The sequence below is a fragment of the Dama dama genome, chromosome 2 (genome assembly GCF_033118175.1).
Source record: "Dama dama isolate Ldn47 chromosome 2, ASM3311817v1, whole genome shotgun sequence".
NCBI lineage: Eukaryota > Metazoa > Chordata > Mammalia > Artiodactyla > Cervidae > Dama > Dama dama.
The window spans coordinates 2409339-2471764 of NC_083682.1; the positions used below are offsets into that span (position 1 = coordinate 2409339).

Consider the following 62426-nt stretch of genomic DNA (forward strand, 5'->3'; position numbering starts at 1 on the left):
GACAGCATATTAAAAAGCAGAGACATTACTTTGCTGACAAAGATCCAGCTAGTCACAGCAATGGTTTTTCCAACAGTCATGTATGGATATGAGACTTGGACCATAAAAAAATGCTGAGCACTGAAGAATTGATGCTTTTGAACTGTGGTGTTGGAGAAGACTCTTGAGAGTTCCTTGGACTGCAGGGAGATCAAACCAGTCACTCTTAAAGGAAACCAGTCCTGAATATTCATTGGAAGGACTGATGCTGAAGCTGAAGCTCCAATCCTTTGACCACCTGATGTGAAGAACTGACTCATTGGAAAAACCCTGATGCTGAAAAAGATTGAAGGCAGGAGGAGAAGGGGACAACAGAGGATGAGATGGTTGGATGGCATCACTGACTTGATGGACATGAGCTTGAGTAAACTCTGGAAGTTGGTGATGGACAGGGAAGCCTGGTGTGCTGCAGTCCATGGGGTCACAAAGAGTTGGACATGACAGAGCAACTGAAATGAACTGATAGAATCAGATGCCATGATCTTAGTTTTTTGAATGTTGAGTTTCAAGCCAGCTTTGTGGGGAAAAAACCTTTCACCTTCATCAAGAGGTTTTTTAGTTCCTCCTCACGTTCTGCCATTAGAGTGGTATCACCTGCATATCTGAGGTTTTTTATATTTCTCCAGACAATCTTGATTCCAGCTTGTGATTCATCCAGCCTGGCATTTTGCTTGATGCGCTATGCATATAAGAGATTCCCTGGTGGCTCAGATGGTAAAGAATCTAGCTGCAATGCAGGAGACCTGGGTTCAATCCCTGGGTTGGGAAGATCCCCTGGAGAAGGGAATGGCTATCCACTCGAGTATTTTTGCCTGGAGAATTCCACAGACAGAGGAGCCAGATGGGCTACAGTCCATGGGGTTGCAAAGAGTTGGATATGACTAAGCAACTAACACTTAACTTCACTCTGCATATAAGTTAAATAAGCAGGGTGACAACATTCAGCCTTGTCACAGTCCTTTCCCAATTTTGAACCAGTCCGTTGTACCATGTCCAGTTCAAATTGTTGCTTCTTGACCCACATACAGGTTTCTCAGGAGACAGATACGATGGTCTGTATTCCCATCTTGTTAAGAATTTTCCAGTTTGTTTTGATCCACACAAAGGCTTTGGCATAGTCAATAAAGCAGAAGTAGATGTTTTCCTGGAACTCTCTTGCTTTTTCAATGATCCAACAGATGTTGGCAATTTGACCTCTGGTTCCTCTGCCTCTTTGAAACCCAACTTGTACATCTGGAAGTTCTCAGTTCAAGTACTGAGGAGGTGGGAGGACCCTCCTCCCGTAGCGCCTTGGCAGGAGGGGATGTGGTCCCACCAACACCTTGATCCAGGACTTCTGGCTTCCAGAGCCATAAAAGTACAACACCCACTTTGTGGTCGTTTGTGATGGCCGCCCCAGGACACTGACACAGCCCCCAGGGGGTCTGATACTGAGTCTGCCTCCACCCCCGCCCACCCACTCTCACCCTCCCCTGCAGCCAGTTGGCTGGCAGATGAGAGCCCGTGTGAGACAGAAGGATGGGGTCATCAGCTGGCCAGTGGTACTGAGACTGCCGGTGACTCTGAGCTGGGTCCTCAGGGTGAGCAGGGCTTCTCCACATCACCTGGCTCTCCCCAGGCGTGGACAAGGAGACAGAGCTCCTCGTGGTCTGGAAGTAAACACTTCCTGGCCAGGAGGAGAGCCAGAGGCGAGGAGAGCAGGCTTGGGATGTTCCGAGGGGCCTGGGCTGCCCCAGGAGGTGGCAGGAGCAGCAGCCAGGAGGCGGCTGATAGGGGAGCCGCAGTGGGGAGGGACCTGGCCAGGGGGTCCCCTCAGCCCCTCCTCTGGGTGGAAGCTCTGCTTTCTTTGGCCCATTGGCCTCTCACTGGGCACCGCAGTCTCGGGCAGGTCTCTGCACGAGGCCCCTGCCAGCTGCCAGCCCTGTCTCGGCCCCCACCCATGAGCTGCTAAGGGGCCGGGCACCCTAGCCCTGGGTCCCCAGGCCCCTCAGACCAGCCCAGGCACCTCATGCTCTCAGGTGTCCCCTCGTGCCTCCCACTTGGAGGACCAGGGTCCTGGCACTCACTCCCCTGCCTCCTTCCCACCCTACCCTTTTCTGCAGCCATCTGCCCTGCCCCCACCCTGGTACCTCATGAGGAAGGAGAGCCCAGAAACACGCCCCCGGTACCCTGTCCCCAGGAGGATGCCCCAGCCTGACGGAGGCTCAGTACTGCCCCCAGGAGCCTCTGTCCCCAGGAGCCCTGTCCCCAGGAGGACGCCCCAGCCCAACAGAGGCCCAGGGCTCTAAGCCTGCAGGCTCTGGGGAGGTGGTGTGGGCAGCCAGCCCTGTACCCAGGGTCTGGGAAGGAGGCGGTTCTGGCCTCGCACCCCGGCGTCGCCCCTTGAGTCCCCAAGGCAGGAAACGATGGGTCCCCTCAGGCCCCAGATGCAGAACCAAGACCTGGGCAGGCCGCGGCCAGGTGGGCACGCCCAACTGCAGGAGGGTCCCTGGGGAGCCCCTGGGGAAGGAGCCACAGAGGCTGTTCGTGGCGTGTGCGAGGTCCACAGGCCCCACAAGCGTGGATCCCCGCTGGGCCGAGGCTGTCGGCTTGTCGTGGAAAGCCACATCTGGCCACCTCCCCGAGCTGTCGGTGTGGCCAGACGGGCCCGGTGACTGGGCCGGCAGTGACACCTTGGGGCGGGCGGGGGCTGCACCTAGGCGCACCACGGTGCCTTGGCCTTGGAGTATTAGCCGGGCCTCACCTTCCCGGTGGCCCGAGGAGGCAGGGCTCATGGGGGTCTCCAGGGCCAGCGCCTGGTGGGAATCCACAGACAGGCTCCAGGGCTGTGAGGAGGGTTGGAGGAGGACGAGGTGTCCAAAGCATCAGGGCGAGATCAGAGGCCTGCCCAGGCCAGGAGGGTCACAGAGCTCCTGCTGTGGGGGACTGCCTGCCAGCGACTCTGGGGGGAGTGGGGGGATGGCTGGGTCTGGGGTTGTGGCCTCCCGCTGCCCACGTGGCCCTGCCCTCTGAGCCTGGGGCCGGGAGGACGTCTGCCCCCACAGGAAGGAAGCTGCTCATGAGGGCTTGGAGGCCAGGACCGGGTCCAGTGTGGCAACCAGGAGCCAAGGGTCACCCATGCTCGGCACAGTGCCTGCTTCTACCAGGGGCCTGGCTGGTGGCACAACTGGAGGTGGTCCCTGTCCCACCGGGTCTCTGCAGCCCACCCAGTGTTGCCCAGCCCACTGGGGGCTTGGTGGCAGAAAGGGGAAGTAGGGAGGAGAGACTGAGCGGATGCCAGAGGTCAGGGAGCCGAGTCTCCACCCTCCCCCTCCCCAGCCTAGCTGCCCACCTCCGGGGCGAGCCCACCCACCCCTGCCCCACTGGCTGGAAGGAGTTCAGGGAGCAGGAATCACTGGGTGGAGTCAGCTTGGCCCTGTTGTGGCACAGACTGAAGGGGGAACCCGTGGGCCTGGGGGGATGGCTGGGCCCTGGAAGAAGTGATTCAGGCCTCTGGGGGGCCCTGCCCCAGAGTGGAGGCCATGAACTGACACAGCACGCCAGCCACCAGGGTGAGGCAGGGGCCGGGAGGTCTGGTGCCCACGCCAGGCCCTGGGGCCAAAACCCCCAACCCGTAAAAGCAAAACCGGAACCACCCCCATCTGTGGGGCTTGTGAAAACTCAGCTACAGTGAAGTGTCCAACCACACCCCACCACGCGAGGGACTCTGACAAGTGTGCACACGTGTCCCAGGCCCCACTCAGGTGCCACTTCTGAGATCCCCGTGTCGATGGGCTCCTGATGTCAAGGGTCGCCCCATGTGGGGTGCACGGTCACTGCTGCCTTTAGCCACGGGCTCCTGCCCTCCGAGGGCTGGGTGCTGGGCTGCGCGTCTCCCAGAAGCTGGGGTGTTGAGGCTGGTGGAGGAGGGGGTCAGAGTGGCTGCTGGACCTGGAGTCCACCCGTCGGTTTTGAGGACACGGTGACAGATGAGGCACAGGCCCTGAGGGAGGCAGGGAACCAGGCCCTGTGGCTGGCGACAGAGCAACGGGGGCCTGGTGAGCCTCACGGCAGAGACCACAGGAGGGAGGGAACCCCTGAGGAGCATCGTGAAGGCCGGGTGGGGCGCCCTGGCCATCAAAGCTCTACCCGGCCTGCGGCAGTCAGGGGACAGAGGCGGGGGCCTGACCGCATGGGCAGTGCTGGGCCCAGGCAGCTGCAGCTCCAGGAAGAGCCGGGCACACTGGTCAGGCCACCAGAGTGCCACTGCCCTGCTGCCTCCGGGCTGATGGCTCTGGGCAAACCTCCTGGATGCTCTGTGACCTTCCAGCACCAATGGCAAGGCCTGACCGAACCCGGGGGCCCGTGAGGGGCCGTGGGGTCTGAGCCCCAGCGCTCGGTGGGGAGGGCACAGCGGCAGGGCTCTGCGCAGCAGCCTTGCCAAGTGTGCCTGGGACAGCCGAGCGGCAGCCTGAAGCCCCAGCACCGGGCACCCTCGCCCACCCTTCCTACCCCACAAGGGAAACAAAACCCAGTGCCGCATTCTGAGTAGTCTCAACATGCCGCCCTCTACCCTGACTGCCCTGAGGCAAACCCAGTTTGTCTGCCCACGCCATCACATGGTTCCCCAGAGGGGACGCAGAAAGCGGCCATCCCAGTGCTTCTCCCGCAGTCTGCAGGGCCTCCGTCCAGCTTCCTGTGGAGCTGGGAGCCTCCACGTGGCATGACTGGGCACCCGCACACAGGTGTGCACTCACACACAGCTGTGTTTCCAGGCACCGGTGTGCACTCCCTCATAGGCGTTCCCATGCACGGGCGTGCACTCCCGCGCAGGTGTTCCCATGCATTGGTGTGCACTCAAATGTTCCCATGCACCTGTTGCACTCCCACACAGGCGTTCCCATGCACCGGTGTGCACTCCCACACAGGTGTTCCCATGTACCGGTGTGCACTCCCGCACAGGCGTTCCCATGCACCGGTGTGCACTCACACACAGGCGTTCCCATGCACGGGTGTGCACTCCCACACAGGCATTCCCATGCACCTGTTGCACTCACACACAGGTGTTCCCATGCACCGGTGTGCACTCCCACACAGGTGTTCCCATGTACCGGTGTGCACTCCCGCACAGGCGTTCCCATGCACCTGTTGCACTCACACACAGGTGTTCCCATGCACCAGTGTGCACTCCTGCACAGGTGTTCCCATGTACTGGTGTGCACTCCCACACAGGTGTTTCCATGCACCTGTTACACTCACACACAGGCGTTTCCATGCACCGGTGTGCACTCCTGCACAGGCGTTCCCATGTACTGGTGTGCACTCACACACAGGTGTTCCCATGCACCTGTTGCACTCACACACAGGTGTTTGCATGCACTGGTGTGCACTCCCGCACAGGTGTTCCCATGCACCGGTGTGCACTCACACACAGGCGTTCCCATGCACGGGTGTGCACTCCCACACAGGCATTCCCATGCACCTGTTGCACTCACACACAGGTGTTCCCATGCACCGGTGTGCACTCCCACACAGGTGTTCCCATGCACGGGTGTGCACTCCCGCACAGGCGTTCCCATGCACCTGTTGCACTCACACACAGGTGTTCCCATGCACCAGTGTGCACTCCTGCACAGGTGTTCCCATTTACTGGTGTGCACTCCCACACAGGTGTTTCCATGCACCTGTTACACTCACACACAGGCGTTTCCATGCACCGGTGTGCACTCCTGCACAGGCGTTCCCATGTACTGGTGTGCACTCACACACAGGTGTTCCCATGCACCTGTTGCACTCCCACACAGGTGTTCCCATGCACCTGTTGCACTCACACACAGGTGTTTGCATGCACCGGTGTGCACTCCCGCACAGGTGTTCCCATGTACTGGTGTGCACTCACACACAGGTGTTCCCATGCACCTGTTGCACTCACACACAGGTGTTTGCATGCACCGGTGTGCACTCCCGCACAGGTGTTCCCATGCACCAGTGTGCACTCCCACACAGGCATTTCCATGCACCGGTGTGCACTCCCGCACAAGTGTTCCCATGTACTGGTGTGCACTCACACATAGGTGTTCCCATGCACCTGTTGCACTCACACACAGGTGTTCGCATGCACCGGTGTGCACCCCTGCACAGGTGTTCCCATGCACCTGTTGCACTCCCGCACAGGTGTCGCCATGTACTGGTGTGCACTCCCACACAGGTGTTCCCATGTGCCGGTGTGCACTCACACATAAGTGTGTTCATGACATATGTTCTGTTCCTCCCAACACACCCCAGATGTTCCCCACGGGCAGGGAGGTGCCCTGGTCCTTTGTGGCCAAGAGTTCGCCATGGGAGGGGACAGGACCCCTCCTGTCTCCTGGGGGTGAGTGAGGGGCCGCCCCAGTCTGTGGCCATCTCAAACCGGGAACGATGTCCAGACTCGCACCCAGGTGACACGCACCTCCTCTCCCGAAGCCTACAGGGTGCCGGGCAGAGAACCTAACCGTCTCCCCTGGCTCTCCTCACACCAACCGGTGAACGCTCACCGCTGCTCACTAGCGGATGGAAGAGCAGCTGCTCGCCTGACTCGCCCAGCATCCTTCTGTGCTCAGGGTGGAGCCGCTGCTTCGGGTGTGAACTCAGGTCCATCGCCCGCTGGTGAGGACAGTGGGAGGGACCAGCGGCAGCGAGATAAGGTGCCCCCAGCGCGACGCCGTGTGCTCGCCTCCCACAGGTCCCCCGGGCACAGCGCCCTGCACCACCACCCTGTCCGCTCTTCTGTCATCAACGCGGTCACGGAGTGTCCCGGGTCAGTGGTGACAGCAGCCAGCCTGGAGTGGGGGCCCCTGAGGGGACAGGGCAGGGGTGTGGGGGCCTCGCGCACCCTCCGAGGATGGGGTACTGGCTGCGTGTGGGTGGGAACAAGGCAGCCTCTCCTTGATGGCCTCTGGGGTGGGCACGGGCAAGGGTTCCCCACCGCCCACTGCTGGAGGGTCTGAAGCTCGGCGGCCCAGACACTTCAGTCAAGACCTTCCAGCTCCACGGTCGTCCCTGAACGCACGTTCACCCCTCAGCCATGCTCCGAGCTTCCCACCCTCCCTCATGCCGGCCAGCACCCTCCGCTTTCTGGCCGCTCTCATGAGACGCCAGCCCCACAGGCAGGCGGGCGTCGGGTGGGCTGGACTCCTGCGCGGAGGCGGGGGCAGCCGGCCACCTGCCTGCCTGCCCCGGCGTCTCCTCCCTCCCTGGGCGCCCCGACCTCGCCACGGGCAGAGTCCCAGCTGTGGAGCTGGAGCAAGGGGCCTGGGCAGCGGGTGCTTCTGGGAAGGGGGCGGAGCAAACACCGGAAACCGGAAAAGCCTGACAAGACGCGGCCCTCAGGTCGGAAGCGTCTTTTCTGGGAAGAGCTCCTGTTCCTGAGAAGGGGGGGGGAACCCCGGAAAAGCAGCGGCGAGTAGACGACGGCGCACGGCCCTCACTCAGGAACCTAGAGGGCGCAAACCTGCAAATGCTGAGGAACGACTCTGCTGGGGCGGGGACGGGGACCCCAACCCATCGACAGGGAAGTGCGCCTCAGGAAGAAACCAACCAGGAGCCCGGAGGTCCTGGATCTGCCCACACCCAGCGGCCTGCCGTCGCTCCCGCGCCACCCGCGGCGGCCCCCCAAGGAAGACACACACACTGGGTCCATGGTCACAACTTTAATAGAATATCCTAACTATTCTGTACAAATTGAAAACACTGTATTCAGTTACAAATGTATCGTTAAGTAAGGCTGAGCACTCTACAGCCTGGCCACAGCCTGAACTCCCCGGGCCAGAGGTCACACACTCAAAACCCACACGCCACCAAGGACAGGTCGCTCGGAACCCAGGGCTTTTAAGACAAAATGAGTGTGGGGCCAAGAAATGGGAGCTACGAGAAAGCAGGACGTGTCGCACTACGAGGAAAGCCGTGCTTCCCGGCCGGAGCCCCTCCCCGCGAAGCCTGGCAAACCCTGGTTCTGCCCACAGCCCCACCCCCGTCCCCAAGGCCAAGCGTGGTCCGCGTGTCCTGAGGGAGCAGCGGCTTCCGCGGGGTCTGCAGCCTGACCAGCACCTCCGGCTCAGGGCACCGGGTGTCTGGTCCCCACAGGGTCTCGGAAACTTGAACGACAAGCGACAGTGCACGCCCCCAAGCCGTCACCAGCGTGAAAAATAAAATAAATACGAGATGAACCACAAAAGCTGGAGCCTCAGGGTCAGTCCTGAGGAAAATTAAACTAAAGAAAGAGCAGTGTGAGAAGGGCGCCTACCCCGGCTGGCTCTGCCGGGACTGGAGACAGTGCGTGGGCGTCTTCAAACAAAACAAATCCTGTCCGATGGCGGGAGGGGTGAAGGAGTTCTAGATGCCCCGGAACCACACCCCTGGACACGTGCCCTTGGCGTCCAGTGATCCCCCAATGCGATCTGCAGGGCCCTCGCCAAGGCAGGGCTGGGTGAGTCCACTGGGCTGTGCCCAAAGCCGTAGAGGGTGCTGGAATTAACCTCCTATCTATGAAATGCATCTGAGCTGCCACTGTACAGGTTAAGCAAAATAATAAAGTAAAAGGAGAAGTTAAAGTGAAAATCATGCACTTGAAAACGAGTTAGGCGTGAGCACTGTCCACACGGGCGCCTCACTGCTGCTTGCACTCCGAGGGCTGGCTGGGCTCCTTCTGTCAACGAGAGAAAACAAGACTGTAGAGAAACGGGCAACCCGTCAGCAGGCATCTCCATCCAACAACAAAAACAAAGACTCAATACTTCACTTGTCCTTACTAAAAAACTGGTTGCTAACATACATTTTGAAAAAAAAATAAGCTAACATCCCAGAAACAAGGGCACAGTGGAGCTGCCTTTTCTTGTTTAAAGACAGCTTAACTGCCAGCAGGAGGATCTCAGGGTGAGGGGAGGTCCTTAAGTGGCAGAGAGTAACTGAACAGAGCAGCGCCCCGTCCCCACGCTGGAAGGCCCAGCTCTGGGCCAGCACAGATGGGCCAGGCTCCAGGGCCCTGCCTGGAGCACGCCTGCCCCCAGGACCAGGCCTCAGAGCGCCGCTCACTGACGGGGACAAGGCCAGGACAGCGGGTGAGGGGCCACTAAGCGCTCCACAGACAAAGCCCAACCCTGCCAGGGAGGAGCCCCACAGCTGGCACGCTAGCCTTCCAGAAGAGGGGGAGGGGGAGACCACTCCCCAGAGCAGACTCACTTGACTATAATCCAACGGAGAACAGCTCACAGCATTTCAACCTGTTTAGCAACCCCATGAATTTTGTGCGGAGACCACAAGAGCCTCACAGACAGACATCAATTTTACTAATACTTCTGAGCCAATGATTTACTCAACAGGAACTCATGATTTCTGGCTGGGAAGATGACAAATTACCCTGAATATAATGTGGCATGTCCACAGAGTCTAAGAAAAACTGGCATCACACAGTTTTAAAGAAACATCTGGTATAACACAACTGATGCTGAGGATCAACAAGCCGGGCACCATCCTGTGGGAACCCACACTTGCGGGATGAAAAGACCACGTGTAAAGGGTGGACAGAGACAGAACCCTGACCGCAGGCCCCGGGCTGAGGCCCTCACGCACAGGTGCACAAGCATAGAGCCGAGTGGGACGCTAGCTCCAGGCCTGGCCCCGTGGCCGCCCAGCACCGGGCTAACAGCACCTGATCACACACTCCCCAGGAACACCACCGGGGCCCAGAGCAAGCACCCCGACGAGAAATTCTACTTAAAAGAGACCTAACTGTCATCTCAAAGGGGTCCTGGAGGCAGCCCGGACACATGGCCGCGGGGCTCAGAGGCTGGTTCCAGACTCACTGGGTGTACAGAGGTGCTCCGGGCTGGGGCAGCGGCACGCAGCCGTCTGTGGACAAGGGGAGACGCATGTTTCCACAGCTGGAGTTGCAGGAAGAAAGCAGGCTGGAGAGCTGAGGCTGAGGGGCTGGGACCGTGTGGTGGGTGGTGGGCTGGGTAGGTGGGCCCGGGCAGGAGGCTCAGGCCTGGGATGTGGCCCCGCCTCCCTCCAGGTAAATGGACACAGTGGACAGACAGGACGCCATGTCACGTGGAGCAGCACGCAGTCAGCGTGCCGTCTCCGGGCCACACCTTCTCTACCACCAGCATGCATCACCAGCTGTTCACCTTGGGGGCTGCAGACGCTGGTGGGAACTGGTTGTCCCAAGGCCAGGATGGGCAGCGGGGGTGGGGGAGGCGGAGTGGAGCTCTTCAGTCAGGGGGAGCAGGGCCACCCGTGGCACGCTGCCTCCCAAAGGCCAAGCGCCGCCCCACCCCGGGCCAGCATCCACACGGACACAACTTCCAGGCTGGAGCCCTGACAGAGCCCTGTAGTCACACGAGTGAACTCTGTCAACAAGACACCATGGTTCCAGCCTGGGAGGGGCCCAGACGACCTGCAGGAAGCCCCGCCCTCACGTCACGAAGCTGGCAGAAGCCCAGTCATCAAGGGACAAGAGAGCCAATCCCCTGCCAGCTGGGGGCATTTAAGAGAAAGGCCTTCACAGACAGCAACTGCCCGAGAGGGTGGGGCCCAGGACAAGGCCCCCATCAACCTGCCCCAGCCTCAGCGCTGCTGGCTCAGTCCTGGAAGCGGCCTCCCCCACAGGGGCTCCGGGCCGGGAGACAGACGCTCGACAGCGTGACTGGTTCTGCCCAGAGGACACGCTGGGCTGCTCACGGACGGCCTGCACCGCCGGCAGGGGGTGGGGAGCAGAGGGGCTTCGGGCTGAATGAGCCCAGTGACACCCCTCAGACACCACGGGCAGTGGGGGCCAGGAGCAAGGAGACACACCCTGACATGACTGCTCGAAGCCCTCAGATGGGACCCAGGGTGGCCGTGCATGTCACCTATCCAAAGTCTTCTGTAGGGATTTCCCTGGTCGTCCAGTGGCTAAGACTTCATGCCCTCAATGCAGGAGGCTAGAGTTCGATCCCTGGTCAGGGAACTAGACTCCACATGCTGCAACCAAGAAGTTGCACGCCACAACTAAAGAACCTGCATCCACAATGAAGACCTGTTGTAGTCAAAAAAGAAAAGTCTTCTGTAGCCCGCCCCTGCCTGCCTGCCTTGGTTTTCTAAGAAAGCCAGCCTGCCTGAGTGAAGGGAGGGGATGTAGACAGACACCCTCCACACCAGCGCAGTCTGGGGAGCCCTGCTCCCGCCTAGATGCCAACACTGCCAGCCCAGCTTCACACAGGTCTCCTGTCCGCACCTCCCTCCCTTCCCCACAGGAGCCAACAGCGGCGTCCATGGGGGGACTTGTGACACGGGCAGAGCCACGGGGCGGGGACCCTGCGGGGGACAGGGCGGACAGCCTTGGTCTGGAGCTGGTGCTCTTACTAGAGCCGCACACACCTCGGCAACCTCCGCTGCACTCACCACCACCCACGGGACGCTGGCGCCAGCAGCTCCCGAGACAGAACATTGTGGCACATGAAAGTCCACCCTTCACTCCCTGCTGGTCTGCACAACACCTGAACTTAATAAGTAGGAACGAGCAACAGACACACGTTCAAGGGAAGAAAAACCACAGTGGGCAGCAGGCTTGCCCTGCTGGGGGGCCTGGGCACTCTGGTCCCAGACCCTTTTTCTGTCCTCTTACTCGGGGCAGGGGGGCAGTTCCAATGCCAACAAAGATGCCACACCAGTGACATCGGCCAACAGGAGCCCGACTGGTCTCTGTTGGTTGGTTTTCAAAGTGCACACGGCAGACACCTGCTCTCAGCAAGCCCTGTCCAGCCCTGCATATGCTGAGCATCCCTGGACACGCTACCAGTCACAACGTGGCATTGTTACAGAACACAGACCACAAGTTTGGAAGATATGAATGAATGGAATTCCACCTTACCTAGAAACGTATGAATGATTAACAGACAAAAATTACACCTAAATGGGGAAAAAAATTGAAAGGAACCATCAGCATGAGAGAAAATGAAATGCACAAAATTAAACAGGAGGAAAGAGCCACAATTTCTCATGGTATAAAAGGGCTGCAAAATATCAACCCTGAGATGGGCAATCTGACACTCAGATCTGCACCTCTAATACCCAGACAGCCCTCTCCCGTACCGCCCCTGCTCGTGGCAGACGGACTTGAGAGTCCTCTGAAGAGGCGCACCAGAGGAGCAGGAGTGTCCCATCACGGCCCCAGAGGACCAGACCAGACCCCTCGGCGTGGCTGAGACCCGCACCCCACGAGCCTCTGGTCCCTCTCGCCCGCTCCCGACCAAAGAAACACACCAAGGCCCTCACGAAGGGTGAGTGCCGGCCGCTCCCTCCGTTCTGTGATCACTAGGTGCGGCTGCTCTTCTAGAAAACCCAGACGTGAGAAAAGACAGGAGGCCTGGCCACGGAGAGAAGAGGGGACGACAACGGGAGGGACGACACGACAGGAGGAGGGAGCAGCCTCAGTGCCGCGGAGACGAGTGGCAGACAGCCTCCAGTCAGAGGCGGACGCCAGAGCCGCCTGCTTCTGGCCTGGAGCCCCACCGTGCACACGTGCCTCAGGCCCCCGAGGGCCGCAGGACAGCCAGGCTCATACACCTGGGGGCGAGCAGGGCACGGCTCCTCAGCTGACGGCGAAGGGCGAGGCACTCGGGGCCCTGGCGTGTACACGTCACCGTAAAGGGGACAGGCTGGCTTAAGGGATGAACGTGTCCGAGCCCATGCCCCGAGCAGCACCTACACGGTACGCTGAGGTGGTAAACGCACTCACACCCTTCCCTAGAAGGAAGCACCACTGTGAGCGTGCACTCGTAGACATGGCCGGTGCCACAGAGCGCTCAGACCCAGTTAAACACGGCCAGCCTAGGGCCCGACCAGGGGAAACAACGTCTACTTAGAGATAGAATCCACAGCACCAAGTACAGTGAGTCTTCTGACGGACTGTGACACCCTTAGTCCTAAGAGGCAGGTGAGCCATAAATTTCATGTGAGCACACAAGAGTAATTCTCAATACAGCTTTAGAACAGCATTAAAACACTTCCGTATTTAAAATACGTGTCAAGTGGCAAGTTCCTTGATGTAGGCTCATCTGAGACGGTAGGTTAAATCTCACTTATGTGTAAAATTACTGGGACTGCCACTCACCCTCATCAGTTATTTCTTTGTTGGTTTTTGCAACGCTTCCTGATTTATTTCAAATTATCTAAGCTATTGAGACGTATCCCCTCACTCGTCTCAGTCCAGTTACAACTGTAAAGTCTGCCTGCTGCTCCTTTATTCTAGTCATCAAGACAAACCAAACCCCATCTCCGTACCTTTTCCAAAAACAAACACAAAACACAAAGGTTTATTCATGCTGCCAACTATATCATAAAAATAAGGAACGTAAAGCTGCTCTCCCAAGTAAGTTTACATAAATAAGACACAGATTGACAAAGAGCTGGAAAGCCATTTAACACTCAAATTGTGTATCAGGTATCTAAACAGCTCGTCATCCGAGTATATTTCTGGTACAATTTTAACTTATCTAATTAGAGAATGACAAGCACATGTTCATAACAGCTCATAACAGCCTGGCTCAAAGCTAGGAACGTGTTTTAAAAGCTCAGCAGTGTAGTAGACACAGGTGTGGGAATTCCCAACAACTCACCTTGGGGTTAATTTCAGCATCATCGTCATCTTCTGCTTCCTCGTCACCTTCTAACTCCTGCATCAAAAGGAGGGAGAATGAGTTGGACAGACAGGGCTACTCTGATTCACAAGGAAATTGGCTACAATCACTACCACCCACACTTGAGCAAGTCCCTCCTCTGGACACTTTTCCCACAGACGACCCTGAAGTAAACATACTGCCGAACAAGCGGATTGTTTATAAATGGTTATTTTCTAGGATGCACTTTCATAAGCCAACTGCAGGGTCCCACTTGACACTGCCACCTATCCGCTGCGTCTTAGCGAGTGTTCGCTAGGGCTGAGGGCCTCCGGGGCAGGTTCCCCACAAGACGAGTGCATCGTGGCCAGTTAGACCCCACAGCCTCAGTCCACTAAGCAGACAGGGCCGAGGACCACCTCGGGGAATGACATCGCACGTGAGCCAGGTCTTACCTCCTCTTCTCCTTCCTCACCTTCTTCAAACTGAAAGGGAAGGAAAGAGGTTTTTACGTTTTTATAAAGCGTAGTGGCAACCTGATCCAGATACAGCCCCTGTCCCGTGCTCACAGTGGTCAGGCCTGAAGAGAGCGGGCAGTGGCACGCCTCTGAGCAGAAGCCAGCTTCCTGCTGTGTCCTGCCATGCTCACGGGACACCAGGTATCTGAAAACCACCCTCAACAAAGACTCTGGGTGCGGGTGGGGCACAGAAGGAGCCAGTCAGCTTCGGGGTGCGCCGTGTCCAACCAGGCTCTTTAGCCCCATCTAAGCAGACCAGCCGCATGGTTTTATCACACACGGGACTCTCAGCGTCATTTTACATCTCAGACAAGGGGAAACCGTTCATCTGTGTCTAGGAATGTAATAAAACCTTGGTGTTTAAAGTATGCCAGGAGAAACTCCAACACTGTAGCTAAACGAACGTCTGGATCCAACCTCTTGCGTGTCCAAAGACACTGCTGGTCAGGCTCCCAGCCAAAGTCTCAGATATGAGGCTGCTCCCAGAAGCAAACAAAACTACATGAACCTCAATCCCATCAACAAGGCACCTGCAGATGGAGCAGGCTTTCTCTCATGATCTTTCTTCCTGGAAGCCCCCTCCCACAGTCTTTAGCAACAGCTCAAAGGCACTCAGCAGAGCGCAGTGCTGGGCCTGGTCTGCATGCCCCCTCGGCCCGAGCAGCAGCAGGGTGGGGATATCGAGCGCTCCTTCCTAACCCGTGTCCTGAGCAGCGGCTGACAGTGCTAGGCGGCCCGCAAGACTCCGCTGCGGCATCGAGGTCCTACGGAAACCAGCCTTGCACAGGCTCACATAGGCTGGTTTCCCGAGGCTCCACGGGCACCGTTTTACCCTGGACCGTCCTTTGAGAGCTCTGTGCGGGCACCTCAAATTCTGGCAGAGCCAAGCCTCCGAGCAAGGTGACCGACACGAGTGTGGAAGACAAAGCCCGAACGCCCGTGTGCACTCCACCCAGATCCGACGCCAGCCCTGCACGGCTCCGAGCAGCCTGTCCCCACACCGCTGCGCTTCCTCGGTCAGGAGCTGAAGAGTAGCTGCAGTGGTCCCACCCGCCCCAGCGTACTCGTGGGGACCTGCAGAACCGGGCCCCTGGGCCACGCCGTGAGCCTGTGGCGCGCGCCCAAAGGCATCAGGAGCGGCTACAGGCACAGGTGTCACCAGGGGTGGCCGCCCTGCGTGTGCTGTGAGTGAGCACACACACTGCAGGCGCAGTGTTCACAATGGTGGGCGTGCGGTCATCACAGGTCTAGAGGCAGTTTCCAAAGTGCGGCCACTAGACCCTTCTTGGCCAGCCTAGATAAATCCGATCCTTTGGCTCCTTAGCTGCCAAGGGCTGAATCTCACATCGTCCAGCGTCCTGCAGCGCCAGCCCTGCCGCAGTGGACAGAGTGCGGGACGGTGCACTCACTGGAGAAGGTGCTACTGGAGGGCGTCGGTCCAGAATCTGTACAACCAGCATTTCCTAAACTGAAGTTTGAGCAGCGACCCGGGTGCTTTCATGACCCCCGGATACGCCATGCCGTGTGTGTCCGCATTCCTGGATTCCTGGGGGTGGGCAGCCTGCCCGAGAGGCCCACTCGTCTCAGACGGTGCCGCCCACACCCGGGCTGGCCCACGCTCGGCGCTCCGGGGCCTGCAGCACAAAGCAGGGTGCTGAGCAGTGGAGACCCGCCTGGCTTCTGCTGCTCGGCCGGAAGCCCCCACAGACCTCACCAGAAAGGAAACCTCAGAGTGTTCAACACGAGGGAGTAAATGTCAACTAAACCGCTTCCAGTAACACCACAGGGCACAACTTCCTCTCCACACAGCAAGGAGGCTGGCGGCACCCCGGGTTGGCTCATGACAGAGAACGGTCTCGGGTGACGGCTCGGGGACAGGTGGCCAGGTGGGCTCAGGGCCCCGCTCCCAAGCTCTGACTGCGAGAGGCCAGCCCCTCCAGGGCGAAGGGAAGGGGCTGGCCCAGGGGCCCGTCTTCCTGTGGAGCGTGTGGTTCTCTCTCTGGAGTCAGTATGCCACACGGCAGCACAACTCAGCTCTGAGAGTCACCACGTGGCGCTGCATGACAGTCCCCAGGTCTGGAGATCACCCCAGCCACACGCCTCGCATGCAGCAGTGAGCCCGTGGGTCTAGAGGACACCCTGAAAGGCGTCACCGCACAGGCTGACTCAGGCCCTGGGTGCTCCGCTCCAAGATGCCACGGCCATGCCTCCTCCCCAGGCTCCAGAGCACACTGCCCTGCCGCACGGGCCCCACGGCCACCCCCGCCCCCAGGCCACCTACGTTGTCGTCGTCCTCGATGGCCTCCCCCGTAAAGTAGAGCACGGCGCGCGGCACGATCCGCTCACGGAAGAAGTGTCCGATCTCAAAGTCGGAGGCTAACGTGAACTCGGAGTCTTCATCCTGGGAGGGGAAGCTCAGTGCTTACTTGTTTCCATGGGGTAAATGTCACAGTCTCTCACCAGACCCCACCCCACTGCCTGGGACCTGGCTTAAAGGTGCCCGGCACCCGTGCTGCCACACGGCAGGAGAGACAGGTAAGTGCTGGGCGCAGGCGGAAGGACACGGCTGCCCCTAAAGCCCACCCGCAGAGCACGCCTCTGTCCCACACCACGGGGCAACAGACATAGGCTCCCCCTGGTTTCTAGGGAGCAGGAACAGGTTAAAAAGGAAGCAGCAAACTACTCGGGAAATGGCTCTTAACAGCAGAATAGACTCTAAATAATAACGCAAATCTTACCAGTGATTCTCCATCCCCTGATGCTAGAAAAAAAGAAAACATCTGATTACACAGATAACCAAACCTTTCTAAAGCCTACGCGGGACACTCGGCTGACAGATAAGCAGCATGGTGCTCCAGAAATCGCCAAAGTGGGATGCCCCCCACCTCCTCCTGCCACCACAGACTAAAGCCGCGCGGGGCCTCCCGGCCCCTCCTGGTCCCTCCGGAGAAGGCTCCTTTCAGAAGAGAACTTGCAGAGAGTTAACAGTCAACAGGTGGAACAGTGCACTGGCGGCCAGACTGCGGTCTCTTGGCGCGTCTGTGCTTTAAGTGGCATTTTAACCTCATGTAACTCCGTGCGATGATTCAGTAGAAAACAGGAAACTCTAAGCCCCTTAAGTCCTTACGGCACTGAGGCGAAGCACCTCAGCTGGGTTGGGACTCTACTTCTGTTTGTTTGCAAAGGAGAAGGGAGGGGACAGTGCTGACCGTCCCAGGAGGGCGGGCTGCCAGCACTGACTAGGCCCAGTGCCAAATGCCAGGAGAGCCCAGCACAGAGCCAAACGTGACAGAGGCGGGCCCGAACCCGTGCTCAGCAGGGCCCAGTCATGTTCACGTGGTGAGTGAGTCTCCTTTGCTGGGCACACACTGTCCCCCGTCTTCCCAGCGCCCCACCGCTGAGGTCTGTCCCCGTGGAGCCAGCCCAGCGAGGGGCACTTGCCGTCTGGGCCCCGGTGGAGTGTAAGCCCCACCCCCGGGGTGGCCCCCCCCCCCGCCTCACGTACAAGGGAGATGCAGGTTCTGGGACTCTGGCCTTGGGGGCAGCAATCACAAGGGCTTGCTCGCCGACCTCTGGGCCAGTTTTGTAGGACTAAAACTAAAGGGGGCGTTGGACTAGCAGGCTAAGTTTCCTACATCTGAAAAATCATTTTATTGATTTTAATTTTTTTCCTTGACCACTCCATCATCCTTCCCCCACTGAGAACCTTTGTTCATTTTCATAGAGCATATCACTTGATATGGTTTGATTGTTTTAAAACAGGGACACTCCCTCAAACTCACCTACTTCAAGTATACAACTTAGTGACTTCTGATACATTTCAGACTCACGCAACCACAATACAAGGCAGGAGGGGAAGGGACCAGAGGGTGAGACGGTTGGAGGCATCACCGACTCGACGGACATGAGTCTGAGCAAGCTCCGGGAGAGGGTGAAGGACAGGGAAGCCTGGCGTGCTGCGGTCCACGGGGTTGAAAAGAGTTGGACACAACTGAGCAACTGAACAACAACCACAACAGTTTCTGAACCCCGCTAAACTCCGCCAAATCCTCAAGTCCACTTAATTCCATCTTAATTGCTATTAATTATCTGCAAGTCCAACAAACTCAGTGAATTTAGGATTCAAAGCCCCTCTTCTTCATGGTGAATTCACACAGGAAACCTCCAACATTCCCAGGCGAGGCTCTGAAAGGGATCTTTCCAAACAAGGAAATCTGAGAATCATGTTTACTGCTGATCTTATCCCCTATACTGACAGACCCTGGGGCCTTTCAGGCTCGAGAACAAACCAAGACAACAGCCACAACAGTGAAAAACAAGCGACTGAGTGGGCCGGGCAGCCTGACACGCAGCCTGGGGTCAGAGCCCAGAGACGCCACCGGCGGCCTCCACAGCAACGCGAAGGCCACCATCACTTGGAGCGGGGCTGGCTTCCGTTCACGAAGAACAGTGTCCCCCCTCGCACCCGCATTCTAGCACCGCCAGCAGCTCTGGCTGCTGCCTTCTCGGGAGCAGGAGGTCACGTGAAGAGGGCCACCGAACTGTGCTCTCAGCCCTCAGAGTCCCATTCGGGCTTGGAGTTGGGGGAGGGGAGGACAGAGGCCGCTGCCCAGCCCCCACTCTGCCCTAAGTCCACGTCTGTCACAACACCTAACGCCCAACCGCCGCCTGCTCCACACCGAGCTGGGCAGAGAAAACCACACCCCAGGCTGAGAGGGGTGGGTGGGCAGCCTGCAGGCTGTGCGCGTGTGAGAGCAGCCGCACCGGCCCCTCCCCGGAGCTTCCTGCCGGGACAGGGGCCCGCAGACCCCCCAGCCGGCAGGGCAGCCCCCAGCGCTGAGCTCGCCAGAGGACCACGACTAGACGCCGCCATTCCGCCCGCGTCCCGGCTCACCTCTCAGCGGGCTGAAGAAATTGAAGAAGGAGTCGTTGGGGACCTGCTTGGTGATTGTTCTCACGGTGCCTCGGCCCTTATGCTTCTGCTTTTTCTTGATGGTTTTGACGGTCACGTTCTTCCCTTTCTTCCAGTCAATGGTGCACCTACAGGGATAAGACCGTGATCACCGTGTGCCCGGCAAGCAGGTCACAGCTCGGTGCTTCACAGGAAACGTGACGTGAGCACCTGCGAGCAGGCACTGGGCCATCCGCGAGGAGGCGGAGGCCCCGGGCACAGGAGGGCCGCGCAGCGTCCCGCCAGGTCCTGCCGTGATCACGCCTGGTCAGCAGCTTGTCACTGCTGCCCCGTTACAGACCCCACAGCACGCAGGAAGCCCCCCACTTAGGCTCAAGGTCTCAAGGTCACAAGCGAGCGGGACTAGACGGGGAACACACAGCGGCCACCGCAGACACCACCAGCTGGTGAAGGACACGTGGCTTCCAGGGGCGCTGGGCGGGCCCGGCAGGGCTGACCTCTGCGTCACCCTGGCCGACAGTGTGCAGAGAGGAAGGCTCCTCACTCGATGGCCTGGGCAACAATCTATCAAAAGCATTCTGGCCATCCACGTCCAGCAGAATTTTAATCAAGCTCTGTATACTCACGCACACAGGGAAATTCATCAGGCTAAGTCCTTGGTTCAGTAAACAAATGCTTCAATCAAGAATAAGATGATTTCCCAAAATGTCTCAAACCAACCGAGAGGATGCGTTCTAAGCTGCTCTCTGTGGTGGTCGGTGCACAGACTGCGGCTCAGAGGCACTGGGTCCCAAGACCACTTGTGCTCACGTGGCCCTGCACTGACCCAGCTGCTCACTCACCAGGGCCCTGCCAAGAGGAGCTGACTAGTCTCATGATCACTGCGCCACTCTGGGAGACTGAGGATCCCAAGGCCCGCATTAAGTTGGGGAAACCTGGCCATCACCCTACATGGTGGCCCAGGGAACCCCAGGACATGCTTCCCAGTGCCAGCTGTCATATCCCCAAATGGAGAGATTGTTTCATTGATTTCCATCTCTGTCTGCTGGGCTTTTAAACAGATAGGCGGCTTCTTGCTTTATTCTTAACTTCTACCTTACTTGTGACATTTTAAAACCATCTCCTGTTTTTGTTTCAGAAAAAGAAGCTTAATGGCATTTTCTTACCCGTCACAGTCAACAATTTCAGGGCCTTCAAAGGAAAATGGATCAGCCTTGTCTGGCTCTGACTTCATCTTGTACGTTTTTGTCAGGACTGAATTGGTAAAGTAGTCGTTGGGTTCAAAGTGGAACTCTAATACAAAAGACTGGAAAAAAACAACTCAGGGTCAACACCACTTAAAATCTACAGATAACTGGCGACAGATTTTATGAACCACACAGTACCTGCTGGAACCCAGCTCCATGTAAGGCAGAGCACTGAAGAGCTCGGGAGGTGTGGCCACATAACACAGTACCTGCTGGAACCCAGCTCCCACCTAAGGCAGAGCACTGAAGAGCTCGGGAGGTGTGGCCACATAAAGAGAATGTCTTTACTGCGACATTGGGCTGGCATTACCACCAGCCCAATGTTAGAGCCCAGGCCAGCTGGGGAAACCCCCGCCACCCTGAGTGTGCACGTGGGCACGTGGGCCCGCTGCCCGGGACCCCGCCCGCAGAGTCACAGCAGGTGGGGGTCTGGAGGGGGAGGCCAGCTGCAGCCCAGCCCCCTCTCCGTGCTTCTCGGGCAGAGCAGTTCCTTCCCAGCCCCACAGTGAAAGCGCAAGACTCCACGTGGGCAGAGAAGCCTTCTCGGACCCACCATGGACGCACTCACCCTTCACTCACAAAACGCTCAACAGACAGAGTGGGTACAAAGCAGTGGGAACAAATCAAATGGCAACAAAGAAGACATGTGTGCCCACAGAACAAAATGAACAGAAAATGAGATACCCCCTTCTCTGGGTAAAAAGTCCCAAGAAGGCAGCACTGGCGAGTATCTTGGGAAACAAGGGCACGCGTGTACTGCAAAGGGCGATTTGGCAACATCTGAAGTTAACAAAAAGAAACGCTCTGGGACTCCCATCACCCTGTTTTGAGGACCGTGTTCCATCTGAGGAGGACACCTGGCCAGGAGCAGAAGCGTGTGCAGACCTTCCCCTCAGCCCTGCTTCCCCAGGGCTCAGGGGACCACAGATAGCCCAAAGGACCCACTCCAGGCCTGGACGGGCTCTGCCCGTCAGCGCTGTGAGATTCTGGGAGGTCACCCAACTTCCCTGTGCTTCTGCTCCCTCCCCTGTAACAGGGCATCACAAGCCCCTCTCTCCATGAGAGGACTACTCTGCAGAAGCGGTCAGACGGCAGCCGGGGTCACAGGCATTACCAGTGAAATGTTAGCTCTTCCCGTTTTTATTCCAAGGGTACAACAATCAGCTGGGAAAGTAATTTAGGCAAACTAAGGGGAGGAGGAAGAGAAGGGCCACGAAGGCTTGGGAGGCAGACACAGGTGGCCAGAGACCTGGCGGCAGGGCAGGGAGGCCGACGAGCACAAGCCACAGGTCTGGGAAACCAAAGTGCAGTCAGGACAGTGTTGGGGAAACAAACGGAGAAACGTCCTGTTCAGGCTTCAGAAGCAGGGGAGCAGGGCTCTCACCTGCTCTTGACCTGCCAGGATTCCAGGCCTGCCTGCGAGCACAGTGAGTCAGGTGGCACTCTAGATAAGAAAAGGAATGGGTCCTGCAATCTCTTAAGCCCCTAGAGGCCTGGCCAGCCCCTCAGGGTCTACGGAGTCTTATGACGCACAAGGTCAAACAAACAGATGGTTAAGTAAAAACCATGCACGCTCAGTCACGTCCGACTCTCTGTGACCCTATGGACTGGAGCCCGCCAGGCTCCTCTTGTCCATGAGATTCTCCAGGCAAGAATACCAGAGTGGGTTGCAATGCTCTCCTCCAGGGGATCTTCCCGACCCAGGGATCAAACCTGCATCTCCTGCAAGCACAAGCAAGTCAAGTGGCACTTGAGATAAGGAAGGGAATGGGTCCTAGAATCTCTTAAGGCCCTGGAGGCCTGGAAAGCCCCTCATGGTCTAATAGATCTTAGAGATGAAACAAATAGCACTGTCAAAGTTAAAGTGAAACCAGAGCTACATTTCTGTGCACAAACTGATCATGATATCGGTTTGGGGCCTGAGATTGTAAACAGGAAACCCCAAAACTCCAATTTGAAGGATCTCCCATGGGGCAGACGCACCGCCCGGGACCCTTTCCCAATCGGGACCCCAGACTGCTATTAACACGGACTTCCCAGCCCGCTGGAGTCTGGATGTAGGTTGTTGACCCAATCTGGTGATACATGGACTGTGACTTCTCTCTATTGTTTCTATTCTTTTCTTTTAATGACTGTATATTAAGTCAAATAACCTTCTATAAGAAATTGAAATTGTGTGTAACAAGAGGTTTGTTTTGTTGTTGAATCCTCTGAATCTAAAACTGAAGTCAAACTTTTGGCACAACAGACAGGAAGGCAGCTACGGGCAGTGAGATTGTCAGTGGGATCCCTCCCCAGGCCTCTCCTGACCTGTCCCCTGGAAACCCATCTCCACACTGGGCTCCGTCAGCATCCGCTCCACCCTGGGGACTGGGCTGGACTAACCAACAGCTCTGTTCCACTGTCCTTCATCACCCCCTACTGTTGAATGGACACAATTACTCACTTCCCGCTTTTCCCCCATCTCTTTCCCCTGTCATCTCTCCAAGCCCAGGACTTCCTTTCTTCACATTTTCCTACTTTTCCTTCTTTCCCTAGGCCTCTGTCTAGCTGAGAACAAGCTGCGCGTGTGGGTGGGAGGGAGACTAAAGAAGGAGGGGTATGTGTGTAATGACGAGCCTCCCAGGGGCACAGTGGTAAAGAATCCACCTGCCAGTGCAGCAGACACAAGGGACCCGAGCTTGATCCCCGAAGTCAGGAAGGTCCCCCGAAGGAACAAATGGCAATCCACTCCCGTGTCCACCGGGAGGCTAAGACAGATGGGCTGAGGAAGGCAGGAATCATCAGATCACATACATACGCACGCATGCACACCCCCACCACCCCAGGGGACTAGCACTCACACCCATCACAGCGCGCTCACTGCCACAGGACACATCTAGGGGTGCGGGGCCGAGCCCCACCCTGGTCAAGAGAGCCTTAGGGGAAGGCCCTGCGATGAGTGGGGTGTGGCAGGGAAGAGGCGGTTCCCTCGCTACCAGAAGGGCCCCCAAACCGTGCGCAGATCACTCCAGCTGTCGCCCCCACCCCACCTGCAGAGGGGTGTTGGAACATCCTCCCAGGGTGGAGCCATCAGGGAAGGGACAGACACAGGTGTGCGGCCCCGTGGGCTCGCCCACTGGACAGGAAAGGGGACAAGCCCTGCGGCCCGGTCTGCAGGCACCTGTCTCCAAGACCTGAAACGCAGAGCCGCGGGCAGGCGGTGGCGCTGCAGCTGCTTTGGTGCTGGGATGGGCCCCGCCAGGCGCAGAAGGACCGCAGGTTGGAGCAGCGCTCGCAGGCGGCCTTGTGCCGAGGCGGCTGCAGAGGACGGGGCTGGCAGACTCACTCGCTGGCGCAGAGCCCGCAGAAGCAAGGATTCTGGGAAGCACATCTCAAGGAGCAGAGGAGCGCCTCTGCACTGTACCCACCTGAGTCACTCTTAAAACCAAGGGCGCCGGCCCCCCGCAGCCCCGAGGATCTCTGCTACTGTGCTGCCTGTACTGAGGACGCACCCGCCACCCTCTGTGACCGGCTCTGCACAGCCTATCCTCAGAAACCTGGGACACGCCTGAGAGAAGCGTGACCCAGCCCACAGGACAGAGAGAAACCGGCTCAGAACCAGAGCCCGGCGCAGCGCGCAGCCCAGCCGGGAGGCCCACCCTGGCCCTGACTGCTGCACCGGCGCCGAGCAGCGGGCGGCCGGAGTCACCTCTGGGAGGGTCACCAGTCGGGCCTGCACACGGTTGAGCAAGGGGGAGATGGAGAGTGAGCATGTCACTCGGGTCACCCAGCATGTGGGCGGCTGTCTCACCCGCTCCAGGCTCATCACCCTCGGGGCCCTGACTGACACCAGGCAGTACTTACCATAGGCTGTCCAGGGTCGGAAAATTTTACTTTTATGTCCTGCAGGTGTTTCAAGATTGGCTCATCGTATTCCTAATCACAGAGAGAAAAAAAGAAGGTTCTGGTGAGCGGCAGAAGACAACACACCTGTTCCCGCTGAGTCACTGCTTCATCTCCACCTAGACTCTGGATCATCAGCCCTGCAGAAATCCTGTCCTTGTCACCCCAGGAAGCCACCCAAACGCTCACTCACCCCCAGCCTCGAGGGCCGCAGGGAGGGGCCGCGGGGGTCCGCCATGGGGCAGGAGCCTTGCCGGCTCTCACACCACCTGCTGCCGTCAGCGCAGACGGATGGTCCTCACACCCCCAAAGAGGCAGGACCAGAAGAAATGCCGGACAAGCTACTGACCTGGGCAGCTACTTCCCCCTCAGGGCCCAAGGCAGTAAGGATCCGGTCACTTACGGGCAAGACCACTCACAAAGCGCATCTGAGACCTAAATGACAGGACTACAGAAGAGGGTCTAAGGACGGCTCCAGGCCTTTACAAGGCATCACTGTGCAAACGCTCAAGTCTACCACGCCTGTTATCTGAAGAAAACTTAGGGGGAAAAAAATCACAAGACCTGAAACCCAGAGACCACATACTAAGGAAAGGCGCTTTATTTGTAAAAGAGTCACTTCTTTACCCCAGAAGTCTAAAGGTTTTCCTGAGGCTCATTAAGCCTGAAAACTACCAATTTCCCAATTTTAAGTTCTTTCTACATCACAGGCAGACCTCATCTAACACACTTCACAGATATTTTGGATTTTGTCTTGCAAATTGAAGGTTTCTGTTAACTGCGGGTTGTCAGATAATGATTAGCATTCTTTTTTTTTTTTAATGATTAGCATTCTTTAGCAGTAAAGTATTTTTAAATTAAGATATGTACATTTTTGTCAATGGACATGATTTTGAGCAAGTTCTGGGACATGGTGATGGACAGGGAAGCCTGGTGTGCTGCAGTCCCTGGGGTCACAAAGAGTTGGACACAACTGAGTGACTCAACAACAAAAAAAATGTACATTTTTTTAGACATAACGCTACTGCACACTTAATAGATTATAATATAGCGTAAAACTCATTTTTATTATTCACTGGGAAACCAAAAAATTCACATGACTCACTTTAATGCTACGTTTATGTTATTGCAGGGTGCTGGGACCAAATGCACAATGTCTCCGAGGCCTGCCTACATAGAACAACAAAACTAGCAATAACAAAGGCACCTTGCAAGTCTCTGGACAAAAAGTAAGCTCAAAACAGTTCTTAAAGGCCACATCCGTATGAGATGTCAACTCCAAATTCCAGAAGCAGAAACCAAGGCTCCACAGTAACACACGGGGATCTCCCTCCTGCTCAGGCAGACCAGCAGTACCCACAGTACTGTCTGACATCTGTGAAACAGCCATGATGGTCTTCACTTCCTCAATCAGCCACGCGTTAACACCAGAGAGCCGAGAACGTTCGATGGCCTAAACGAGCAGTTCCAAAACTAAGGGCCCGCAGTGGAAGCTACTCAAGGGCTGATTTAAAGCTGCTCCCCACAAGTTTCAAAGTCATCAAGACACATCAGAATCTCCTGAGCCTCTACAAGCGCCTCAGACTCTCACTGACTGGGGGGTGGGGAGGCACTGATGCTGCTGCTTCGTTTTAAAAGCTGCCAGGGAGACTCTAACACAGTCAGAGTGAGAATCTGGTTCTAGCATGTACTACTCAATTTTCTCAATAAATTTCTAGCTCATGGCATTCTTTTAAAAGCACAATCCAGTATTCTTTCTTCCTTGTCTCTTTTTGGAGCACACCACTTGGCTTACAGGATCTGTTACCAACCAGGGATCAAACCTGGGCCCAGCAGGTAGAGCAGAGAGTCCTGACCCCTGGGCCAGCAGGAACCCCAAGTGGTCTACTTTTTCAAAACCACACCTTTCCCTATGGAAGCGAAGCTCGGAGAAGAACACACAGGCTAGTGCTTCCTGCCTAGAGAAGTTCTTTCAGCATTTGTTCTAAAGCTGCTTTGGGGGTGCTGAATTTTCTTAACTTTTGCTTGTCTGCAAAGTTTTTCATGTACGCACCTCCAATGACCACATCACTCTGCTTGACCCCCCAAATTGTAAGTTATTATCTTACATTGTTAGGTTAATCATGTTCCCATTATGGCAAGCAATCGTAATTAGTTTTAATTTTTCGTCTGGCTATTGATTGTGAAAACTGATAAACATCTTTCGCTATTGTGATTTTGTAACTATTACTCATTTAATATCACTGTATATTGGTCAAAAGAAAAACAATAGAATCCTATATCACCAAAACTACCATTTAATAGAAAAGCCTGCAATCACCTGTAAAAACCTGTAAACTAGATGTATATCAGAATAATCTTGGACTATTTGAAAAATACAAATGCCCAGATATTACTTTTATTCTTCAAAGCTCCAGCTATCTTTCTAATGAGCAGTCATATTTAAAAACAACTGGACTAAATGATCTTTTATCTAATTTGTTTTCACTTTTTCTATTTCATATTCAGTGCTCCCATTTCATTTATGTTTTCCAATTTCTCCATCTTTTTTTTTTAATGTTCTTTCTCAAGTTTTTATCAAGCATAGTAAAAAAAGCTTTTGTATACGTATATGTAACAGCATGTATAATATATATATTTTAGAAAACTTAACAAATTTTTGCCTGACAGAAAAATGTATGACATTTTGCTTCCACTTATTTGACTTAGTCTGAATAGAATGCTAGATTTCTAATTCTAAAAAAATAGATATGCAACAAGCAACAAAGGTTCACTGTATACCACAGGGAACTACAGTCATTACCTTGTAATAATCTGTAATGGAAAATATGTACAGGTATCACTGAATCACCAGGTTATATACCTGAAACACTGTAAGTCAACTACACTTCTACAAAATATATATATTAAGAAGAAAAGAAGAACACAGGGCTACTCTAATACACGTATCTGAAACATGCCCCAGTCTGGACGGAGAGCAGGAGCGCATTCCTGCCACGCCTTCTCGGGCTCTGGCGCCCAGACATGCATCAGACCAGGCGGGCAGAGGCAGGGACGCAGCACGTTTCTGGAGCATCACGACCAGCGCCCTGGAATCGCACAGGAGCTGCAGCAGCGACAGCCGTCTGCACGCCCACCACGGCCACGCTCTGCGGCGTGAAAGCGCTGTGCCGAGCCACCTCAACCAAACGCAGAGACCACCCTCCCTGTGGACTTCTGAGCAGTACCAGTTTCTGAATTCTGGAAACTCACCTCAGGGAACGTCACATTTGTTACCTTTTAAGTGGTTCACCACTTCACTATAGAAAGCTCCATAAAACAAGTCAAAGACAGCTCGGCCATTGCCATTGAAAAAAAAAAGACTTTTTCAAGGAAAATTATCAGAAGAAGAATAGCAACTTCTTAAATATTTGTACAATTAGCAAGACTGCATGACAGGCCCATTTCAAACTCCAAAAATCAATCTAAAGAGAAGACTAAGGAAGCGCACGCCTGTGGGTCTCTGTGCAGATACACGTGTGCACACACGGGACCCCTCGGTACCAGCACTTCCACCCGGGCCCCTCGTCCCCACACTTCTCTCGTGCCCACATCATGTGAGGCGGGGAAGGCTCTGGAATCTATTCATTCTCTTCCTGGGGCGAGGCTGCAACAAACAGCAAAGCTACCTCGAGCTTGGCAGAGGTTCCGCGAGGCAGGCCTTCCCAGGGGACCATAGCAAAAGGGTGCCGGGGGCCCTGCCTGATTCCTCCTCCAAGCTATGGCCACAGAAGAGGCTTTTCCACCGCCGTCAACGTCTGCTCAGAATTCACAAGCAGCTCGCCTGTCTGTAAGTGGGAGTGGGCCGTGTGCCTACCTGTACCAGCTCGCTCAACATGTCCACATTTCTGAAAATGGTAAACCAGAACTCTGGAATGCCTTTGGGGTTTGGCTCTTCTGCTGCTGCTGCTTCTTTTTCTGCTATGACTGCTTTATTTTTCATGTCTCCCTACAAATACAAAGAAACAAAATAGAATACTCATTATGAAGCTACAAGTTTACAGATTTTGCAGTGGCTTATTTAATACAGACTAATAGTTTCAGAATCCCATTAAAACCTCTGTCAAAAACCCCTGTCTTTGAATCTGAATCTCCAGGAGCACTGTGCCATCACTCTCAAGTGTCTCGGAGGAACAAAGCCTTTCAGGCATCCAGATCTGGATGTAATTCCTCAATATAATTCCAGACCACGGGGAACAGAGCTGGGGACTGGCGCAGGCCCCTGACGGGGAGAGGCTGCCCAGCACTGGCTCGCCATCCACCCAATCACCAACAGAGGACACCCCAGGACCTCCGCGACAGAAACGCCCGCCCTGCTGCACGTCCAAGGCTGCAGGGGTGTTGGGACAGAGGCAGCGTGCAAACAGCAGGGTGGTGGCGAGGAAGGTGATGTGCCCGGGAGGAAGGGAGTCTTTGCTACGTCACAGCCCTGATGCGTGATTCTCAGGGGAAATGACGACAGGGGCCTTCAAGCTAGCAGAGGCAGATTCTCCTCCCACGGTGAAGACCTGATGCACAGCTATCCACAGGTACGGCTTCAGCTACACCAGACTCGACATGTTTGTAAACGATCAAAAATAACACACATTTCAAAAAAACTCTCTCAACGTTTACACTATGGGATAGTGTAGTATCAGGTGACAGAGCTCACCGTGTCGTGCTGGGACTCCCAGAGCCCTGGACTGGTACCCGTCACCAGCCCCAGGAGAAGGCGGCCAGCAGGTGGCGGTCAGAGCACATCACCTGAGGAGCACCTTCCAGCGCCCAGTGGCGAGAGGCCCCAGGGCCACTTCGCCAGCTCTGAGTTCCTGTATGCTCTGCCCACCGCAGCCCTGCCTCCAGCACCTGCCCTTTTGGGCACAGGGCTGCTCTCCCCGTGTGCATCTCTGCCTCCTTCACCTCCCCAGACGGTCTACACCACGTGCAGGCTGCCCCAGATGGCCGACAAGGGGGACTGTGTCTGGCTCGCCATAGCAACTGATAGAGCCAGTCAGACGCCCGACTCGCAAGCCACCCTGTTTCATCCTCCTGAAGAAATCTAAACGCTCAACCTGAGGGGGAAGCCACGCCTACTGTTAGGAGTTCTCCTCCACGTAGAAGAAAACCATCTTCTTTCTTTTCTTACCCATCCCCCACAGCACTGCACAGCTTGGGGTCTCCGTCCCCCAGACCAGGACTGGAACCGGGCCGTGGCGGGGAAAGCACCAAGTCCTAACCACTAGGTCACCACCCGAGGCCGTCTCACTTGTGGCAGCACTGAAACAACACCAGCGGCACGCGTGAAGCCAAAACTCACGGCCAATTTGTCCTCCTCTTCATTCTCACTGTGCCATTCAGATTCTGCGTCTGTCGGCTCAACATCACCAGTGATGAATTCCCTTCTCTAAGAGTAAAAAAACAAGATCTTAAAGTTATTTAGAAACTTGAGAGTTAAGACAATGAACCTAAGGATTAATCTCAAAAATATACAAGCAACTCCTGCAGCTCAATTCCAGAAAAATAAATGACCCAATCAAAAAATGGGCCAAAGAACTAAACAGACATTTCTCCAAAGAAGACATACAGAGGGCTAACAAACACATGAAAAGATGCTCAACATCACTCATTATTAGAGAAATGCAAATCAAAACCACAATGAGGTACCATTACACGCCAGTCAGGATGGCTGCTATCCAAAAGTCTACAAGCAATAAATGCTGGAGAGGGTGTGGAGAAAAGGGAACCCTCTTACACTGTTGGTGGGAATGCAAACTAGTACAGCCGCTATGGAAAACAGTGTGGAGATTTCTTAAAAAACTGGAAATAGAACTGCCATATGACCCAGCAATCCCACTTCTGGGCATACACACTGAGGAAACCAGATCTGAAAGAGACACGTGCACCCCAATGTTCATCGCAGCACTGTTTATAATAGCCAGGACATGGAAGCAACCTAGATGCCCATCAGCAGATGAATGGATAAGGAAGCTGTGGTACATATACACCATGGAATATTACTCAGCCGTTAAAAAGAATTCATTTGAACCAGTCCTAATGAGATGGATGAAGCTGGAGCCCATTATACAGAGTGAAGTAAGCCAGAAAGATAAAGAACATTATAGCATACTGACACATGTATATGGAATTTAGAAAGGTGATAACGATAACCCTATATGCAGAACAGAAAAAGAGACACAGAAATACAGAACAGACTTTTGAACTCTCTGGGAGAATGTGAGGGTGGGATATTTCAAAAGAACAGCATGTATACTAACTATGGTGAAACAGATCACCAGCCCAGGTGGGATGCACGAGACAAGTGCTCCGGCCTGGTGCACTGGGAAGACCCAGAGGAATCGGGTGGAGAGGGAGGTGGGAGGGGGGATCGGGATTGGGAATACATGTAAATCCATGGCTGATTCATAGCAATGTATGACAAAACCCACTGGAAAAAAAAATAATAATAAAAATTAAAAAAAAAAAAAAAAAAAAGACAATGAACCTGTAAATAATGTGAATGAAAAGACTGAACACTGGATGCTTTTATAACTTGTTTTAAGATGCTAAGTTTTGAGGCTTAAGGAAAGACATTCAGTGATCCCCAGGTATTTTTGGATGTCTTTCCTGGAGAAAGACTTGAAACACACTACTAAAACTCACTAACAGCATCCTGACCTTGTCAAAGAGAGGCTGGTATAAGGCTGCATACTTTCTCTCCAGGTCATGGACTTCTTCATAGAACTTGGCTTCTATATGTGCACATTTCACCTGGAGCTGCTTCAACGCGTTGATTCTTCTTTTTACTGCTTTAGGTAAACTAGAGAGGGGGTAAGAAAAATCCAGATGACTGCGAAGTACTTATTTTTTTTATTAAAACAACATTCACATAGAATTAACATCCGCACAATGAAAAAGAGCTCCTAAAAATCATTAGAGACAAACACCCACCCCCAAAGAGCAGGGTGGTGGGGGAGGAAGCTGAAAAGATAATCCACAAAAAATACTGGATTGACCAAAAAGTTCCTTTGTCCTTTAAGTAAATATAAAAGCCATTTTTCATTCTCATCAAAAATCTCACTGAACAATGTATTTCGTGATTTGCTCTGCTGCCTTCTGCCATCCTCAGGCAGCTTCACAAGTGCATTTATCTGCCCCCTGGCTCTGCTGCCCGGAACCTTCTCTGGCTGTGGCGAGCAGGCGCTGCTCTCCAGTGGCAGTGTGGGCCCCTCCGCTAAGGGGCGTCTCCTGTGGCCAAGCACAGGCTCCAGCAGCTGCAGCGTGAGGACTCAGCGGTCGAGCCTCCTGGGCTCTGGAGCACAGACTTGAGAGTTGTGCCGCGTGGGCTTCGCTGCTCTGAGGCGTGTGGGATCTTCCTGGATCAGGGATCAAACCCGTGTCTCCTGCTTTGGCAGGCAGATTCTTTAGGACTGTGCCATCAGGGAAGCTGCTTTTTATCTTTTTGAGCCAAAAGAACTGTTCCAAGTGCCTTTTACAGTCTTCCAGGAGAGTGAAATTGTTCCATTAAAAGAATTTTGTAAAGACCAAAATAAGTGGAAATCGGAATGTGCAAGGTCTGGTGAACACGGTGGATGAACCAGAACGTCCTAGCTGAGACTTTGCCTGGTCATCTGAGAAACATAAGGTCTTACATTACCCTGACGAAGGGTGACCTGTTTGCTCCTGACCGACCCCGGATACTGTCGGCCAAGTGCTGCTTCAGTTGCTCTAACTGGGAGCAGTACTTGTTGGAATTCATTGCTTGGTTTTCCAGAAGGAGCTCTTAACAGAGGACTCCTTTCCAATCCCCCATATACACTACATCATCTTCTCTGGGTGAAGACTGGTCTGTGGTGTGGCTGGTGAGGGTTCATTTCCCTTGCCCCATCTCTTCCATTCCACATTCTTGTACAGTACCCACTTTTCATCAGCCATCACAATTTATTTTAAAAACAAAACGTTCTCATTATATTTAAGTAGAGTAAAGTAAGGAAGTGTGAGTCACTCAGTTGTGCCCAGCTCTTTGCAACCCCATGGACTGCAACCCACCAGGCTCCTCTGTCCATGAGATTTTCCGGGCAACGATACTGGAGTGGGTTGCCATTTCCTTCTCCAGGGGATCTTCCCAACACAGGGATCGAACCCAGGTCTCCTGCACTGCAGGCAGTGTCTTTATTGACTGAACTACAAGGGAAGCCCATTTAGTTTAGGTAGTTTAGGTAAAGAATCACATGTGGTCAAGGTTTTTTTCATTTAACTTACATGGAATCTAAATATCAAAGTGATTAACATAACCAAACTTGTACAAACGACTATCAATGCTTGATTTGGATATTTTGATACAGGCTATCTCCGTATAGTATAATGTTGACTGCTATCAGTTACTGTCTCAATTTGATCACCATCGACTTCAACTGGTCTATCTGACCTCAGAGTTTCATCCAGAAGAAACCTCAGCAGGAAACCACTTCTGATACGTTTCATCAGTCACAGCACCCTCTCACATTCTGCACAAATCTTTTTTTTGTGTTTATGACAAAGAACGTTCAAACTACCGCACAATTGCACTCATCTCACATGCTAGCAAAGTAATGCTCACAATTCTCCAAGCCAGGCTTCAACAGTACATGAACCGAGAACTTCCAGATGTTCAAGACGGATTTAGAAAAGGCAGAAGAACCAGAGATCAAACTGCCAACATCTGCTAGATCATTGAAAAGGCAAGAGAATTCCAGAAAAACATCTACTTCTGCTTAATTGACTACGCCAAAGCCTTTGACTGTGTGGATCACAACGAACTGTGGAAAATTCTTCAAGAGATGGTAATACCAGTCCACCTTACCTGCCTCCTGAGAAATCTGTATGCAGGTCAAAAAGCAACAGTTAGAACCAGACATAGAACAATGGACTGGTTCCAAATTGGGAAAGGAGTATGTCAAGGCCATATATTGTCACCCCGCTTATTTAACTTATATGCAGAGTACATTATGCATAATTCCGGGCTGGATGAATCTCAAGCTGGAATCAAGATTGCCAGGAGAAATAACAATAACCTCAGATATACAGATAACACCACCCTTATGGCAGAAATCGAAGAGGAACTAAAGAGCCTCCTGATGAAGGTGAAAGAGGAGAGTGAAAAAGCTGCCTTAAAACTCAACATTTAAAAACTAAGATCACAGCATCTGGTCCCATCACTTCATAGCAAATAGATGGAGAAACAATGGAAACAGTGACAGACTTTTTCTTCTTGGGCTCCAGAATCATTGTGGACGGTGATGTAGCCATGAAATTAAAAGATGCTTGCTCCTTGGAAGGAAACCTATAACAAACCTAGACACAGTACTAAAAAGCAGAGAGATTACTTTGCCTACAAAGGTCCATCTAGTCAAAGTTATTGTTTTTCCAACAGTCATGTATGGGTGTGAGAGCTGGACCATAAAGAAGGCTGAGCACCAAAGAATTGATGCTTTTGAACTATGGTGTTGGACAAGACTCTTGAGAGTCCCTTGCACAGCAAGGAGATCAAACCAGTCAATCCTAAAGGAAATCAACCCTGAATATTCATTGAAAGGAACGATGCTGAAGCTGAAGCTCCAATACTTGGGCGACCTGATGTGAAGAACCAACTCACTAGAAAAAACCCTGATGCTGGGAAAGACTGAAGACAGGAGGAGATGAGTTTGAGCAAGCTCCAGAAGATGGGGAAGGACACAGAAACCCGGAGTGCTGCAGTCCGTGGGGTTGAAAAGAGCCAGACACGACCGGGAAGCTGAACAACAACAATCACTATCTTACAGAAGAAATCGAACTTTTTGTCAACCTAACACAATCAAACACCCAATAAGGTCCAATCTCACAAACTATCCAAAAGAATTTAAATTTAAAAGAATTGCCATCGTGGACTTCCCTGGTGGTCCGTGGTTAAGACCCTGCCTTCCAGTACTGGGGTCGCGGGTCCAATCCCTAGTCTGGGAAGGTCCCACCCGCCGCTGGCAACCCAGTCCAGGGCCACGGCTACCATGCCTGCAGCCCTCAGCAAGAGAAGCCCTGCTCCCCGTAACCAGAGAAAGCCTGCACACAGCTGAAGATAAATCAACAACAAAATGGAAATCAAAACAGAACAAAACCCCTATCTTTTCTTTATCAAGTTGGCAATTAAAAAAAAAAAAATTCCCAGGTTTGATGAAGCTGAGGGCAGAGGCCCTCATACTGACACATCTTTCTTAAGGGCAAATGAGAACCCTGATAATATCCTTTGCCTCAACTTCTCAGAATTTAGTCTAAGAAACAAATATTTATGGACTGGATGACCGCTGATGTAAAAGTTAAAGACTGGGAACAGGGATAAGATGAACAGGATTAAAACAGGGCCGGTGTACAACCCGTTCTCAGAGAATCAGTGCTCCGACCAACACAGCAAAGAGAAACCAGAGACGACAGGGGCACGGCGTGCAGGCGGCCCCAGAGTCAGAGCACGAGCTCCCTGGCCCTGTGATACCTTTCACCTTCTAAAAAGCACTTTCATTTGTATGCCTTACTTTCATAAATCGTAAGAGAAAAACAAAGCCATTTTAAATCCATCAAAATTATGTGTTTAACCCAAAGCCCTTAGTCACAACTGGAAAAAAACCAGCAGACTCCTGGGCCCCTCAAGGACGCGCACAGCCCCCTCTGGTGGCCCTGGGTCCTGCCCCGCATCCTCCTCCAAGGGCAGGGCAGGCACTAGTCTAAGAGCACACAGTCCAGGCAGCTCTCCGCACGGCACTGTTCACAAAGTGCAGCCGTCGAGGGGGCCGAAATCCACTCAAGCCCCTCATATGTCAAAGAGCAGTGTGTGCGCATATAACCTAAGCATGTTCTTCCATATACTGTAAATACAATGTGAACGTTGTGTAAATAGTTCTGCTTTCTGCAACTTCCTGGAAAAAGTCTGTCCCCCAATATGTTTGATCTTCCATTGGCTAAATCTGCAGATACAGAGGGCCAAGTGTCCTGGGACAGCCCTGATCACAAAGAGCCCCGTCTTGAGACAACCATATCCAGGCAAGTGCAGTGTGGACGGAGGTGCTGCACCTAAGGCTCCCAACGACAGGCAACGCCCAGAATGGCTGCGAGCAAGACGACGGGAGAAAGCAGAGCAGGAATTTAATGACACTAAACACATTCACATCTGCGCTTCTCTTCTACATCAATTATACAACTTAAAAACTTACTTCGCAACTTTCAAATCTACTAAATGGAGTAAAAATAACGCAGGACTGTAAGCCAACTGGACTCGACACCCTTCCCAGCTCGCCTCCCAACAGCAGCAGCAACCGCACAGCCCTCTCCTCAACAGGCACACCACACACATGCAGCGTGCAACATGGGGCTAGTTCTACCGCACAGAGCCTCCGACCGCTCCCATCCCCTCAGCCAACGCCCCTGGCGCGCCCAGGGTCTGCAGCGGGAAAGGAGAACCCGACCTTCTCGCCTGTTTCCCCGGCGCAGCCCCAGGGCACGCACGCACGCACCCACACACCCACCCAGGGCACCCCCAACACACATACACACACACACACCCACCCCCCCCAGGGCACCCCCAACACACACACACACACACCCCAGGGCACCCCCAACACACACAGACACACACACAGACACACACACACACCCACCCCCACCCAGGGCACCCCCAACACACACAGACATAGACACACACACAACCGGTCCAGTCTACAGGCCCTCACAGAGCCCCTCCCACGAGCTCATCTCCTGGAACACCCTCTCTCTGGGCAGAGCAGACCCCCAGCGTGCCCTCCCTGTGACATGACCCCGTCCTGTGCAGGGCGCCCGTGGAGAGGGTGGACACAGAGGCCCAGCCCTGCCCTGGCCGCAGGAGAGAAGCCCAGGAAGACAGCCAGGCCCTGAGAAGGGCGTCCGGAGGCTCCCCGAGCGGGTGCCCCACACGCCCAGGACAGAGCCTGCCCGAGTAAGCCACGCCCGGTGCCACAGGCTGGCGGAGCCAAGCAGGCAGGACTGGCTCCCTGGGCCCCCTCCGGCGCTCCCCGCACAGGTGACCCGTGAAGTCCTCTCGAGGCCCCAGGACGGGCCAGGGAGCCCGACCCGCCACACCACCTCGCTGCAGGCCTGTGTCCTCTGCTAGGCTTCAACCCTGCACTCCTCTCTGGGGCCTCAGAGCCTGCTCTCACAGCAGGCAAGGTCTGCTGAATGAAATCATACTCATTACTAATCTAAACAACCCAGAGAGTTTTCTTTCTTTGTTTCTTAAAGTTGCACCAAGTCTCGTTCGGGGCATACTTACGTCTCGATGTAGCTTGAAGGAGTGTGGGAGACATTGTCAAGTCGTTCCTGCAAAGCTGCCAAAACTTGAGGATTCTGCATTACCTGATCTGTGAGCTTTTCTGTTAAGAGTTTAAAAAAAAAGACAAGGCCAAAAAAACATAACATACACCCACCACACAACAGCCAACATTTAAAAACATTTTTTTCAAAAATACTTATTTTTCTGGAGAAGGAAATGGCTACCTACTCCAGTATTCTTGCCTGGGAAATCCCATGGACAGAAGAGCCTGGAAGGTTACAGTCCATGGGTTGCAGAAAGTCAGACACAACTGAGTGACTGAACAACAAAATACTACAGAATACAGAACTGTGAAAAAGGAAGGTGAAAACTGTCAGAGCAAGTTATTTTTAAAGGCACAGTCTACGTTAGTCACCCAAGTGGATGGCTATGGATCTACACAGGGCACCTGCGGGTCCTGCCCCTCACCTGAGCAGGGGAAGCCCCCACCTCCCAGCGAGGACACGGTCACCACAGTCACACACACGCTGTGCTGACCCCCGATGAACAGAGGATCCTGAGGGCCATCAGCCCTCCCGGGAACTGGCACAGCCTGGCTCACGGAGCACGCTCTGCGCTGAACCGACTAGCCCTCCGAGACGCTGGACAGAAACCCAAAGTCCGCGTCCCCACCTGAGTCAAAAGCAAGCACAGGCCTGCAGCACTGCCTGCCCTTTGGTAAGACAGTGACGAGGGCAAGCGGAATACAGCAGTAGGCACTCGGTTCTGACATTTAGCCACAAGTACAACGGCTAACATGAAGCACTGTGTATGCACATAAAACATATGTGACTGTGTCTATGCAGAATTGCATACATGCACAGCATGTAAACGCTACACACACAGACCACAGCTCTAGCTCCAGCCACCGAAAGGCCTATGAACAACGAGAGCACGGACATTCTGGTTTCTAAATCTCTCTCCCCACTAAAGACATAGGGCTCCTTGCGTAAATGTAGACTTCAGGTCTGGGGCAAGGAAAGCTCAAGAGACAACAGAACATCCCCATGCCACAAAGATAGAGGGAACCCAAAACAGACGAGGCGAAGCACAGGGACCCAGACGCCAGCTTCAAGGGGCCTCCACGGGCCACGCGGGACAATCTGCACACCAAGAAGGACGAAGTGGCAAATAATAAAACACTGAATAAAAAGCAGACCCAGGAGTCTATAGTAATGCTAGAAAGGGACAGCGGGAAGTACTTCTTTAACGGAAGTTATCTGTCAGTCAGATTGACACAAACAGGAAACACCCTCTGCTGACCACCAAGGTCTTCCCCGATCCAGCTAGGACCATCAGTGGTGTCCAAATCCCCATGCAAGCGTCTCAGGGAACACAAGAGGCCCACAGAACGTGGTATCTGACAGCTTGCTGACTACAAGGCCCGTCAGTGGAAAGACTGCCAGACGCTGGCTTCCCCAGTCAGCACCCCTGCCAAGCTTGCACTTCCACCCCACTAGGTCGCCTATGCAGTCCTCTTGCCAACATTTACTCTGAATCTAACGGAGAGAGAACCACCAGACCTGCCCAGAGTGTGGGCATTCCGCACGGCAGCTGGGGCCCACGGCCGGTGTGTGTACCTGCCAGAAGGGTGAACAGGTGGGGATAATTCTAGAACACGAGGGGCAGAATTCAACTCGACATGCAGTCCTATGACAGCCCGGATGTGGGCATGGGGGACGGTGGTGTAAGAACTGCTGAGAAAGCCAGGAGACAGGAACAGGACTGTACGTTAACTAATGGCCCTGGATCAACACTGACTTTCTTGCTTGCAGTAATGGCATTGTGGTTACGAGAATTTATCCTGTTAATAGTTTTTAGGAAATTGACACTAACTTGTTTTAAGAAAAGAGCCAGAATATCCACAATATACTTTCAAATGGTTCTGAGGAGGAAACAAGTAGAGGTATACAGGCCAAAAAACGGAGAAAAAGTAACACATTAGGAATTCCTGGTATCTGGGACTTGCTTCTGAATAATCAGGTCGGGGGGCGGGGTGGGCAGCAGAAACGGCCCAGGTCGCAGAGTGCCCTGCTCGGTGACAGCAGCCTGAGGCACCTGCTGGGCGCCTGACTTCTGCAGGGCCTGAATGAAGCGCTGGCCTTCATTTGAATCATTCTAACTCTGCTAAAGCTTCTGAAGCACAGCAACCCAGAACTTGCATTCCTGGTTCTATTTCACTAAAAGGTTCAAGAGCAGGAGCCCCTGAGCTGCATGCGAGCTCCCCTGCCGCTCACCCTCCCACATGCAGCACTAACCTGTGTTACTCGCGTTTTTAGCAGCTTCCAAGGAATCTGAAGGAGCCCCATCTGAAAAACTAAGATGATATATTTCAAAGTGTTAGTCTCCACAAAGTTTCAAGACAGACAACACGGGCCATTTTTCTTATCTAACAAGAGCCATTGTGGAGCATCTAATGACACTTGGCTTCGGCTAACTAAAATGTACACTCTAGTAAGCAGAGTCCATTCTGCCTTACCTGTTATCTGCCATCTGAATGTCTTTATCTCCTACAAATTAAAAAAAAAAAGAACATTACTAAATATTCACAAACAAAAACATTTCAAATGCATTCTTCTAGCAGTGATTTCCTGAGATGAGGATGAGGACTTCCCAAGGAGGGGCAGGAGGGAATGCTCTGGGGCACTGGGAATGTTCCAGACCTTGAATGGGGTACTGGTTACCTGGACACATACACTTGTCAAAACTCATCCAATTATACAAACTACATGCCTTTCAGCACAAGCATATTTCGCTCATAAAACATTTCTCTTATTGGCACTAAAATGACCAGATTTCAGAATAATGACAACTGATCAATTTTAGCTTGTGTTTATAGCAAGTTTCAGAAACAGAAACACATAAAATAAAAATAACAAAAAAAAACAGAAACAGAAAAACTTATTTATGGTAGGTCAATTGTTTTAGAGCAATTCCAAACATTTACTGGTGTTCATATTGTTTTTAAAACTGTAACTCACATGATGAATTTAAAATTTTGTTTATTCCGTATGGTCTTTTTTTTTTTCTTCTAGCAAGGCACATTTATTTCAGATGGTCTTTTAATACTCAGAACCACTCTTTAAAATAGGTACTACCACTATAGGCATAAAAAGGTTGAGGACCTTCCTCAGAGTCACAAAACTGAAAATACCTGGGACTGAATGTACGACTTCTACACTGAAGATGCAGTGTGTAACACACTCAGTATGATCCACTCTTACAAGAGACATAAAACAAAGACTATCTCCAGATCAGGGGACTGTCTACCCATAAAAGGTGGGTTCCAAGACATTTACTCCTTAGAGACCTTGATATTAACCCTATCCAAATGCACAGGTGAAAAGAGTCAGGCTTGGTGATCAAGCTTCCTTAATCCTAGGTGTAGCGCTGCCACCCCACCCCCACCCCCCCGCCCCGAGGGGCGTTTTCAGGCTGACAGCTGGTAGATGCCTCCTTCCTGGGCATCTGAACAAAGCAGAAACCCCTTAATCAGTGCCCTGGGGTCAAAGAAAACAATAACCCTTCCTAGTTAGGAAAAACAGCTCCAGTTGGAAATTATGAGCTACAACTATTTTAACTGCATCTTGTTTCAAAATAAAACATGCTAACTATTGGTAGCTCAGTCAGCAAAGAATCTACCTGCAATGCAGGAGACCTGGGTTCGATCCCTGGGTCAGGAATATCACCTGGAAAAAGAAATGGCAACCCACTCCAGTATTCTTGCCTGGAAACTCCTAGGGACAGATGAGCCTGGCGGGTCCACAGGATCGCAAAAGTCGGACATGACTGAGCAACTAAACTACTACGAACTATTTTAAGAATTGAAAATATTACATAAATGTTACATTATCTTTTTCAAAAAGCTAAATGATTTAAGCAAATGAAAACCAGCAGTGGGAAAACACCCTCCAAGGGTCCCCATCACCTGCTGAGTCCAAAGTCGCCTGACACAGAAGCCCGAATCCCCATGCTTCCCAGCTCAGCTCCCCTACACCCGGGCGATTCCCAGGCTTCTATTCTGCCGTTTCACATACTGTAAATGCAAAGCATGAAACAGGCAGTCTTCAACACGGCATCTGATGACAGCACTGTAAAAGCTGACACACTCGGCTTGTACCGGCTGAGGTACCGAAGCCTCTCCCCCCAGGATGCACCTCTGGCAGTGTCCACATGAGGACATCTCAGTTTACAGGGCTTCCCCCTTCCCAGGCTACTCTTCACAGAGCAGCAGGAGAGTGCAGGATTCCTGGGCCAGAGACTAGGGGTGGATTCTGACACCTGCTGCCAAGTTGGTCACTCACTGAAACCAATGATGACTTGGTTACAGAAGTCAGCCCTCCACCGCCTGACACACACACGCACCGGCACCTTCTGTGCTGACCACACACAGCACCTGCTCTCTGCTGCAGCAGCCGAACTGCCAGCTTGACAGACAGGGTCCCACTTTCACCACCCCATCAGGCCACACCCCTGATGCCAAGCCCTTCTGGCTGGCGAGGGCCTGCGTAAGGCACCCCCCCACATGGACTCTAGCAGGGAGGCATACCCCAGGGCACAGAGGAGGATGCTGAGGAAGGGAAAGGTGAGGTACCTGACCCGAGGTCACATGGCTAGCACGGTGTGTTTCTGTCAGTCTAGAAGAAGATAAACTGAGGCAGGCTTGAGTCACCAGAAACAGTCTGTTCCGGGAAGAGCAGGGGAACTGCAGCTCGGGATGCACGTGCTCAAGGGAGCTACAGGGGCGCGTGCTCCAGACTTGGGTGGGCTGCTCTGATGGGCTGGATGATAAACGCTAGCTGAAACTAGCCCCACCATCCTGACTTCATTTTTCTGAGGAGCAGGCCCATGAGATTCTCCATCTCACAACTTTTGGCTCCATTTGAAAGTAAACTCTTATCACACTCCTCCTTTGGATCAGACTTTCAGAGAGAGTGAAGTGAAGGTCAGCCTGACCATGTGGGCATCTTGCTCGGTCAGGTCAGAGGCACTGTTGGCCACAAGTAGATACTGTGTCCCTCTGAGCTGAGGAGGACTCCAGAGATTTCACCCCATGAAAGCAGATACGTGGCCTCATTTAAACAACGGAACAACTGAGAATGCTTATGTTCCTCTGATATTGTCACTTCAGTTTCCGTGGTCAGTTGAGCTCCAGGATATGCCTTTACTTTGTAGCTACAGATGGGAAAAAATAATTTTATTTTGTACATACACCTAGGAGAAAGACTGCTGCTACCAAACAGAAATTTACCTATATGGATTACACCCATGGCCAAACTGCACTTAAGGCTACTAACTGAAATAAACTTCTCAACCTGTTTCCCCTGCTGCCTATACTTAAGAGGTCAAAAACGACCCAGGTCCCAGAGGCCCGGCCCGTTTCAGATAGCAGTCTGTTATTATCTTTCATCACTTTTAGTTCCTGTGTTCCTTTCCCTCATTTGTTAACATAAATAGAGCCTTCTTCCTCTAGCCAGCCACAGGATCCCCCACGCTATGCAGTGTGGAGGTTTGGGGCTGGGTAGTTTTCAAAGACAACTTCTGTTAGGCTGTCTACATGGGTCTGTCGATATTGAAAAGCTCTGACACAAGCATTAAAAGTAAAAGATGTGAATCAGAAGAATCCTAATTACCTTTCCAAGTTCAGCTGCTCCGCCCCATGGGAACAAGCCCTCAGTAGATCCCATCCTCTCTGTCATCCCATCTCATCCTGTCGCCCCCTTCTCCTCCTGCCTTCAATCTTTCCCAGCATCAGGTCTTTTCCCATGAGTTAGCTCCTTGCATCAGGTGGCCAAAGGACTGCAGCTTCAGCATCAGTCCTTCCAATGAATATTCAGGACTGATCTCCTTTAGGATGGACTGGTTGGATCTCCTTGCAATTCAAGGGACTCTCCAACACCACAGTTCAAAGCATCAATTCTTTGGTGCTCAGCCTTCTTTATAGTCCAACTCTCACATCCACACATGACCACAAGAAAAACCACAGCTTTGACTATACAGACCTTTGTCAGCGAAGTGATGTCTCTGCTTTTTAATACACTGTCTAGGTTTGTCATAGCTATTCTTCCAAGGAGCAAGCGTCTTTTAATTTCATGGCTGCAGTCACCATCTGCATTAATTTTGGAGCCCAAGAAAATGAAATCTGACACTGTTTCCATATATTCCCCATCTGTCTGCCATCAAATGATGGGACTGGATGCCACGATCTTGTTTTTGAATGCTGAGTTTTAAGCCAGCCTTTTCACTCTCCTCTTGCACCTTCATCAGGAGGCTCTTTAGTTCCTCTTCGCTTTCTGCCACAAGGGCAGTGTCATCTCCATATCTGAGGTTATTATTTCTCCCAGCAATCTTGATTCCAGCTTGTGCTTCATCCAGCCCAGCATTTCACATGATGTACTCTGCATATAAGTTAAACAGGTAGGGTGACAACATACAGCCTTGACACACTCCTTTCCCAGTCTGTGGTTCTGTGTCTGGTTTTAACTGCTGCTTCTTGACCTGCATACAGATTTCTCAGGAGGCAGGTAAGGTGGTCTGGTATTCCCATCTCATTAAGAATATTCCACAGTTTGTAATGATCCACACAAAGGCGTTAGCATAGTTAATGAAGCAGAGGCAGATGTTGTTTGGAATTCCATTGCTTTTTCTATGGTCCAGCCGATGTTGGCAACTTGATCTCTGGTTCTCTGCGCTTCCAGCTTGTACACCCAGAAGTTCTCAATTATGTACTGCTGAAGCCTGGCTAGAAGGATTTTGAGCATAATCTTGCTGGCATATGAAATGAGTGCAAGTGAACAGTAATTTGAACATTCTTTTCTTTTTATTTATTTTAATTGGAGGCTAATTACTTTACAATATTGTAGTGGTTTTTGCCAATTTTGAACATTCTTTGGCATAACACATACCTTAATTTAAAAATACTTAATTGCTAAAAATATGGTAACCATCACCTCAGTCTTCAGCAAGTTGTAACATCAAAGATCTCTGATCACAGATCACCATAACAAATAAAATAATACTGTGAGAATTACGAAATGTCACAGACACATGACGTGAGCCAATGCTGTCAGGAAAATGCCATCGACTGTCGTGCTGACACAGAGTTGTCACCAATCTTCAACTTATAAACAACACAGTCTCTGTGAAGCCCAACACACGAGGTACACCAGTGTGATTCAGCTCGTTGAGCTGAAGCATCCAAAGGTAAGGATGCAGTCTCAAAAATCTCACACACCCAGCACAGAATTTACCGCCTTCATGCTTCAGTTAGGAACCGTTAGTTAGCAAACTATGCAAGAGCAAGACTCATTTAGGAGATTTCTTGTAAGTAGTGCCACTTACAATGAGGTGCCACTATGACACCACCAAAGTCAAGTCACAGGAACTTCACCAGAGGGGAGATGGGGAGCAGGCTGAGACTGTCACAGTGAGTGAGAGTGAGGCACGCAGAGACGGAGAAGACTTCAGAGGGTAACATGGCCTGCTCAAAGGTGTGGCGTGGAGGGGGAACTCCACACAGCCTCAGTAGTCTCAGATGCAAAGACCCAGCCTTTGCTAAGAGGGCAGCAGCAGGCACCGCTCTAAGACATGTGATATCCTCAGGCCAGGATCTAGCTGTGGGCGGCAGTAACCCAGGGGTCAGTTTTGGATAAATATCCCGAGGGCATTCCCTTCCTTCTCACACACAATAAGGAAAAGGGGTAGCTGATAATCTGTGTATCCAAGGTTCGGTGGATTTATTAAACTTTCCTTCAAAGGCTAACTGTCGTGCTGGAGAAGACTCTTCGAGTCCCTTTGACGGCAAGGACATCAAACCACTTAATCCTAAAGGACATCAACCCTGAATATTCATTGGAAGGACTGATCATGAAGCTGAAGGTCCAATACTTGTGGCCACCTGATGCGAAGAGCCGACTCATTAGAAAAGACCTGATGCTGAGAAAGACTGAGGGCAGGAGAAGAGGACAACAGAGGATGAGACGGTTGGATGGCACCACCGACTCAATGGACAATAGTCTAAGCAAGCTCTGGGAGGTGGTGAAGGACAAGGAAGTCTGGCCTGCTGCAGTCCATGGAGTCGAAAAGTCAGACATGAGCAACTGAACAACAACAACAAAACTATCCTCGTCATCCCAAACAAGGTCAGATTTATTGCTCTTTAGAAAGGCATACAGGACTTCCCTGGTGGTCCAGTGGTTAAGACTCTGCACTTCCACTGCTGGGGGTGTGGGTTTGATCCCTGGTCAGAGGACTAAGATCCTGTGAATTGCATGGTGAAGCCCCTTTCCCGTCCCCTGCCAAAAAAGGCATATAAGGGCACAGTCATTAAAGAGAAGTTTGGAATCCAACTGCAATAATAAACCACTAGCCAAAGGAAACCCCGTAACTGACACTTGAAGAGTCTGGAGAGTTTAAAATGCCTTGAGGTCTATCAGGATCTGGGTGTATTCTCTGCTCTGAGATTAAATGTCCTAGATATCAAACATGTGTTTGGACAAACTGCAGTTTTTCCTTACATCCCTTAATGGCTAAGATTTTTAACAGGTGAACAATGTCTTTTTGTGGGAATTTTGGGAGGGCGAGCAAAGCAGCAAACCATCTATACACTGCAGTGAGGTGGTACCTCCAGAGAACTCTATGTGTCACTTAAGCGAGCCTTTAAAACCTGGAGAAGGGCTTCCGTGCTGGTCCAAAGGTTAAGAATCCACCTGCCAATGCAGGAGACATGAGTTCCGTCCTTGGACTGGGAAGCTTCCACAGGGCAACTGAGCCTGCGCGCCACGGCTGAGCCCACGCTCCGGCGCCCTCGAGCTGCAACCACTGAGCCTGCGCCCCTGGGGCCCCTGACCCTAGAGCCCGAGCGCCACAGGAGACGCTGCCATGACGAGAAGCCCGCGCACCACGGGACAGGAGCCCCCACTCGCTGCAAGCAGGAAAAGCCCACAAGCGGCAACAGAGACCCAGCACAGGCCAAAAACAACTTTTTAAAAATGCCTTAAAAAACAAACTGTGAAAAAGGGAACCTCAGCAAAGCCCCCGATGCATGACTGTCCAGGTACATTGTTGTCCTTCCCAAGTAAAGGCTGGAAGTTACATTTATCAACAGGAATACAAAAAAAAAAACCCACCAAACACTACATAAGTTGCCCACAGTGAAAAAGTTGCTTCCAGCAGAGATGAACACCAATAGTAGCACGTGGGGGTTAGGGACGGCGGGGCAGCAAGGAATCACAACGCTGCTTGCCGCCCAAGGCCCTGGACACGCCCCGCCCGGGTGGTCCGCTTTCTGACAGGTCAACGGGCTCGACAAGGACGCGCGCGCGGCCCAGTCTGGACAGAACCGCGTCCTGAGCACCCAGCGCGGCCCTGGGCCAACCAACACGGGGAGGCCGTCTCCCCCGCCTCCTCACCGGCAGGACGGGGCAGCCCGCGTGTCCTCTGAGGCTGTGGGTTCTCAGAGGGTTACCACTGTTTGAATTTCCGATTTCAGCAACCCGTTCTCCGAGGCCAGATCCGCCGTGCGTCTCCATCTTCTGGAGCTGTCTTTCTTTCGGTGTCATCTTCAGGGATCCAGGCCAACTGACTGGCCAGACTGACAAGACCAAGGTAGACACTGTCTCCAATTCTATACAGGTTGTTCCAACAGGATAAGTCTCTGGTTAGGTCTCTTACAAACATGCAATCAGAAGCCACCTCTGTGGACTCAGCATCGGTAGAGAAGCCTGACTGGGCCCTGAGGACAACGCGGAGCCTGCTGTCATAGCCGCGGACGGATATGGCAGGCCTCTGGGTGCACGCCGGCCTCGCACTCCGGCCCCGCACTCCGGCCCAGGGACTGGGGGCTGGCTCCAGGCTCCATGCAAGTTTTCGGCTGTACCGCAGCTTGGTCACATCAAAGGGCCAGTAGTTGGTTTCGTTTAAGCTTCAGGGATCGTTCAGGGTTTTCTCAGCTGGTTGCCCTGGTCCAGCGTTAGGCCTAACTTATCTGAGACAAGCACACGGGCTGACTGACACAGGCCGGAGGGACGGGGCTGGCAAATCGGGGTCACAGGACTGTACTCCTCCCCAGGGCTAAGAGGATGCTATTACCTTGGGAAAGTCCATGCAGCCCTAAGCTTGACCTTTGCCCATGGGGTGTAGGAAACCTGCTATGATTTAGTAGGATCCTCGTCTGATTTTGAAAGGGAAAGTTTTAATGGGCTTGGCTGGTGAGGTTTCAGTGAGAAGAAAGGAAGGAAGTTCGGGTAAGGGGCAGGGAGGATAAGGAGGCAGCAAAGAGAGATACTGGAGAAGGAAATGGCAACCCACTCCAGTTTTCTTGCCTGGAAAATCCCAGAGAGAGGAGCCTGGTGGGCTACAGTCCGTGGGGTCGCAAACAGTCAGACACGACTGAGTGACTAAGCAGAGAGATACAGAGGAGATGGAGGAGCAGGGGTAGGAAGGACCTCAGCTCACACCAAGGAAGAGGCCTCCGACATTTTACAGACCCACCTCCCATTGTTTACCAGGTTCCATTTGGAAACAGCGTTTGGTAAGGAGGCAACTGTATGATCCTGAACACATTTAGAAGGCTCCAGAGAACAATTACAGTAACGACTCCATGTGGATGGTTCAATCTGGTAGCTGCAGTTTTCTAACTAGGAGAAAAACAAGTTTGGGGCAAGCAAAGGTTCCTTGGAATTCAGTTATCCTTAGTAAGACTGATCCATTTAGTTAAAAATCCACGTATTTGTTAGTGGAAAGACCCTTAAACACATCCGAGTCCCTGAAGGGGCCACCTTTAGAACCTTCGGATGACTGGGATCCCGCTGTGGATTCAGAATGAAACAGCGCTCACCAGACAACCTGTCCCTACCCAGACCCCAAATACAGTCAGAGAGCTGATCCACAAGGAGGGGCTTGGGATCCGAGGGGAGACTTCCCAGATGAAGTCACGGCGGCCTGCGGGAGGAAGGGCACCTAGGGCTCACTGGGGTCCCCTGCTCACTGGAAGGGGTCATTCCTTGGAGGGTGTCTCCTCTGGAGCCCACATCTCACACCATGCAATGACAACCTACAAGAAAGGAGGCAAACTGAGGCCAGCTCAAGTTACCAGAAACCGAGTTTATTTGCAAGAGCAGAACTGCATGTGGAACACGCAAACTCAAGTGAGCGACAGGCGAGTCCGCAGGTTGAGGGCAGGCTGCGTCTGTGGGCACAGAGTGCAAAAGGAGAAAATCCAGCGAGGAGCCATGCGGCAAGTTCACTGACCTGAAGATGGACAGAGCATGCTGGCAGATGCCAGCTGGTTAGAGCATAAGGCTCAATCTTCTGCGAATTGGCAATTTCGGGAAGTCAGTCTCATAGTCTTTAACTGTCATCTTCCTGACGGTGCAAGCACGAATTTCCCATTCGTATCCTTTGATTCCATTTCAGATGAACATCCTTGCAGATTTCAAACTCAGAGCCTGGTGACCCTTCCCCACCACCCCCACCGCCCACTTCACTTCCTGCTGCCACTCCCAGCGCTCAATTCAACACGGCTGCTGCGCTGTTGGAACAGGGGACAATCCCCCGCCCAGTCAGGGTCGGGGCCAGCACTGCAGCAGCACCCCAAGACACCCCCGTCCACAGACAGAGTGTGAACCACGCCCCCATCCTGCTCACCACGCGGCAGTCTCAAGGACTGAAACGGCAGCCGACGATAAACATCTGGCAATGGACAAACGCCCTCCTGCAGGACAGAGGTCAACGAGGCTCACCTCCCCACAGGACGCCACCACTCCGACATGACACCACACGGATACAGACATCCTATTCTGGGTGACGCGATGACAAAGCAGTTGAACACAACAGAACATTCCCCATGCCCCCAGAAGGTGCTAAATCAAGGAAAGAAAAACAAACAAGGAGTTTAAAAAATGGAAAATACTTCAAGGTCAAAACAACACAAACCCAGAACTCAACACTGAATACAAAGCACACACACAGTAATCTGGTTTTGATCTGGGTTTGAAAACCATTCCTATCATTTCCTAGCTGTGTAACCTTGGTTTCAACATCCATAAGCAGGGCCTACTTGAGAGGGAGCAGTGAAGAGGGGATGAAACACAGAAGGGCCCAGGACGTGATCTACTCCAGGCCTCTCTCGACTGTTACAACTACAAAATGTTGTTAGATCCTACTTACCGCTTGCCACAAAACCTACAAACCGGGGTACTTTGTAAACATGACCACCCTTATCTGAGAAACAATAACCTAGTATAGGGACACATTACCAACACGCGAGAGTTCAGTCAGTCAAGCTTCAGCACCACTGTTTAAATAAAACTTTCTCAAAATAGAAAGTTATAAGGAATTACCAAATTTGCAGGTTTAAGAACTATAACCATCCGTTTGTATTAAATGTTAGCACACTTAGTTTAATATTAACTTTATGAAAACACAGATCCAAACCTCATCAAAAGGATCTCTTACTTTTAAAAGGCAATTAAGTTGAAATATGAAAGGAATACCAGGCAATAGAATATTCTAAAATTTCAAAAAAAACATAGTTCAGTTTCCCTTCCAGGGTCAAACAAAAACCTTGAGCCTCTAACTCTAAATCTGGATTGGCATGCAAATTTCCATGATTACACAAATGAATATTCTGCTATTTATATAAGACACCTCACAATTCTATTTATGGATTAAACTTATTTTTTTACCCCAGACTTTTCATAAGGGAAAACATTTTGGTTGCAAATTATTCAATATAACTTTAAATTCTTAATTTTTAACTGAAAACATTTAGCCCATAGAGAGTAATTCCGTAATTTCAAACTGGGCCACTGTCAAGAGACAAGGTGTGAACTGGGGAATATGGTCGCCCTTCACATAACCAAACCTGTTTATACATGTATGACCTATCTTAAGTCAAAGGTCTTCAATATCTTCCCATAAGATAACTGAATGATTAAAATGAACTTAAATGTAATCCATATATTTCAGTAAGACTTTAGAATTTCAACAGAGTCTGTAATTCTTATTAAATGAGGGTGGCCGTCAAATGAACCCCACAGCACAATCACTTGGCCCACATGAAAGTCTGAGGGCTGGTGATCCCGCTCTATCCACCTAAGGTGGAGCCCGAGCAGTCCTCCAGGACTCCCAGGCCACATTCAGGCCCAGGGCAGAGAAGCCATTCTATTCCAAGAAGGAATCAGGGTACTACCCCCAGGACATCCCAACGCCTCCACCCACAGACCCCGGCCCGGTACCGAGCCTCATCAGGGGCGTCTCTGTCACTGCACTCCTGAGCTCAGGGAGTTAACTGTGTTGGATTCACTATGCCAGCCAGTAAGTGAAAACACATCCTGAGTAAACAATCAGATCACTTATGTAAATAGCTGAAACAATAGAAAATGTCTTTGTAAATCAACAAACTCTTCAATATACTTGTAATCTCTTAGCATTTAAAAAAAAATTGTCCAGGTCCTAAACTCATACAAGTAGTCTTAAAATTATGTTCAAACTGATTTCAAACATGTGTAATGACTGACAATCTTACATGCACTTTTTCTTTTGTCATGATCAAAAAATTATTTTAAAAATCATATATAAAAAAAAATCATATATAGTACATGTTTACAGATGAACCAAGACTGGCAAGTAGTTAATTTATGTCACCAAGTGTTAGTTATATATGGGGGAACCACAACTTCTGTATATATCTGAAGCTTTTTATTAGCATGTTTTTTAGAAAAAGAATGGATAAACGATTCAATGTAGCTGAAGCTCCAATTCTCTGGTCACCAGATGCAAAGAGCCAACTCACTGGGAGACCCTGATGCTGGGAAAGATTGAGGGCAGGAGAAGAGGATGACAGAGGATGAGATGGTTAGATGGCATCACTGACTCAAAGGACATGAACTTGAGCAAACTCCAGGAGATAGTGAAGGACAGGGGAGTCTGGCGAGCTGCAGTCTATGGGGATGCAAAGAGCCGGACACGACTCAGCAACTGACAAATGACCCGTGTCTGCCTTCCCACTGAAGACTAAGCTCCACGAAGGCAGAGGTCTAACTACCGGCTCAACGCAGCCATCCCTGGGTCCAGCACAGGACGAGGTAGAAGACAAGGACCAGGCATTACTCCTATGTGCAGCCCGACATCAGCGACCCTTCACACGCGAAGCCTCTCCCAGGCAGGTTCTGAAGACACACAGGAAGTTACCTCTGTCCACGAGACAAGGGGAGACTGTCTCTTCAGAAGTTTGCTGGAGATCAAGCCCTCAGTTTTCACAAAGAAAGTAAGAAAGTTTCCTTTCCTTAACCAAAACAGTCTATTTTTACTGGAGGCACAGTGGTTCTTCATTGCTATAGCTCCAATTTCCTCCTCCTCTCTCTTCTCTGCAATTCTTTGTATATAACTGAATGAGTCAAACATTTAAAAGTTTTCTTAATCCGAGGTCTTGTCACCTTGTCAGTAACACTGTCTCCTCTATTTCAAACTGCAAACACCCAAGTCCCTATTCCTTCTTTCTACTCCTGTTTTCAAACGCACTGACCACTATCTAACTTAACTGTCTCCCACTGTGGAAACACGTGAGGGCAAGGTCTTTCATCGGTTTTGTTCAGTGCAATAAAATACCCCAGTCCTAGAACCCTAGAACTACCCAGCAGAGAGATGGCATTCACGGATGAACAGATGCAAGGCACGGAAAGCTACTTCACGGTAACTGGGTAAACAGCGCCGCTTCTTGTTGCTGTTTGCTGCCTAAGTCGGGGTCCAACTCTCCTGCGACGCCATGGACTGTGGCCTGCCAGGTTCCTCTATCCATGAGACTTCCCAAGCAAGGATACTGGAGAGGGTTGTGTTGCCACTTCCTTCTCCAGGGCATCTTCCTGACCCAGGAATCAAACCTGCACCTCTTGCATTGGCAGGCAGATTCTTTACCACTGAGCCACCTGGGAAGCTGGATAAACAAATACTAACGTTTTAGATTAGAACATCCCCAACCGCATTCTTAAAACCTGTGCACGTGTTTAAATTGTACAGTCGCTCTTTCTACCACACCACACAACTATTATACAGAAATCATCTTAGCTTGTTTTCGAACAGGCTTTTGGGGATAAGAATAAAATGCACTGTGTGTGTGTGTGTGAGTCGCTCAGTCATGTCTGACTCTTTGCGACCCCATGGACTGTAGCCCACCAGACTTCTCTGCCCGTGGAATTCTCCAGGCAAGATTACTGGAGTGGACTGCCATTCCCTTCCCCAGAGGTACTTCCCAATCCAGGGATCAAACCCTGGTCTGCATCGCAGACAGATTCTTTACCGTTCATTAAAAAAAAAAAAAAGTCCCACAGATCCAGAATGGAAGCACCTTTCGTAACAGCTGACAGAGTATATTTTAAGAGGAAAATTAAGGCTACACAGTGAATTGCCAAGATCAAAAGGCAGAGTTCATGAAGTGATCTTTTGTAGTTTTGCCCCTATAGAAATACACTGCCTCTCCTATTACTAAATACTCATGAAATTTAAAATTCAATGGCAAACAACGTAAAGTGGCCCTGCTTTCTCTGAAGAAAACAGGGCAGAAAACCAAAGGCTGTCAAACAAAAACAAATACACGGCATCATAAACTACTTCTTGAAAACTCCATTAACAGTCTAACACAAAATTCTTCACTACCCATTAGTAAGGGTAGTGCTCAAGAAAAAATATATCATAAGTGCAGTTTAGGAAGGCAAGTGTTCACTGAACTAGGAGACAGTGTGCAAATTAAGCAATGCTGGAGGAGAGCGATTTCCTGCAGTAACCCTGCACCAGCTACTTTCTACTTCTGAAATCACCCCAGTGGTAGAGCAGTCTAAATAAGTAATATCAGCCTTTTATTAGGTTGGTACAAAAGTAATTGATGTTTTGGATCCTGAATTTTAAATCATTATAACTAGGCTCAAACACATCTTTATTGATCAAAATAAAAACCATTACAACCAACTCATTTTTGCCAATGAGAAATAAGTTGGTTTATTTCTCTAGAGTAAAAAAATCTGTGTTCAGGATTTAATCAACTCTTGGAAAGCATTTTCTGCCTCCTGCTGGCTGTGCAAGTGCTTTCCCTGCAAAAAGCTGTCCAGATGTTTGAAGAAGTGGTAGTCAGTTGGAGAGGTCAGGTGAATATGGTGGATGAGGCAAAACTTCGTAGCCCATTTCGTTCAACTTCTTAAGTGTTGGTTGTGTCACATGAAGTGAGAAGTTGTTGTGGAGAAGAATTGGGCCCATTCTGTTGACCAACGCCAGCTGCAGGCACTGCAGTTTTTGGTGCATCTCGTCAATTTGCTGAGCGTACTGCTCAGATGTAATGGTTTTGTCAGGATTCAGAAAGCTGTAGCGGATCAGCAGACCAGTGACCAGGCCCTTTTTCTGTACAAGTCCGGCTTCGGGAAGTGCTCTGGAGCGTCTTCTCAGTTCACCAACTGAGCTGGTCATCGCCAGTAGTTGTATAAAATCCACTTTTCATCCCACATCACAATCTGATCAAGAAATGTGTGTTGTTGTTACATTATGAGAAGACGAAACATCAAAATTGCGATTTTTCTGATTTACAATCAGCTCACGAGGCACCCATTTAACGAGCTTTTTCACCTTCCCAGTTTGCTTCAAATGCCGAACGACTGCAGCACGCTCAGCTTCTCATGCAGTCGCAGGAGGAACAGCTTCGACGACGCTCTCAATTGTAGTCGTCAACTTTCAGTGGCCGGCCACTGCGCTCCTCATCTTCAAGGCTCTGGCGTCCTTTGCAAAACTTCTTGAATCACCAATGCACTGTACTCGTTAGCACTTCCTAGTTGTTGATGCTGCAAGTTGTCTCTGCTGCTTTACAGCCCATTTGAAGTCAAATTTAAAAAAAAACTCTCGAATTTGCTTTTTATCTAATATTTCTACAGCCTAAATACAAACCACAAGTCATTAGCAAAAAACATAAAGCAAGAAATGCACATTAAAATGATGTATAACATTCCACATTTATTTTAGAATATATTCCAATATCAAACAGCAAAGTCAACAATGAAAACCATAATTACTTTTGCACCAACCTAATATTAAACCATAACTACTTTCGCACCAATCTAATACTTTGGCCGCCTAAACACCTCTTCCTTTAAAAAAACAAAAAAGTAAGCACTCTCCAAACAGCAGTAGCAGACCAATCTACCAACAAGCTCAACACCGCCTTATTATTCAAACATGCCATCACTCAGAGCAGCGGTTCTTCCCTGTTTCATATAGCTGATGGCCCTTTAGGGCTTTGGGAATTTAAACCACCCACTGGCCCACAGACACTATCCATATAAAAAAACAAAAAAAACCACCCTTGGTTCTCTGGCAAAACTTTCAAAAAGTACAACACAATCAAAACAATCTTAAACCATTTTAAAACTGTGGACAATAAACAAAAAGGAAGAAAAGTAATTGAATGTAAGTAATTTTGAATTCTATTAGCCCATGTATGGATTTACATTTGAAGTCACACCTCCTGAAGCTAGGAGACTATTCACTTGCTCAAAAAAAAAAAAAAAAGGAAAGGATTTCAATTTCAACCCTAGTTGGCCAGAAGTTGCAGACATGGAATTATTAAGGCTTTCAATATTAAGAAGCTAATAAAAACCCTGACAGGTTAATGGAAATAGTAAGATTCAAGCAAGAATTCACAGGCTGTAATGCACTGATGAACACATACCAACTCTAAGCCCTCAATTTCTATAAAATCATGATCTCAGATTAAAATTTCTCAACAGAAAATATCACAGAAGGGTCTGATAATCTAAATGGTCAATTCACAAAACTACAGTATCTGTACACTTTTAGAGGGCAACAATCCTAAAACCTAAGTATCCTTTCCAGAATTCTGTTTACTAAACCTATCAAACCAAAAGTGATAAAATCAACTATTGCAAAGAATTCAATTTCTCCAATCACTATTCTATACAGTAATTTCAAAAATAATGCTAAAGTCACAAAAGTATTTGGATGTTAATTTGAAATACAAAGGCACAAATAACAGTGGACATTCTGAATTAGTAACATGGGTCAAAAAAAGACTGCAAAGTAGTAACAGGTGTAAGACAGCACTACAGTGTTGAAATTATTTTATATAATTATAAATAACTATTTTGAGAATAATTATTCTCATCATTCCATGAGAAGAGACCTCAAACTTCCAGTGAAAGCTTTCCTAAATAAACTTACTAACAGTCACATTTTACCTATAAAACGATCTCCCTTTGTCACTATAATTCTATAGGAAATTAAGTCTTGCAATGGTATTTTTATTGATCAAGTCTTCAATAAATCCTTCCAAATCTCAGAATAGGATACTTTACCTTCAAAAGATGAAAGAAAAAAATTTCCGTTACAAAACAAGTTAAAAAAAAGCAGCTAATAAACTGAGAAAATTCATTTTCTAGCATTTCTTTCTTCTGGCAACTCTGCTTTAACAAGTTAACCACTAATAGATAACACTAATGTTTAAGCCACCTTCCTCTACTTCAGCACTCACTCAATCTTTTAAATATATTCCTACTCGTAACACCACCTTTCTTTCTTGGAAAGTCTTTTTTATGTTAGCATATTATTTATCCCCCTAGCTATCATTAATCACTGTCTGTAATCATTTCCAGATTCTACTAAGGAAAGCACTTAGCCTTCTGTGGAATCACAGAATCTGGAGCTGGAAATAATCAACCAGCTTAAATCCTCAAAAGCTAGACTTCAGTTAGGCTCATGGCAATAATAAAAACAACTTATTAAAACTGTTCATCCTCTCTACAGAGAAGCTGTAATGTTAGGCAAAGCTCCCAGGTGGCTCACTGGTAAAGAATTCACCTGCCAATGCAGGAAACATGGGTTCAATCCCTGGTCTGGGGAGATCCCACATGTCGTGAAGCAACTAAGCCAGTGCGCCACAACTACTGAGCCTGTGCTCTGGAGCCTGGGGAGCACGACAAGGAAGCGCGTGTGCCCAGAGCCCCAGCTCCACAGCAAGAGAAGCCAGCGCAGTGAGAAGCCTGCCCACTCCCCTCACTAGAGAAAGCCCTTGTGCAGCAATGAAGGCATGGTAGGCCTAAATAAATTTAAAAAAAAAAAAAAAAAAAAAAAAAAAATTTTTTTTTTTTTAAACAAAACAAAACTGCTTGCATTTTAACCCAAATTCTGTCACCCTGCACACACCACTTTACTTAACCCTCTCAGGGCCTCAAGCTTCCTGAGTGGTTACAGGGGAAAAGAACAGTGCTTATCTCAAAAGTCACTAGACTTCTGAAATGAGTCAACATAGGCCAAGAGACCTAGTGTGTAGGACAACTATTAATCACTTAAGAGGAACAGTTATTTTAAAAACAAGACAGCAATTTTAAAGACAACTTTTACGTTCAACGGCTCATTCTGAGAACTTTCAAGAGCCTATTCTAATACTTCGCAGCGTTGCTGTCGTTGTTCAGGGCCCTGGTTGTGCTCGACTCTTTGCGACCCCGTGGACTGTGGCCCACCAGGCTCCCCTGACCGTGGGATTTCCCAGATGAGAATACTGGAGGGAGGTTCCCGTTTCCTTCTCCAAGGGATCTTCCGGACCGGGGATGGAGCCGGGGCCTGCTGCACGGACAGGTGGGTTCTTCATCACTGAACCACAGGGACAGGTAAGGGGGGGGGGGGGTCCCACATGAACCATAGGCCCGCAGACAAGGCAGGGTACGGGCACGACCGGCCAGGAACACGACCCCCGCCTTCTTCGGGGCCCAAAAGGCTTCATGCTGAACCCAGACTCGGAGTCACTGCGGACGGTGGGAAGTCTGATCGCGACTGGGCAGCCCTCTGTTGGGACGCACAGAAAGTATTCGGGAAACAGGACTGGGGAGGGAGGGAAACGTGGCCAGGCAGTCAGGTTCCAACAGGCACCCCGCTGTGACTGCCCTCACCATCTCCGGACGCGCCGGGCTCGTCGGCCGGCCGCGCTTCTCCGCCTGCAGGATGACGCGGCCGCGCCGGCCCGTCCGGTTCGTGGCGCCGCCCGGCCCCGACGACCGCCAGGGTCACTCAAAGTGCCGCCGCGCCAGCAAATCCGGGCCCGGAGTCCGCGGCGGCCGCGAATCGCGGTCGCTCCGCCCCGGGGAAGGGGTCCGGGGCCGAAAACAAAGGCCCCGAGCGGCTCCGCGTCCCCCCGGGCACTCGCGGCCCGGCCCGCGGCCTCAACCTCCCCCGGGACGTCGCAGGGCCAGCGGGCGGGCGGGCTAGCGGGGGCCGCGCGGGAACAAAGCGCTCCTGACCCTCGTGCCGCGCGGACACCTGCCGGCGCCTCCCGGCCGCCTGCCGGGCCCCGCCCGCCTCCCCACGGGCTCCGCTCCGGCCCGCCCGCTCCCCGCTCCGGACGCTCTGGGCCCGGCCCCGCCCCTGGCGCCGCGGCTCCCCGAGACGGCCCCCTGCGCGGCCCCCGCCAGCCCGGTCCCGGCCCCGGCCCCGGCCCCGGCGGCCCCCACAGACGCGTTACCCGGCCGAGTCCTCGCCGCCGCACCTCACGCCTCCTGCGGCAGTAGCGGCAGCCGTCTGGGCTTCGCTCGCTCCGGGACTGCGCCGCCGTGTCCGCTAACAACGCCGCCGCCCATTGGCCGAGTTCGCTGTCACCGCCCTCCTCGAGCAAAGCGGGCTGCTATTGGACCAGAGCGGAGCAAATCCGCTAGGATTCGGCGCCGCCAGCTACGGCCAATCGGAGGCCGTCCCGGGGACGCGGCGCCTAGACCCACGCGCTCATGCAAATAAGGGCGTGTGACGTCACCGGGGCGCGCGCCCGCGTTCCCTCCGCCTCTTTAAGGGGCAGGGGCGCGCGAGGCCCACGTGGAGAACGCTCGCTGCTGCGCATTCGTCTGTGCAACCCGGGCGCCATCCCTTTCGCCCCCGCCCCCCCGCTTGCGCAGTCCATTCTCCACCCCAATCGCCCAATCCCTGACCTGTGCAGCCCCCCACCCCCGACTCGGGCGCACCCATCTCCCCTCCCCAGCACCCCGGGGGCCTGGGCAGTGGATAGGATTCCTCCCTCGCCCCCTGGTACCCCGGGTTGAGCTCAACTCGCAGGAACGCGCGCTGACCCCGCCGACCTCCGCGATCCCCTAGCCCAGGCCTACCCCCTCAGGTCCCCAGGCTCGTCCTGCCTGGAGGGCTTGGAGCGTGGGGTCCCCTCTTCCTTCCCCACGCTACCCCGCACACTCACGGGCTCTCCCAGGACAACGCCCAGGCCCGCGTGCCCAGCGTCTCAGACTGGTTCTGGCCTGGCTGACCGCCCCCCACCCCGCCCCCGACCAGAGGAAGGGCTGCGCCGCTGGGGCTGGGGTACCGACCCCGGCCTCCCCACGACACACTTCCAGGAGAACTTAAGCGCTGGAGTGAGATGAGACATCCCACAGGCCCCGGCTTCTGAGTGTTTCTGGGCGCTCTCTTCAGTTGAGGGATCGTTTTTGTCCCTTTCTTCTGAAACTACTTTTTTTGAATGAGGCTCCTCCTGAAACGGTTCTAACTTTGAGCAAGTTTTATGGGGGGAAAGTTGGAAACCATCTAGAGGTTCCTGTTGGACTATTAAGGACATACAGTCAGTAACCACAGGGTGGCTAGCGGGTGCCCAGGTGTGACCCCCAACGCGGGGACCTGCATCTGTATTGGGAGCAGGTATGGGATCCCAAGCCTTACTTGGCTTTTCTGACTTTTCTGCAGTGACCTTGCTTTGCTTTTGGTAAGGATGGGGCAGAGCTGGGGGAGGAGGCATAAACTGCAACAGAAAAGAACCCCAGAATTTTCAGGTTTAGGGGTCTTCCTCCTCCTGTTTAATAAAGACTCATATTCACGAGGCCACTGAGTCTGGCCCTGCCCAGATGTTGGGGGTCGGTGCAGGTGGCAGGGAGCTGATGGAGTGCCCCCCCCACCCCCGCATCAGCACTAGGTTGAGCAGGCTGTGGGCTGACCACTGGACCTGGTCCTTGCTCCACTGGCTGCAGTGAGGCAGCCTGTCCTTCCCCAGGTCACTTTAGTGAATTGGTGGGAAGGTGGACGACCTTGTCCAAAGCCTTTCTGTTGGTAGCAGGACTGAGAATGCTGTCCCAACTTCCTGTGGCTGCCACAACAGAGGAACACAAACGGTGGGGCTTACAAAACACAACCACCTTGTTCTGGAGGCCGGAAGGCAGGACTGGGGAGGGGAGAGGGGTGCGCCCGGGTCGGGGGTGGGGGGCTGCACAGGTCAGGTGTCACAGGGCTCAGTTCCCTCCAGGGGGCTCCCGGGGAGGATCCTTCCTGCCTCTTTCAGCTTCTGGAGGCTCCGGGCTGTGGCTGCATCTCATGGCCTTCTCTGTCTCCATAGATCTTCTTTAAAAAATAAAATCAACCCAAAGCAGGGGTTTAATTCCTAACGGATTGATGAACTGACATTTTCCAGTAAAAGAAGATGAAGGTCGTTTTGAGAAAGTCAGAATTATATGTAGGGCTCACGAGAAAGAATTGAGTATTATCAGGAATCTTTTTAAAAGCACAAAAAGTTTTATTTAACATATGACCAAACAGTTCAAAATATCCCTACTCAAGTTCAGAAACACAATTCGTGCGTGTGTGCTCAGTCGCCTCTGACTCTTTGTGACCCCAAGGACCGTAGCCCACCAGGCTCCTATGTCCATGAAATTTCTCAGGCAAGAGTACTGGAGTGGGTTGCCATTTCCTCCTCCAGGGGATCTTCTCAACCCAGGGATGGAACCCCGATCGCCAAGTCTCCCACATTGACAGGGGGATTCTTACCAGAGCCACCTGGGAAGCAATGTATTAGGAAAACATTACCCTCATATTAGTCCTTTATTAATACAGTTAGTTGTTATTTAGACCTGTGCTCCAAAAATGATATCTGAAACATTATCTAATTACTATGCTCACAAGCTAAGCAAAGGACTTTATTTTGAAATAGAAAAACAAAAAAAAGAATTACAAAGGATGCAACTTAGTTACACATTTTGCTGCATTTGTGTCTAAAGAAGTCAAATACTACTTCTGCATTAGGGCCCCTGGATAATTTTACATGAAACTTTTTTTTTAATGAGACTCTTTAGTCCAAAGAGTTTTAGGTGCTAGGATGGACGCCTAACTTGCTGTCGTCACCGCTGAAGCAAAGAGATGTATTAACATGGCGCAGCGTCTGTAGGAGTTAGCGGATAAACCCATAGAAGGAGGTGATGTGGCTTTCTCAAGGCCATGTCAGTTAAGAAGCAAAACTGCTAGGAGTTGAGTCTATTCCATTTGGAAAGTAAATCATGACTCTGAATTTAAAGGGTTCTCCGTGCTGACTTTTCTTGCCCTTATTCTTGCAGATAGTTCTGTATTTTCAACTACCAGCGGCAAGGACCATCACAGTTCTCCAGACCCCCTACCTCCCTGTTTCACACCTGTATATGTATTCCTGTTTTAATATAATTTGTAAAACGTTATTCATTTGTGGTAGTGCTGGGTCTCTGTTGCCGTGTGTGGGCTTGCTGTAGCTGCAGTGAGCAGCGGCTACTCTTCATTGTGGGTGAAGGATTCTCACTGCGGTGGCTCCTCCCATGGAGCACAGGCTCCAGGGCAGGCTCAGCGGCTGCAGCTCCTGGGCCCTAGAGCTTCGGCTCAGCCGTTGGGGCACACTCCCTCAGCAGTTGGAACCGTGTCCCCTGCCTTGGCCGGCGGACTCATCCATTGCACCACCAGAGAAGTCCCTGTGTATACTCTTGTTACAATGAGATTGTTTTTCCCACTTCCTCAAGGGCACTTTTGAAGCTTTTTGAGCTACCTTGCAACAAATACAATACTCTCTGAATACAGTTAAGTGTAAATGGCTATCCAAATTTTAGGTCTGATGAGTAGTTCCTTCTTTGCAATTACTCTTGCACAGTCCCGAGACATACAGCCTAGGGTGTGGCGTTTCTGTTGATCCTGGTTTTGCTGTGGCTGTTTTTAGTTAAGGTTGACTTAATGATAACATGATCAGCAGAATCAACTACAGCAGGGACAATAAGAGAAATCATCAAGCCCAACAAGGACTATGCAACTTGTATGAGATATTAATACATTAAAGTGGAAATCACAGGACCTCTCCAGTGGTCCAGTGATTACAACTTCGTCTTCCACCACAGAGGGGGCAGGTTCAATCCCTGGTCGGGGAGCTAAGCTCCCACCTGCCTCACAGCCAAAAAACCAAAACATAAAACAGAAGCAGTATTATAAAAATTCAGTATTAAAAAAAATGGTCCACATAAAAAGAGCCTTTTAAAAAAAAAAGCACACAGCACTGGGGAGACCCAGAAGAATCGGGTGGAGAGGGAGGCGGGAGGGGGGATCAGGATGGGGAACACATGTAAATCCATGGCTGATTCATGTCAATGTATGGCAAAAACCACTACAATATTGTAAAGTAATTAGCCTCCAACTAATAAATGGAAAAAAAAAAAAAAAAGCACACAACTAAGAGACAAGTTTAAAAGAAAGGTGGGCTATCCAAGTCGCTTTGTTCATCCAAGGACCGTAACAGTGTTACTGTCCCACAACCCCGGGGGCGGGGGGTGTGTGTGTAAGTCCCTTCAGTCAAAGGTATTTCTTCTTCTGTCTCCCCATTCCCCAGTGCAACTTCGCCCCTTAAAACCAAGCCAACACGTCTATCTGGGATTTAGTGGAAGAAAAAGCAGCGTTTCTTTCTTAGATGAAAACGTTCTGTCGGACTCACGGGGATGCTGTTTGTCCATATTGCATGTTAGGAGTGATGTCAAGTCTTGTCCAGTGTTAACTTTTGCCCTGAAAGTGTTAAGTCGCTCAGTTTTGTCTGACTCTGTGTGACCCTATGGACTGTAGCCCGCGAGGCTCCTCTGTCCATAGAATTCTCCAGGCAAGAATACTAGAGTGGGTAGCCATTCCCTTCTCCAGGGGATCTTCCCAACTCAGGGATGAAACCCAGGTCTCCTGCATCGCAGGCAGATTCTTTACCTTTTGAACCACCAGGGAAGCCCCAAACTTTTGTCCTACCTGCTGACATTGGGACCACTGTTCCTTGTAAATCATGAACCATCCAGAGAGTCACCCTGTCCTGGATTTATGATCTTGAGAAAGACTTTCACCTTCTTGGACAGTAGTTTCCTCATCTGCTAAAGAGGTGAGTGAGCTTTCAGACAACCTTTTAGTGCTACCATTCTGTGATGCTAGGGAATACAGTTTAATGCAGGCAATGTATGTAAAAACATTTTGCTCAAGTGTCTGTTCTGATGACCCCAGCCGCATTCCAAGATCTGTAAATAGCTCAGGGTGGCTCATGGCAACTAAAGATAGCGTCTGGAAGTCCCACTGGGCGGTGAGCCCAGGCCGGTGCCCCAGGGTGCTCGCTGGGCCAGGTGGCACGCCGTGTCCCTGCCTGCCCGTGGGTGTGACAGGCAGATGTCGGGCTCAGAGTGATGCCAGCCTTGCCATCCCAAGCCCCCTGCCTGGGTCTGATGTCTCAGATCTCGGGCCCTGGGTCTTGGATTCCCCAACGGAAGCGGGAGCTGGAACCCCCTGCAGCTGGCCTTGTCTGCAGCGGCTCTTTGGAAACTGCGCCAGGTCTCTTCACGTCTCTTGTGAGATCAGGCAACCATCCTCACCTGCCTGCACTCTGCATTTTCTGCCCCGCTCCCCACATGACAGCCACAGATGGATTTAAATTAAGCAACCTGGCCCTGGAGCGGACCCTGGCCCTCGCCTCTTGAGGGGGGCCGCTGCTCAGTGAACAGCCCCCAGGGCTGGTAGAAGAGAGGGAGCCTGGGTCCCAGAAGCACCCATGTGCCTCCCCAGGGTGGTGGCACC

The 62426-nt window shown here is 51.8% G+C and overlaps 1 protein-coding gene across 3 annotated transcripts; it reads right to left on the bottom strand.

Moving 5' to 3' along the window:
* Window positions 1–7694: 7694 nt before the first annotated feature.
* NAP1L4 (nucleosome assembly protein 1 like 4) lies at window positions 7695–57215 on the bottom strand. Of its 3 annotated transcripts, XM_061161471.1 has the most exons (16): window positions 57088–57188; window positions 39058–39088; window positions 38837–38895; window positions 36540–36639; window positions 30911–31052; window positions 29553–29639; window positions 28074–28205; window positions 24179–24250; window positions 20252–20391; window positions 19068–19213; window positions 16912–16934; window positions 16455–16574; window positions 14111–14140; window positions 13656–13712; window positions 11909–11946; window positions 7695–8704 (listed from the first exon to the last, which is right to left on the bottom strand). In XM_061161471.1, exons 2-15 carry the CDS (start codon window positions 39069–39071, stop codon window positions 11941–11943), a joined length of 1128 nt encoding a protein of 375 aa, XP_061017454.1. In that variant the 5' UTR covers window positions 39072–39088; window positions 57088–57188; the 3' UTR covers window positions 7695–8704; window positions 11909–11940. The 3 variants fall into 3 exon arrangements, with proteins under 3 accessions (XP_061017454.1, XP_061017446.1, XP_061017443.1); XM_061161463.1 differs by lacking the exon at window positions 11909–11946 and having other exon boundaries at window positions 57112–57215; XM_061161460.1 differs by lacking the exon at window positions 11909–11946 and having other exon boundaries at window positions 57088–57200.
* Window positions 57216–62426: the final 5211 nt, after the last annotated feature.

What these genes read in the sequence shown, in the direction of transcription:
- NAP1L4 (XM_061161463.1), bottom strand. An exon ending in CCTTCAAGCTACATCGAGAC is followed by an intron (nt 31,053 to 36,539) that starts GTAAGTATGCCC and finishes CCCCCTCTCTAG; the next exon opens with TTTACCTAAAGCAGTAAAAA. An exon ending in CCATCGAGGACGACGACAAC is followed by an intron (nt 14,141 to 16,454) that starts GTAGGTGGCCTG and finishes CTTCCCTTTCAG; the next exon opens with TTTGAAGAAGGTGAGGAAGG.